Source organism: Strongylocentrotus purpuratus, unplaced genomic scaffold (assembly GCF_000002235.5).
Source record: "Strongylocentrotus purpuratus isolate Spur 01 unplaced genomic scaffold, Spur_5.0 spur5_contig_817, whole genome shotgun sequence".
NCBI classification, from domain to species: domain Eukaryota; kingdom Metazoa; phylum Echinodermata; class Echinoidea; order Camarodonta; family Strongylocentrotidae; genus Strongylocentrotus; species Strongylocentrotus purpuratus.
In genome coordinates, this window is record NW_022145521.1 from 619,979 (window position 1) to 690,667 (window position 70,689).

Genomic DNA, 70,689 nt, shown 5'->3' on the forward strand with positions numbered 1-70,689 from the left:
TACACTATGACCATCGACTACGTCTTAGGTCACAGCACGGCTTCGAGATCACCTTGGGCAATCATTTAAACCGTTCTCCAAGGCAGTCAATATTTGCATGTATTTGATTGTATATCTGATTGTATTTCCTACACGGCAAATTGGTAAAAGAGGCTAGTAGAAGAACTTGTTAGTTTCCTTGTTTAGAGTAGATTAGTGGATCAATCAATCAGTCAGTCAATCAATCAATCAATCGAACCGTCTCACTAGTCAACGTCTAGTCTGCTTGTTACAGTATTCATCTCAGGTTGGTCACTCTTTCACTCCTATGTCTCCAATATTCCTCACGAACTCATGGATCATCCCCTATGGGCTTGATTGCACGACCAATGCCACACACACACACACACACACACACACACGCGCACACACAAACGCACACACACACACACACACACACACACACACATATTACAAAAACTCCATCATTAAATACATCAGATACGAAAGAAAAACTTGTTTAAAATAGTTTTATTACAGTTTCGCGGAATGTTGGAATCCATAAGATTTAAAGTTAGAAAATCAAAGAAAAAGAGAGAATGTGCATGGTCAAAACTGTTTCATACGTCATTCCGTTCTGATCCGGGATTGGTCAACGGATGCTATCAGAGAGTTTACATGTTATCTCCATTTCCGGCGCCTGCGAAATAGAATAAAGGAAGAAGTCCGTGGTATATATTATATTCACGTTGGATCTCTCCACCCAATAGAAGTGAGTGGTGACCTGGTAAGATCTCACAAGAGTGCATATTATAGGGCAGATGGGCTTATCATGTCAGATAAAGGCAATATGTTGTTTTATTATTACTGTTATTATTTTTTGGGGAGAGATGAGACCACCGGGTCTCTCCTCCCGAGATAACTTATTATCATCACTTGTCTTGCATCGGAGTTTCCTCCTACTCTTATTTTAATAGTTCAATGGGTTCTTAACGTACAAAGGAAATGACTCCCCTACACACGGGACCTAAATGTAATATGCTATTCGACAGACGAAGTGTATCTCAAGCATCCCTTGATATGAACAATTACTCAATGTAACTGTGGCTACCATCAGTACTACTATTATCATTAGTAGTAGTAGTAGTAGTAGCAGTCGTTGTAGAAGTATAGTAGTACATGTAGTAGGACCAACCTTGCAGTTATTTACTATAAAGCTGGTAGAACTTACCGCTACAGAAGACGACTGAACCACTACGCCTGTTGCACCAGCATTCCATGCCGAATTGTTGGCAGGCTGAAGGGAACAGAGAGGACATGATATATTTTTTAAAGGTTGCCAATACAAGAGAACTTGTAATAATCATTCATTCAATACAAGCATGACAATGATTTGGGAGGATATATTAGAAGCTTTCATTTTTATGTTCTGACGCCTCTTAATTGAATTCACGATATCATGCCAATCGGAAAGATCCTTTAAACTATATATCAACACTGTACTGTTTACAGGAAGAAATTCTCAAAGTAAGATATTATTTCATTACTGTTATTCTTGAAATTCCAGTTTTCCTTGTGTTATTCAATAAAAATGCATACGCTAGGATTTGATTTGATGGTTGCGCAAAGGGTTAATTTTTATGAAAAGAATCCCTTTTTTCTTCGTCAAGTTTCTTGTGTTTCTTCTAGATTTAAGAGGGTGGAAGTGCACAAATTCAAAGTTTAATGGCTAGATATACTCACCCTTGTACTTCTTGAGACTCCGTCCCATACCCCTCTTCTCGGTCTCAAAGAGCTCAAGGGTGTCGTCGTTGAACTCGTAATCAGCGATGACGGCGACGATGAGGGCACAAGCCAGAACGAAGAACAGAGCCTTGCCCATTTTGATTGGTGAGTTGGTTTTTAGATAATCTGTCGTATAAATGAGACATGAGTTTATAAATTCAATTGTCATTTAGTAATCGGTTTCGAAAGTTATGTAGAGAATATACCTATACAAGAAATTCAATTGAGGTTCATTTTAGCACTTCATACGGAAGCCTCTCCCTGCTACAAATTAAAATCAAAGCACGTTCACCATCACTAATCGCTTACATCTCTCTCTCTCTCTCTCATGCGTCTTTGTCCTCTTTCTACTTCATCCTTCCTATCTCCCTATTTTCCCTAATCCTAAGACAAATTCTCGTAGCCAAACATGTTTATGAAAGATGCTATGCTTAGAGAGAATTTGATTACTTGTTTACCAGTCATTCAATAGATACCGTACGTAAAGCTGTCGTAGTTGAGTGGTCTAATTACTTGCCTGGAAATCGTGGGTTCGACATTCATGCAAGGCATTTTAACTAAATTGTTCCTCTCCATCCAGTTGTTAAATCGGTACCACGTCGAAACCGAACGTCAATAGGATTGTATTATGTCAATGTATAGTATATGTATAAAATCGGAGTAGTATGTGCTTGCCTGCCAGACGGGTGACTGGCTAGAATACTCCCAATGAAGTGGAGAGTGTGCAGTGTAACCAAATAACCGGTTTAAACTATCGTTTACGAATGCAAAAAGACATTTGACTTACCTTGAGAAGAGCAGAAATATCTTAAGTATCTGTGTGATCTGCAACTGAATGATGTTGTCCACGAGACATTCTGTATTTATAGGAATTCAACCTCTAAAAGCACCGTAATGATATCGTGTTTGAATAACATGTTTTTTCAAACCAAATGTCACACCCTATTAATTCAGCTTAACTAAGAAGGTCAGCTGTATGTGATTCTTCATTTAAACATGTCTAACAAAAGGAGTAGTGGGGAAGTGATGCCATTTCTTTCTTATGAAGGTTTGTAGTAAACGAGCTTGAACTTCTGCTTGATTTACCTATTATATCTTTTTCCAGGGCCATCGTCAACTTTCGCCTTCTGTGTTAACATTTATTTCAACATAAGGCGTTCTCAGTCAGAGACCATGTTGCTTGAAGCCCACCTTCCGTGTGTGACAAGAGAGAGGAACGCAATCACTAAGTACAGTCTCTTCATTTAGTTTCGCTTAGCTTATCATGCAGATAGACATCATGCAATCTCTTCATGAAACATAAAAACAGAAGATGAATAAATTGTGATTGATTAGAGGAAAGTTTGTAAGATCAAGCACATACGCATATTTATCAAAAGTCACACCTCGGATACTGTATTCTTGCCACCGGCTGCGTGGCAGTATGCTTTACTGAACATAAATGATCATATACAACAAGTTGATTCAAGATGTAATGATTTAATCTAATAATAAAACTGAAAGAAACCAAGATTACATAAAAACCACTTTTTATGACTTTACAAACGACTGACACAAGAAAAGAGATTGTTCTTCATATAGAAGAAGACATTTGATACAATACAAATCAAACGGAGGCGTCCTGGTATAGTTCATTCCCTTATTTCTCAATCCAAGAGTTGAGGGTTCGAATCCCAGCCCAGCACTAATATCCTTTAGCGAGACAATACTCCACAGAGATGGATTCTAATGATGTAAATCAGAATTTGCCAATCTTCACACAGGCTGGCAATTGATGAAGTAATAATAATTGAAGGGCCCGCATGAAGAACAATATTAAAACTGACGTGGCTATTCTGGGTATTATTAATAATATACATTACATTCCAGTAACAAAGGACACAGAATTCGTTTTTGCGGTTACTTGAGATTTAAAAGAGGATGTTTTCTTGTACCTGAATATCAACATCATGACAATAACAATAATTATAACACGAACTTTCCCAACTGAATATTAGAAGGATGAACCGTCGTCATACTTTCACTTTATATGTTACACTGCTATAATCGGGTATGTCGCTATTTGTAAAGACCGTTATTCATAATCAGAGAAGAGGGTCAGTATTCATAATATGAGCCGAGGGTCGCTATTCATAATAATGATGATAATAATAATAAAAACGTTACTTATAAAGCTCTTACCACCGAAGTCTCTAAGCGCTATAACAAACAAAATAGACGAATAAACAATTAAAACAAAACAAAAAAGTGCAAATACACCTTCAAATTATAATACATATGGAATACACATCAAAATGAACAGAGTTAATTAATCATCGAAAGCGATTTTGAATAAATGTGTCTTAAGACTAGTTTTGAAAAAGTTAACAGTTAGACAGTTTTTGACATTTAAAGGTTGTCTGTTCCAAAGTTCGCTATTCACCAGGTACATTATTCATAAGGATTATCATTCATAATACAAAATTAGGGTCACTATTCATAATACAAAATGAGGGTCACTATTTATAATAGGAGTAGAGGGTCACTATTCATAATACGAGAAGAGGTTTGCTATTCATAATGCTATGCGACTTAATTAATATTTTCCTATTGACATTACTGTTTACTAGGTTAATGATATATTTTTATTTTGCAAACGAGTATCATTTTTGTAACTGTTCTGTATAAATGTTATAAACGATGTAAATATGTTCATTCAGGGCCCCATGGAAGACCACTACTTGTTGGTGAATGGGCTACCCTGTCAAAAGATTAGAAATAAATAAATAAATACGAAATGAGGGTCGCTATTCATAATACAAGATGAGGGTCGCTATTCATAATAGGAGTAGAGGGTCGCTATTCATAATACGAAATAAGGGTCGCTATTCATAATACAAAATGAGCGTCGCTATTCATGATAGGAGTAGAGGGTCGCTATTCATACGAAGTAAGGGACGCTATTCATAATACGAGTAAAGGTTCGCTATTCATAATACGAAATGAGGGTCGCTATTCGCTATTAATATTTGTGGGGTCAAAGAGCCTAGTAGTAGAACTTGTTATTTTCCGTGTTTAGAATAAATGGGTGGATCAATCAATCAATCAAACGAACCGTCTCACTAGTCAATGTTTAGTCTTTTTACTACAGTGTTCATCTCAGGTTGCTCACTCTTTTACTCGCATGTCTAAAATGTTCCTCGTAAACTCATGGATCATCCATTATGGGCTTGATAGCAACACCAATGCCACTCATACACACAAACACACACACACACACACACACGCACACACACGCACACACAATTAAAAGCTCCGTCATGAAAGACATTAGATACCAAAGAAAAATTTGTTTAAAATATCTTTATTACAGTATCACTGAATATTGGAATCCATAAGATTGAAAGTAAAGAAAATCAAAGAAAAAGAGAGATTGTGATTGGTCAAGACTGTTCCGTACGTCATTCCATTCTGATCCGGTATCGGTCTGCTGGTGCTATCAGAGAGTTTACATGCTATCTCCATTTCCGGCACCTGCAATAGAGAATAAAGGAAGAACATGACGGACGCAGATGCCTTCTAGTTTCGTGATACATATCATGGTCACAATGTCTCTCTACCCAGGTGCAGTAAATGGTTACCCAGTAAGAACTCCTCTTACAGGGCAGATGGGCTTATAATGTCAGATAAAAATAATAATATGTTGTATTATTATTACTGTTATCAATTATTTAGCGTCACCTGTGTCGGGGGGGGGAAGAGAACTGTGACCATTTATACGATTATACGATTTCCTCGTTTCGAAACAATTCGTCCCGACCCTTCTGAAAATCGGGGTTTCGCCTTTTTAATTGTACCATAATTCTCTTTAAACAACCCAAGATGGTAAGTCAGTTTTGCAGTCTGGGGATTTGAAGAGAGCGACACCCCTTCACAGCAATTCTCTGTACAGAATTTTACTGATCATATGCAATTTCGCTATGGTAATGTAACTGCTTGTGTACGATATAATATACATGTATATCCCTTAACTGTTTGTTAGAATACACTGGAGTATGTATATATATTCGTAATTAAAATAAACAATTACTAAAAGAGGTTCGATTCGGGGCTCCGGACTAATGATCGGAAGACGGCTTGATCCTCTTTAAAATGGGACTTCTCGTCGGCTTGGTATTAAAAGGATGTCACACCAAGGATTAGAGGTTCATTTAGATATGACACGTTAAAACGCCGCAAAAAAGAAACAAATGGGGGGGGGGGGTCAAACATACATAAACAACCCCCAGTGCGCAACACAAGTCCTACGCGTATTTGCTTAGCCCTGAACTATATGATATGCAATGTAAAGTGTATTATATTTTATGTCATCATTTATACACACAAAAAAAATACCAGCGCAGTTTATCTGAAAGCGGCTTTGTTAGGCTTCAAACTTACCGTTACAGAATACGACTGCACCACCACGCCTGTTGCACCAGCATTCCATGCCGTATTGTTGACAGGCTGAAAGGGAAAAGATAGGATATGATTTTCAAAAAATTCCAATACATTTGTGTTTGGCAAAAACTTGAAGCATTCGCTCATTCAATACAATTTTGATAATGATTGAGCTATTTGCGTCAATCGAACAAGAAAATTAAACCATATATTAACTCTGAAACTGTTTACAAGGAGAAATTCTTAAAGGAAAAATGATTTCATTACTGTTACTTTTTACATGCTATTAAGGATTATATGTTCCTGTGTTCACAAATTATTTATAACAAATGCATACGCTATGATTCAATATGGTTGTTTCAAAATAGTTTTACTTTTTAAGTTAAGGAAACCCATTTTTCCTCCAAGTTTCTTGAATTTGTTGAAGATTTAGGACGGTGGGGGTGGGGGGCACAAAGTTTAATGGCTTGATGAACTCACGCTTGTACTTCTTCATTTTCCTTCCCAGACCCCTCTTCTCGGCCTCAAATAATTCAAGTGTGTCGTCGGTGAGCTCGTAATCAGCGATGACGGCGACGATGAGAGCACAAGCGAGGACGATGAACAGAGCCTTGGCCATTTCGATTATTGGTTTTCAGATAATCTGTCGTGTAAACAAGATATGAGATTATGAAATGACATATTAATTATATAAAATTCTGTTTCGAAAGATGCGTAAAGAATATTCTTTTACATGAAATTCAATTGAGGTTTTCGGTAGCATTTCCTATGCAAGGTTTGTTCCTGATAAAAAAACAAATGATATCAGATATGGATGGATTAGCGCGTGCGCGCCTGTCAAATGGGCAACTAGCCGGAATGTTCCCCAGGGAGTGGAGGGTGTGCACTTTATAGTGCAGGATCGTAACAGAGTCCGGTGACCGGGGTTATAATAACGCACAAGCGCTTACCCAGTTACAGGGTAACCAACAAAAAGCATAAGAAACAGTCATTATGAAATGTTAGGTCAAAGGTGAATACCGTTCTGTATAGTCTTATATTATTTGGACACCAAAGGAGCCTTGCCAACACACCGGCTTAAACAAAAGATCGTTAATGAGTGCAAAAATAAAAACAAATTGACTTACATTGAGAAGAGTAGGAATGTGTTGAATATCTTTGAGATCTGCAACTGAACGACGTTGTCCACAAGACATTCTGTATTTATAGGAATTCAGCACCGTAATTTTACCATGTTGAATAACATATGTTTTTGACCAATTGTCACACCCTATTAATTCAGCAAAACTAATTTGGTCGACAATCTTTAATTAAATATGCCTAACAGCAGGAGTAGCGGTAAAGTGAGGTCAATGTGCGATACATATGCCACATAATTATGGCGTCATCAAAAGCTTTGGTCAGAATTGTGACTAATATAAGTCTATATTTAGATTATAGTGTTAGAATGCTTGGGCAGCCAGATAATGATTAAATCAATTCAATTCAATTCAATTCAATTTCATTTCATTCAGTTAAAAAGACAACATTTCATATAACAATCAGCTATAAATAAATTAAACTGAATATGTTGCAACCTGAAATGAGACATAACTCATATAAAGGTTGACCCTTATTTTATTATAAAAATATGAAATATATTATGTTTAGATCTAGATCAAGGCATGCCCCTCATCTTTTGATCTCCGAGAATATAAACACAACATTAGAAATTTAAACATGGGAGTCATAATGTTTTCAGTGTTATTTGAATTAAAAAAACTTGATTACTCGTATACCAGTCAAACACACTAATGTTTTTTGTAACAAGCCCTGAAAAAACATCTTGTCATTTAAAAAACAAACTACGGATATCCAATCCATATGTTTTTCAGTAAATCCTTTTTTTCTTATGAAGGTAAGGGATAAACGTGCTTGATCTTGAACTTATGATATTGTTTTCTGGCATAAGCCAGGGTCATCGTCATCTTTCTGTGTTAACATTTACTTCGACATAAGGCATTCTCAGCCAGAGGCCATGTTGCTTGAAGCCCACCTTCCGTGAGTGACAAGAGAGAGGTTTACAAACACAAAGTAGAGTCTCTTCATTTATTTTCGCTTAGCTTCTCATGCAAAGAGACATCATGCATTCTCTTCATGAAACGAATATAATGATTGATTGAAGGAAAGGTTGTAAGCTCAAGCATATTATTAGATGATTTCCATAGAGCTTATATCAATAGTCACACGTCGGATACTTAATTCTATGTTTGTCGTTTTTACACTAAACTATTACTCGTTATGTTTTGTTCTTCTTAGTTGTATACTTAATAATGTAATCGTGTAATTTACAGGTATTGTATTTAATAAGAATGAGTGAAATAAAGAAATTTTTAATCTAATAATGATATGCCGAACCATGGTGAATGAGATCATTTTTGTTAATTAATATTATCATTTTCATTATTAGTATTATTGATATGATTATCATTTTCATTTAATATTACTATCACCATTATCATTATTTCTATGATTCCTATTATTATTAGTAGTATTATTATCATCGGTATGTGTATCGTAAAATTAATTAGTCAATTAGATTTGTTTTTTCTAATATTCATACAGCATAATTTCACCAATAGTTGTGGTTTTTATTAAGATCTGTTTAGTACATAACAATATTCAATAACAATTATGAATATCAACTCATTAAAGCTATACATCAAAATACAGAAGACAATAAATATGAACTCTAATTATTCTAGCATGTAAACTTTATACAATGGTAGCAGTACAGATTAACTTTCCTGGTTTACTTATTGAATTTTTTGTCAAAAATGAACAAAGGTTGAATCAGCAATGTTGGGATATAACAATAATTCATGTCGATTTTCTTAAGAAATTAAATCGGACTCACTTTTGCTTTCCATAAAAACACTATATGTACAAACTGGTTCTGGTGTAAATGTGGCTAGGTAAATCACTGGCTAATAAGCGGAAACGGTTAATCTTCCTAACACTATTAATAAAAAAATAATAATATAATTCACATATCTGATTAACAGACCACTTCGTAATAAGTATATATTACAATTGACCCCAATTATGCAAAAATCTGTTACACATAGATTAGTCCCACTTTGGGCATTTTAGAATAATTTCTGCATCGTAAATAATTTTCGTTTGCCTTATTGCGACGAATACTTCAACCTAGGCACAACGAAATGGGCCGTTGGTGCGTGCATTAATAATAAGTACATACCTGTCATGAGCACGTATCAAATATTCCTCTAGGTGGATTGACCAAGTTTTGTATACGCAGATTTATCTGCCCATGCGCATATTGTATCTACAAGCTGACTCATGGAAGCTCTCGATGGCGCCACATACGTCAAGCGTATCGCACATTGACCTCATTTAGTTAGGCATCCTTAAATGAAGAAACACAGACTGAAGATTGGTTGGTTGGTTGTTATTTTTTTACCTGACTGCTAAGAAAACATAAATGCTTGTAAGTAAGCAAACAGACGGCCGGCGACTTTAGGTCCTCTCTGATGAACCTGGTAATGAAATGCTCTGACGTTTCATTAAATTATTAGAAAAAGAAGACGATTCGTTGTATCATTCTCGAGTCTTAATACTTGTCTGAATTCAGTTCCTCCCCCCCCCCCCACCCCTTCCAGCGCGAAGCGCGGAAGCTTTGACGTTTCATTAAATTATTAGAGAAAGAAGACGATTCATTGTACTATTCTCGACTCTTAATCCTTGCTGAATTCAGTCCCCCCCCCTCCCTCTTCCCGCGCGAAGCGCGGAAGCTTTGACGTTTCATTAAATTATTAGAGAAAGAAGACGATTCGTTGTACCATTCTCGACTCTGAATCCTTGCTGAATTCGGTTCCCCCCCCCCCCCCCCCCCCCCCTTCCCGCGCGAAGCGCGGAAGCTTTGACGTTTCATTAAATTATTAGAGAAAGAAGACGATTCGTTGTACCGTTCTCGACTCTTAATCCTTTTTCTTCCTACGTCCTCTTCCTTTCTTCCTTCTCTCTCTTTTTTTTTGTTGGTCGGCGTTTTTTTTTTATTGGGGGGGGGGGGGCGTCCGCCCCCACCACCCTCTGGCTACGCGCCTGTATCCTCTCTGTCTCTCGTTATCTCTCTCTCCCACTCTCTTCTTCTTTTTTTGTACTTTTGCGCTTCGCGCTTAACATTTACTAAGCTCGTTGCTTTTTAACGCTGCGGCTTTGCATTTGGCGAACTGCATTTCTATGATGCTGTTGATTGAATAAATTGAATAAATTCATCAACTCCTGATGAAGCTGTATAAGCGAGAATTCAATTTATTCTTGTCTCATATACGGTCGTCTCATTTTCTTCGTTTTCTATTTATATATGTCAGTATAATGAAATGAGATAGCAAAATGTGTATATTGATGGTCATCTTTCGAGTAATAACCATTAACTACTCTTACCGGGCTCTCCTCATTAATTTTTCTCTTTTTTTTATGGTGAATTATACGGGGGGGGGGGGATGATTGTACAGGCCATCCCCCCACCTCAAATATTGGGGGGGGGGGATATATCCCCCACCCCCCCCCCCCCCCGGGATCGACACCCATGAAGAGGACAATAAATATGCGACAAAAATTGCAAATCTTCGTCTGTTGGACAATTAATAGAACATTATGGAACGAACCAGCGTCGCGAAAAATAGCGTGCTGTTATTTGCTACCCAGTTTCCCCTTCCTTTCCTGCAGCCAATCGGAACCATTAATTTTCGCGTGCTGTGTTCCTTAAAGGCATCGTTTAATAATGTTTCCAGTCTTACAAATCTGAGTTGCATGGCCCCTACGTGTTATCATTGTCTGTGATATGGTGAAATATTGCCCCCCCCCCCAAAAAAAAAGCGCTTCAAAATGATCATGAAAGGGCATCAAAAAAGTAAAAATCTTTGAGTAACCGATTTTACAATACTCCTTTTCCCCCAATAGACTGTAGCGTTATTAGAGCTGTTCATAACCGTTGGGAAAACGGCTTCTGAAATCTCGAATTCCAATCTAAATATCTTAATAATCAGACAAGTGATCGGCTAGTAAAATTCATGGGACTTCTGACTGACCCACATGTTTATAATTATGATTGCATCATGAGCTAAATCCACGACTTTGTTTAGAATCTGAGGCAAAGATAACCAATCCCTTTAAGTTTATGTACATTTTGTTCGAGCTGGGAAGAAGCCATTGCGATGTTTCCAGAAATATAATGTAAGCACACTTCACTTGTATAAACAAAGGATAAACAAAAACTCTGGCAACACGCAGATCAGAGAATAGACTCAGGCGCTTGTCTGTACCTGCGCCTGTTGAGGTCTTAAAGTGTAACATGGTCTTAAAGTGTAACACGGTGCCTAAGTTCCTGAAAAATTAGTCGATGCGCACAGCGCCTTGGCATAATACATCTACTGTAGCTGAGTGTTTGCTGTTCACTCGAACTAACCAGCTGGCCGCAGCAATGTCTCGCCGAATTAACTAACTAATCAATATATTCAGGGGGGGGGGACAAAAAAAAGACACTTTCTGGGGGGGGGGCACATACAAAGGGAAATCTCAAAGCAAAAATATAAAATTGTTTACATTGTGGTCACAATAATGAGGGATGATTTCAATATTTGTTTCTCAGACTCTTTTAACTGAACATGCATGGTCCAATTAGCTACTGTTTAAGCATCATGTTACTTTGCACAATCTGCATATTCACTTACATGACATGGAAGCAAAAGTTTCAAGATAAGTGAGGTCGCTGTGCGAAAAATTACAGCCTGGGATTTTAATCACGATGATGAAAGACTGAAAACTATATAACACACTTATATCAACTATAAATGCGATCTAGCGTAGACACAAGCTTGGGGGGTGGGGGGTTAAAGAAAAAGAGTTGCTCTTAGTCGCTTAAAAAATAGGGGCACATGTTATGGATATATGAAAATGGAGCACTCAGATGGGAAAAAGGACATTTATTTGAAAAGAAAAGGAACATGTGTCTAAGTAAAAGGGGCAGTAATCAGTGGTGAAAACGGGGCATTTCTCGCACCTGAAAAGGGGCACTCACCAGAGATTTTTAAAAGGGGCACTAATGATAATGAAAAATAGGCATTTGTCGCAGGAAAAGGGGAACCTATAAGATTTTGATAGGGGCATTTATCAAAGATGAAAAGGGGTATTTATGAACAGGAGAGGGGCCGTATAAAAAAGGGAAAAGGGGCACCCATTAGGAGGGAAAGGGTACTTACAAGAAAGGAAAAGGAGGCATGTGTCAAAGAGGAATTTATGAGAAAGGGAAGGGCTCTTATTAAAAAGGGGAAAGTGGCACATATCAAAAAGTAAAAGGGCACTTAATAGAGGGGACGCGTGTCAAGGTAAACAATAAAAAGGGCTATTATCAGATATCATAAGGGGCACTTATGAACTTGTGACAAACATACAATCCAGATGAAATACGCCATAGGATGAAATCATTTCTTCACAGTATACGAGTAAGGAAAGAAAAATATAAGAAACCAAGATTACTTTTAAAATTAGAGAAAAAAATAAGAAAAAGATAAAGGAAAGAAGGGAAAAAAAGGTAGCCAGGCCTATAAAAAAAAAACAAGAGGTTGACTAGAAGTGAAGACATGGTATCAATATTATCTTGCTCCTTTCCCTTCTTCTTTCGTCTTCTTTTCATTTCAATTTTCGTTCAATTTATTTCTATCTTTCTTGGTTTCTTTTTCCTATATTCTATTCATTTATTATTTATATTTATTTTCTCTTTTTACTTTTTCTTTTTTCTTTCTTATCCCATTTTCTTTCTTCCTTTCCTTCCTTTTGCTTCTTCAATTTCTTTTTCATTTGTTTTCTTTTCTTTGCGGCTTACTTTCCGGCATATTTTCATCATCAAGAGAAGTTAAATGTGCTAGATAGATGTAATCAGAAACAATGATATCTCCAAATTCTAATGGCAACTGGTATTGCTATTAGACTGAAGTCACTTGATGAAACACGCCAGAATTACGTAGTAGGTAGGTGATGGCTTTGTCCCCCCATAACGAATGGCGATTAACACGGCCTGCTGTGCATGTAGCGCAGTCGGAGCGCAGTCTATAAATGCTTCGCGGTAATGACAATCTTCGGCCTTTTCCACTTGAATCTCTCCCCCTCTCTCTCTCTCTCTCTCTCTCTCTCTTTATGGGATAAAAGAAAGCTTACGAAGCTACTCATGTAAGGCATAATCTTTCCTATCGGTCTGTATTAAGCTTTAAATGTTGAATTGGTACACTTTAGTCGAACAATTGCAGCAACTAGCTAGTTAGCTGGAACGAAAGCGAGCAGTATACTGCTGTTTGCATGCATGATAACTACAGCTAGCTGTACGTAAGCGCCGCGCGCACGCAGCGACTCTTTTTTCAGGAGCTAGGGGGTCGTGTTACACTTTAAGACCATGTTACACTTTAAGACCTCAACATGCGCCTGCTCGCCAATACAAACACATGGATACCCTTAACCCTTGGATTGAGAGACAAGTGAATGATCTATACCACGACGCCTCCATTTGATTGGTATTGTATCAAATGTCTTCTTCATCAGTAAGAATCTCTTTTCTTGCGTTCGCTCCTGTCTCAAGCACTAATCATTTTATTGCGTATGTCATTCGTTTGTAAAGTCATCAAGAGTGGTATTTATTGGTTCTAGGACAAGTACCCCCTGGGCAATCACCCCCGGAATTTACCCCCCGGAGAACTACCCCCGAAGGACAATTACCCCCTGGAACCGCCCCCCCCCCCGGAGAATTACCCCCCGAGGACAACTACTCCCAAGTTGTTCTTGGGGGATAATTGTCCTCAGGAGGTAATTGTCCTCGGGAGGTAATTGTCCTCGGGGGTAGTTGTCTTGGGAGGGAGGGGGGTAATTTTCCGGGGGTAATTTTCTTGGGGGTTATTGTACTTGTGGGGGAGGGTTGTTTTACGGGGGTAATTCTCCGGGGGTGATTGCCCAGGGGGTAATTGTCCCCATACGGTATTTGTTTAATTATGGTCTCTTTTAGTTTCATTATAAAGTTACAAGCAGTGTGCCTTGAATCAACTTGTTGTATGTAATCATTTATGTTCAGTAAAGCATTATGCCACGCAGCCGGTGGCAAGAATAAAGCCTGCGAACTGTGACTTGTATATAAACTTTTTGGAAATCATATGCGTATGTGCTTAAGCTTTATACAAACTTTCCTCCAATCAATCACAATTTATTCATCTACTGTTTTTATGTTTCATGAAGAGAATGCATGGTGTCTCTCTGCATGAGAAGTTAAGCGTAAATGAATGAAGAGTCTCTACTTTGTGTTTGTGTTTCTCTCTCTTGTCATGCACACACGGAATGTGGGCTTCAAGCAACATGGCCTCTGGCTGAGAACACCTTATGTCGAAGTAAATGTTAACAGTAACACAGAAGGCGATAGTTGATGATGGCCCTGGCTTATACTAGAAAAAGATAGAGTATTTTAAGTTCAAGATCAAGATCGTGTACTCCAAACGTTAATAAGTAAAACAAAAATTAGCTTCACCTCCCCGCTACTCCTGCTGTTAAGCATGTTTAAATGAAGAAACACATACAGCTGACCTGACTAGTATAGGGTGTGACTTTTTTTAACACGTTATTTAACACAGTATCATATAGTGCTCTTAAAAGGTTGAATTCCTATAAATACAGAATGTCTTGTGGACAACGTCATTCAGTTGCAGATCACAGAGATATTCAAGATATTCCTGCTCTTTTCAAGGTAAGTCAAATATATTGCATTCGTAAACAATTGTTTAAACCGGTGAGTTGGGTACACTGCACACTCTCCACTCCCTTGTGAGCATTCCAGCCAGTTGCCCGTTTACGTACTACTCCAAAATTATACATATATTATACATATACATAATACAATCATATTGACGTCCTGTTCCGACATGGTACCCATTCAACAACTGGATGGAGAGGAACAATGTAGATAAAATGCCTTGCATGAATGTCGAACCCACGATTTCCAGGCAAGTGATTAGACCACTCAACTACGACACCTCTACGGTATTGAATGAATGTTTTATTTCTCTTTTTTCTAAGCATATCATCTTTCATTAACATGTTTGCCTACAAGAATATGTCTTAAGATAAGGGAAACAGGTAGATAGGAAGGGTAAAATAGAAAAAGGACAAAGACGCATGAGATTTGTGATGGTGGACGTGCATTGATTTTTAATTTTTATCAGGAAGATGCTTTCATATGAGATTTTTCAGGAAGATGCTTTCATATGGGATTTTATCAGGAACCTCAATTGAATTGAAGGTATATTCTTTACACAATTTATGAAACCGGTTACTACATAATAATAGCATTTATAATTTCATGTCTTATTTACACAACAGATTATCTAAAAACCAACTCACCAATCAAAATGGGCAAGGCTCTGTTCTTCGTTCTGGCTTGTGCCCTCATCGTCGCCGTCATCGCTGATTACGAGCTCAACGACGACACCCTTGAGCTCTTTGAGACCGAGAAGAGGGGTATGGGACGGAGTCTAAAGAAGTACAAGGGTGAGTATATCTAGCCATTAAACTTTGAATTTGTGCCCTCCCATCCTCTTAAATCTACAACAACACAAGACACTTGGAGTAAAACCTTTGTGAAACCACCAAATCAAATCCTATCGTATGCATTTTTAATGAATTTCATAAGGAAAACAGGAACATATAAGCCCCAATGGAATTTAAATAATAACAGTAATGAAATAATTTCTCTCTCTGAGAATTTCTTCCTGTAAACAGTTTAGTGTTAACCTATGGTCCTAAGGACCTTTCGATTGGCATGATATCGTGAATGTAATTAAGAGGCATCAGAACATACAAATGAAAGCTTCTAATATCTCCCCTCAAATCGTTGTCATGGTTGTATTCCATGCATGAATATTACAAGTTCTCTTGTATTGACAACCTTTAAAAAATATATCACGTCCTCTCTATTCATTTCAGCCTGTCAACAATTCGGCATGTCATGCTGGTGCAACAGGCGTAGTGGTTCAGTCGTCTTCTGTAGCGGTAAGTTTAAAGCCCAATAAACCCTTTGTCGCATAAACTGCAGCGTTTTTTTTTTTTAAAGATGAAATAAAGCGTTATTAGACTCACTTTTCCTCAGAGAGCTTAAGCACACAGTTGCCATTAGACTACCAGACAAGTAAAAAATCTCGAGTTGTTCAATTTATTTGTTTCTTTTTTTTTTGGAGGGGGGGGGGCAGCTATTTACCCAGTCATATCTGAACAAGCCTGAACTCTTTGGTGTGACGTCCAATCATTTGCTCGCTCATTTCGTTCAATCTCAAGGTCTACCAGTTTTATAATTAAGAAACGACTGCTACTACTACTACTAATAATAATAATTATAGGATAATGATCGTAAAGCCACAGTTACATTGAGCACTTGTTCATACCAAGGGATGCTTGAGTTAATTACCCTCCGTCTTTTGGGTAGCATGTTAAATTGAAGTCCTGTGTGTAATGGAGTCATTTCCTTTGTACTTAAAGAACCCACTAAACTATTCAAATAAGTCTAGGAGTAAACTCCGATGCAGTGGTGCACCTACGCATGATAATAATTTATGTCGGGAGGAGAGATCGGTAGTCACAGCTTTCGCTCCCCCCCCCCGAAAAATAATAATAATAATAATAATAATAACAGTAATAACAAAACAACATATTGCCTTTATCTGACATTATACGCCCATCTACCCTATAATAAGCACTCTTGTGAGATCTTACCAGGTCACTGCAATGTGAATATAATGTATACCACAGACTCAGAAGGCATCTACATCCGTCATGTTTTTCCTTTATTCTATTTTGCAGGAGCCGGAAATGGAGATAACATGTAAACTCTTTGATAGCATCCGTTGACCAATCCCGGATCAGAAAGGAATGACGTACGGAAAAGTTTTGACCATTCACATTCTCTCTTTTTCTTTGATTTTCTAACTTTAAATCTTATGGATTCCAACATTCCGTGAAACTGTAATAAAGATATTTTAAACAAAATGTTTCTTTGGTATCTGATGTCTTTCATGACGGTTATTTTTTAATGTTTGTGTGTGTGTGTGTGTGTGTGTGTGGGTGTGTGTGTGCGTGTGTTTGTGTGCGTGAATGTGTGTGTGTGTGTGTAGCATTGGTGGTGCTATCAAGCCAATAATGGATGATCCATGAGTTCATGAGGAATATTAGAGACATAGGAGTGAAAGAGTGAGCAACCTGAGATGAATACTGTAACAAACAGACTATACGTTGACTAGTGAGACGGTTCGATTGATTGATTGATTGACTGACTGATTGATTGATCCACTAATCTACTCTAAACAAGGAAACTAACAAGTTCTGCTACTAAGCTCTTTTACCGATTTGCCGTGTAGGAAATACAATCAGATATACAATCACATACATGCAAATATTGACTGCCTTGAGGGGAACGGTTTAAATTATTGCCCAAGGTAATCTCGAAACCGTACTGTGACCCAAGACGTAGTCGATGGTCATAGTGTAGCTTCGAGATCACCGCAGAGCTATAGTTTTACCTGAGATCCGAAAAATATGTGTTTTATTTAATTGAATTGAATTTGAAAGGTATTTATTAAGAAATCAGATTGCAGCTCCAAAGCTGAATTACAAGAAATACATGCATGATACGAAAAAAACAGAATAAATACAATTTGATATACATTTTGATTTACATTCATAGTTACAAAAACAGCCATGAAATAACAAACTAAACAAAGAGATGCACAAATCTGAAGAAAAATAATGAGAGGGTTGTTCGAAACATGCCCCTGCGACAATGGCTCCACGTCAATTTACTTACCGAACCATACCCAACTCTAACCCACTATCTTCACAAGCGATATACTTGGAGCATAGAAGCAGGTCCATAAAATTTGTCTTATTTTTACCTTTATCATGAAAATAATTCTCACAGAATTAAAAGTCAATGAATACATGCTGTATGTTTGCCACATGTGGCTCCATCAAGATTTTGTAATAGTTTTTTTAAATTATTAATCGGCGGCTTGTCTTTGATGAAAAAGGAAGCAATTTGTAATGGGGCGTAACAATTTTTACCGGGAAGCAAGATAATAGTCAATTAAACTTTTATCTGACAGTTCCTGGCTCAAAGTCAAGGTCAGCAATATTGTCTCTTTGATGTCTGTGTTAACATCTACTTCGGCATAAGGCGCTCTCAGCCAGAGGCGATGATGCCGAAAGTGCACCGAAAGAAGCGGGGAAGTTCAATATCATAATCTTTTCGCCAAGGTTTTTTGTTGCAAAAAAGATTGGATATCATGCAGTGTTTGATCCCAACTCACCGTGCTCCTTTTCCTGAATGCTTGCCCGCAGCTGCCCTTGGGTCGGAGGCCAAATCCTGCTATTCGCACGTCGGTTTTTTTAATATTTCAATATAACAAAATGTAACATAATTTTTAAACAAATACACATCAAACAGTCGACATAAGCAAGAAAATTATTTGCCATTAAATTGAAAAACAATATTAAGAAGAACGAATGAACTTACAACGAAATAAAGAAAACTAGAGTAACAGACGGCTGGATAGCCCATCTTTAGCTGCACTGGCATAATGCAGCTGGTATTCAAAGGGTACCACATCTTTGTTTACGATTCCTCGCGAGCGTCTTGTGCGGTACTTAAATCACATACCCGCCTCGCACCTGCAAGAACCATTGAGGTGAGCGTACAACTCCCGTCAGGTCAGGTGCCATACGACTGCTGGCCGATGTTTTACGGCTCCTCATGCGGCATATTGCTCTTTGAAATCACTGCCAGAAGCCCGTGCGAAGTTCGCAAGAAGCTATTGCGATGTTTTCAAAAATACAAAGCCTGCACGTGTCAAGCGCATTCATAAGGAAATAAACCTGGCAACATACAGACGGAAGAATATTGCACACGTTCAACACACTCCAATAGGCTCTTTTGTGAACATGCGTCTGTGCGCCAATACAAAAAATTGCAGACCGTGTGTCTGACGTAGGAAATTTCTGTGAAATTCCGTCGAAGATAGACGCAGGGAGGCCGGTACACGGGCCTCAATTTAACTTAGAATCATGGATATAGATTTTTTTTTCATTTTCCTCCATAATTTTTGATTAAATATAATTCTAAAACATGATATATAATCGAGGAAATAGTCATGAGTGATATGACGTCAATTTATTAAGGTGATTCTTATGGCAGATTACGAAAAGAATCTTGATTGTCTCTGTGATCTGGCACTGAACAACATCCGACCCAAAACGGTCTATCTTTATATGAATTCAAACAGGGTCGGTACTGTATTAGGAGTGTGTTGAATAAAACAGGCCCTATTTAGATTCTTTCATAACAATTATCTTGCCCTATTAATTCGACAGCAATAATTAGGTCTTTACTCTGTGTTTCTTCATTTAGCATGATCTAAGCATGCTAAATGAGGTTAATGTGCTATACGTCTGACGTATGTGGCGCCATCGAGAGCTTCCATGAGTCAGCTTGTAGATACAATATGCGCATGGGCAGCTTAAGTTCTTTCGTTTACCAAACTTGTACAATCCACCTAGAAGAATATTGGATACGTGCTCATGAAAGTTATGTACTTATTATTCATATATGCACCGACGGCACATTTCGTGATGCCTAGGTTGAAATTTTCGTCGCAAGAAGGCAAACAAAGTATTTCACAAAGTGCCTCCATGATTTTGGCAGTGATTATTCTAAAATGCCGAAAGTGGGACTACTCCATGTGTAACAGATTTGTTGATACTTGGGGTCGATAATAATATGTGCTAACTACGAACTGGTCTATTAATCAGATATGTGACTTATTTAAAAACTTTATTTTTGAAAAGAGCGCTATTAAGAGGCTCAGCCCTTTCCGCTGATTAGCCAGTGATTTACCTACCCACATTTAAATCTAAACCATTTTCTGTTACGTAAAGTATTTTTATGGAAAGTCAAAGAGAGTCCAATTTAATCCTTAAGAAAATCAACGTTAAATGTTGTGATTTTCCAACACTGACGATTCGACTTCTTTACATTGTTGACAAAAAATAAAATAAGTAAACTAGGACAATTAATTATTACTGCCGCCATTGAATAAAGTTTACATTCTAGAATAATACGAGTTTACTAATATTTTTTTTTGCTGTTTCGCTCCTATGACTTTATATTCATAATTGTTATTGAATATTAATATTTACTAAACAGGTCCTCAATGAAAAGCATTACTATTGGTAAAAGAACATGGTTTCCCTTATGAATATGGAATAAATTATTAAATTAATTGATAAATGTTGCGATTCATAATAATGATGAAAATAATAATACTAATACTAATAATAATAATAAAATGATATGCGTAATGATATAATTATAGTAATAATAGTAAACAAAAATAATAATAATAACTTTAATAACGATTATGGTGATAATGATATTTTTAATAATAATACATAATGACAAAGATATTAAAAGCAACTATTTGATCTCATTCACCACGGTTAAGCATATCTTTTATTTTACTCATCCTTATAACACTGAATTTAAATGATTACATTAGTAAGTATTCATATTAACTAAGAAAAAGAAAACACAGAGAGTTAAAGCTCAGTGTAAAAACAAGAAACATAGCATTAGTATCCGAAGTGTGACCATTGATATAAACTCTTTTGAAATCAACTAATAAGCTTATATGCTTGAGCTTACAATCTTCCTCCAATCAATCACTTCAACCATCTTCTCTTTTCCGTTTCAAAGAATGCATGTTGTCTCTCTGCATGAGAAGCTATGCGAAAATAGATGAAGAGACACGACTCTGTGCATGATATCCCTTTTCTCTTGTCACTCACGGAAGGTGGGCTTCAAGCAGCATGGCCTCTGGCTGAGAACGCCTTATGTCGAAGTAAATGTTTACACAGAAGGCGAAAGATGCCGATGACCCTGGCTTATGCTATAACAAATATAATAGGAAGTTTGAGTTCAAGCTCGTTTATCCAACACTTTCATAAGAAAACAAGAAGTTAATGACAAACAAATGGATTGGATGTCCGTAATTTATTTTTAAATGACAAGATATTTTTCAAGGGTTGTTACAAAAAATTATCAGTGTGTTTATCTGGTAAACGAGTAATTAAAGTCTTTACTAAATATAAAACTTAACACATTATAACTTTGATGTTGTCCTTTATAATTTTGTGTTGAAATTCTCGGAGATCAGAAAATGTGGGGCATGTCCAGAACTTGTACGAAACTGGTTTTGGTTCAATTAATCGATATCTGGCTGCCCAAGCATTTTAAAAATTTAACCTAAATATAGAATTATATTAGTCACAATTCTGACCGAAGCTTTCGATGACGCCATCTGTGGCATATGTATCGCACATTGACCTCACTTTACCGCTACCCCTGCTGTTAGGTATATTTAAATGAAGACTGTTGACCTAATTAGTTTAGCTGAATTAATAGGGTGTGACATTTCGTTAAAAAAAATATGTTATTCAACACTAAATTATGACGGTGCTGAAGAGACTGAAATCCTATAAATACAGAGTGTCTTGTGGACAACGTCATTCTGTTGCAGATCACAGAGATATTCAAGATATTCCTGCTCTTCTCAAGGTAAGTTAATGTTTAATTCTTTTGCATTCATAAACGATTTTTTTTTTTGTAAGCGGGTGAGTTCGCAAAGCCCATAGTGGTGTCAAAACAGTAAAATACTATACAGTACGGTATTTACCTTTGACCTAACATTTCGTAATAACCGTTTCTTATACAGCGCTTTATCAGTTACAGCGTAACCAAGCAAGAGCTTTTGCGTTATTATAACCCCGGTCACCAGACTCTGTTACGATGCTGCGATTTACAGTGCACATTCTTCATTCTTCATTCTTTTTCAAACCCTTTGGAACATTCCGGCCAGTTGCCCGTTTGACGGACGCGCACACGCTAATCTGATCATAGGCTATTTGATTTCCTTTGATTTTTTTTATGACGAACAAACCTTGCACATGAATTGCTACCGAGAACCTCAATTGAATTTCTTGTATAGGTATATTATTTACGCAACTTTCGAAACCAAATACTTTACTAGAAATTTAATTCGTCATGGTGACGAATCAGGTGGTCTGTTTTCAATTTTATGATCATTGAAAAGTAAAAAAAAGTATAAAAAAATGAAGAAAAAAAATTGTTGGAGACGTCCGGACTCGAACCAGGGACCTCGAGGTCGGAAGTCAAGTGCGTTACCGATATACCAAAACATTTCCCATAGAGAATACACGTAAACGGAAAATGGAATTCTCAAATCCCACTTTGTAAGTGAAATATGAGCATGATCCCGGCATCTGATCGAAAAATAAAGGGCACATTTGTGATAGCTTATTGTCTCAGCTACAACATACTCAAAGCTCAGCATAAACAAAGATAAAACAACGGAGATATTGCTCGCGAAAGACGAGAATGTAGAATCCAGTTTTGAGAAAAAGTCATGTCCCATAGAGAATACACGCAAAATGTGAAAAATTGACATGCCTCCTTTAATCGCAAAAATACGCCATGATGCCTTTGTCAAAATGAAATATCGTGACGACTGCATTTGTAGAGAATATTCTCAGGTAGAACATATCAAAATTCGAAAGAAAATTGATCAATATTTACAGAGATAAAATCAATTTTCCGTAATTATGCTTACGTCATAATATGCAAATTAAAATTTTGAGTTCGGAGGCCATTATGATGACGTCATGAGTTAATTGAGGGTCAAATGAGACATGAAATCATATCTCCAATTCATACTCTATCAAAATATGAAAACAAAATTGGGTTCATCTTGCATCTTAAAGCGCTACAATGGATTTTGTATAGGCATGTTTTAGCCCATGTATGCTATGTATTACAAGAGCTCGCACGTACGGACATTATCTTAAACGGGCGCTCATTCCGTTATTAATGGGCAGAAAAAGGTGAACAAGGTATCAAAATGCTTGGAAAAATGTGCCAAATATGTTGACATGACAAATTTTGCGATTTTATGTTGCAAAATGCCATTACGCGCGAAAACGCGCGCGCATGCATGTGTGCGCGTTTTTTTGCGAAATGCTTAAAATGGCCTGAAACGTATGCAAAAAAAATTTGAGACGATTTTGAGCATTTTTATTTTTTGCGCGCGCGCTGACGCGCGGACGTACGCATGCGCGCGCGTTTTTTGACCTGAAATTGACCGGACGGATATTGACCTTAATCATGATAAATATGAATGAGAAATGTCTTTCCGTTATGAAGATATGATCATGAGTAAAAAGTACCAAAAAAAACACAAAATGGCGCCTGGATGACGTCATGAAGACTTGATGACCTTGAAAATGTTACTGTCACGTCTCATGACAATGACCTATGACTGTACTAAAATTGAACGAAATTGATTGAACTGATCTTGAGTTATCCTGTTAACAAAAAAGTGCGGAGAATAAAAATAAAGAAATAATAAAGAAGAAAGAAAATTCTGACGAAAACAATAGGTGGTTTGTTGATAACAACAGACCACCTAATAATTATGAAATTCTAAAAATTCACCATTTTTTTACTACACAGATTATTTAAAAACCAACTCACCAATCAACATGGGTAAGGCTCTGTTCTTCTTTCTGGCTTGTGCCCTCGTCGTCGCCGTCATCGCTGATTACGAGCTCAACGACGACACCCTTGAATTCTTTGAGACCGAGAAGAGGGGTATGGGACGTAATCTCAGGAAGTACAAGAGTGAGTATATTGAACCATTAAACTTTGAATTTGTGCCCTCCCACCCTCTTAAATCTACAACAACAAAAAAGACACTTGAAAAAAGGATTTCTTATCATACAAAATAAACCGTTTGTGCAATAAAAAAATCGAATCCTAGCGTATATATTGTTAATGAGTAGCATGAGGAAAACAGGAACGTATGAGCCCCAATGGAATTTGAATAAAAACAGTAATGAAATGATTTTCCCCTTTGGGAATTTATTTCTGCAAACAGATCAGTGTTAGTATATAGTTTAAAGGATCTTTCGACTGGCATGATATCGTGAATACAATTAAGAGGCGTCAGAACATCTCCCCTCAAATCATTATCCTGACTGTATTGCATGAATGAATACTACAAGTTCTCTTGTATTGGCGACCTTTAAAATATATATCATGTTCTCTCTGTTCCGTTCAGCCTGCATGCAATTCGGCATGGAATGCTGGTGCAACAGGCGTGGTGGCGCAGTCGTCTTCTGTAGCGGTAAGTTTGAATCCTAATAAACCCTTTCTCACATAAACTGCAGCGGTAGTTATTTTTTAGTGATGACATAAAGTGTAATAAGACTCACATTTCCTAACAGGCCTAATGAGCTCAATTGCCATTTACTCACAATTAAAAATCGCGGCATGATTTCTTTGTTTTTATTTCTCTTCTTTTTGCGGCGTTTTACCGCGTAATATCTGAAAAAGCCTCAACTTCTTAGTGTGACGTCCAAACATTTGCTTGTTTCGTTCACTCTCAAGTTCAACAAGCTTTTTATTGTTTTGGAACGGAAAGGTTGATGTCCTACTATTACACTATACTACAACAACTACTACTATTACTACAAATAATTATTACAATAATAACAATAATAATGATGATAGCCAGAGTTAACATCGCGCACTTATTCATATCAAGCGATGCTTGAGGTGGCTTCTGTCTCTCGGATAGCATGTTAAATTAAGGTCCCTTATGTAGGAGAGTCATTTCCAATGAACGTTGAAAGACCAAATATGTTCACAGTTATCTTTTCCCCAAAATAATGAATACGAGTAATAATAGCACAACATTCACTTTATATGACATTATAAGCTCATCTGCCCTATACGAGGAGCTCTTGTGAGTTCATAACGGGTATCCTTTTACTACACCTGGGTAGAGAAAAAATTGTGACCATGATATGTATCACGGACCAAGAAGGCATATACATCCGTCATGTTCTTCCTTTATTCTATTTTGCAGGCGCCGGAAATGGAGATAGCATGTAAACTCTCTGATAGCAGCAGTTGACCAATCCCGGATCAGAAAGAATTGACGTACGGAACAGTCTTGACCAATCACAATCTCTCTTTTACTTTGATTTTACTACTTTAAATCTTATGGATTCCAATATTCAGTGATACTGTAATAAAGATATTTTAAACAAATTTTCTTTGGTATCTGATGTCTTTCATGACGAAGCTTTTAATTGTGTATGTGTGCGTGTGGGCGTGTGTGTGTACGTTTGTGCGTGTGTGTGTGTGTGTGTGTGTGTGTGTGTGCGTTTGTGTGTGCGTGTGTAGCATTGGTGTTGCTATCAAGCCAATAATAGATGATCCATGAATTTACGAGGAACATGTTAGACATGCAAAGAGTGATCAATTTGAGAAGAATACTGTAGTAAAAAGAGTAGACATTGACTAGTGAGAAGGTTCGTTTGATTGACTGATTGATTGATCCATTCATTTATTCTAAAACAAGGCAACAAAAAGAAAGCTTTTAGCTACTAGCCTGTCTCATAAATTTCCCATGTAAAAAATGCAATCAGAAATAAGATCAAATAATACAAAAACAATGACTGCTTTGATAGGCGCAGTTAGAATTATTGCCCGAGGTGATTTCTAAACCTTACTGTGTCCCAAGACGAACTCGAAAGTCATAGCGTCATTTCTGGATTAATGCGGAACTATAGTTTTAAATCTGACCGAAAAACAGCCGATATTTTTTTATTCATCAAATTGAATTAAAAAGGTATTTATTAAGAAACCATATCGCAGCTATATAAATAGCTGAATTACAAGGAATTTATGCATGGCACGAAAAAACCCAAATGATAAACAATATGATGTACAAATTTATCAACTTTCATATTTGAAAAAAATGGCCATGCTATGGAGCGTCTTCCGAAATAGGAGGGGTGCACCAACCAAAAAAGTGCACTTTCTGAAAAAAGGGGTACCTACAAAGGTGAAAAAACATACAATTATTTTTATACATTGGTATATACCCCTACATCATCATGATTGTGATTACACTACTAGGGATGATATCAGTATTTTTTTTCTTTACGTGGTACAAGATACTGCTGAACTAAGCAACATACTTTGCAGTTGGGTGTGAGGGTCTGTGATAGTCTGAATATTGATTTTCGAGCAAGCGAAGCGAGCTAGCAAAATTTGAAAGATTTGTGAAGTCCCAGTGCAAAAACTTACATCTTATAAAGAAGACATAAAACAAACCCTGATGAGTATTTAGCACAATCTAATGACGAAAGACTGAAAACTTCGTTTATACCATAACAACTGTAAATGCGAGCGAGCGTAGCGAGCGAGCTCTAGGGAAAATTAAAGAAAAATGGGCTCTTATTCACCTTGACGCATTTGTGCAAGTTATGGAGACCGGAAAAGTAGGTAATTATCAGAGTTGAAAACGGCACTTCTTGCACCTATCAGATTTTATTAGGGGTATTTATCAGATGTTAAAAGGGGCATTTTGAAAATGGAGAGCTGCTCAAATAAAAAAGGGAAAGAGGCACTTGTCCGGAGGAAATATGGTACTTATGAGAAAGGAGAAGGGGCACGTGTATAAAAAAGGGGCACTTATCTGAGGTGAAAAATGGCATTTAAGAGAAAGGGAAGGGGGTTCTTATTAAGAAGGAAAAAGTACACTCATTATAAAGGAAAAAGGGCACGAGTCAAAACAAAAAAGGCAACAAATATCAGAGGTGAAAAAAGGAATTTTTTCACACCTGAAAAGACCTAAAAGGATCCGGTAACTTTGTTTCGGATTCTGAAACAGAATCCTGGATTTAGCTCATGCTGAAATGATAATTATGAACCTTTAGGTTAGTCAGGAACCCCATGGCTTTTACAAGCCGATCGCCTGTCTGATTATCAAGATATTAACGACTGGAAATCAAAACAAAATGTTGCGTTTGCCTAACGATTTTTATAACACTACAGTCTATTGGGGGAACGAGTATGGTCAAACCTGTCACTCAAAGATTTTTTACTTTTTTGAGGTACATCTTGATCATTTTTAGGGCTTCGATATTACACCATATTACAAACACTGATAACACGTAGGACCGTGCATCTCAGATTTAACATTGTTAAACGATGCCTTTAAACAATTTCGTCTTTTCTTTTGTAATAAGTGCTCCTTTTCGTCTAAATCAATAACCCACTTCTTTGATAACTTTTTATGTAAAGCGCTGTGAAACAACAATTAGTTTGTAAGAGCGCTATAGAATTGACTTTATTGTATTGTATTATATTGTAATGGCCAAAATTAAACTGATTAAATCTTTGCGCATTATAAAACGTACGACCATTCGGTACAATGATCTGAAAGTCAGACTATTACTTACTGGCTCTATAGCTCTTAAAGGTACTATGTCCCGTTTGCAGCCCACCTTAAATACTGTAGAACTTTGCAGGAATTATGAATATGTCGTGTATGTCCTATCTGTGAAATTTAAACGTTAGCAGTGTCCTAATATTCAAATTATGCAAGGAAACCTGTTTACATGCTAGACTTCACTGTCAGACACTATTGAGTGACTGACTGGCTTTTTTTCTCCTTTGGTAATAACATACATAAAATGAGCTGTAAAGGGTACATGAGCATTTGTCTATATCAATAATCCACTTCTTGTGATGGCCAAAATTAAACTGATTGAATCTTTGCGCAGCATAAAACGTATGACCATTCGGTACAATGGTTTGAAAATCAAGACTATTACTTTTTGACTCTATAGCTCCTTTTTTAGGGATGTTCTAAATTAGTATTATCTTTCAAATGCCGTTGGAATTCAACCTTTTCATGTTTGAGGCCTGCAAATGGGACATAGTACCTTTAAGTCGACTCGACAACTACTTAGATGTTTTTTTCCCACTTAAAGACATTTTCAAGCCCCCCCCCCCCTTTTTTTTGTATGGAAGTTCTAAATTAGTATCATCTTTCAAATGCCGTTGGAATTTAACATTTTCATTCTTGTTTGGCCTGCAAATACAAAGTACCTTTAATCGAATCTCAGAGGTTCCTCTTTACTTAAGCAATTTCGCCTTTCCATTTGTAATAAGTGCCCCTTTTTATCTCTGAAAAGTGCTCTTTTTCACGTAATATTAATAATAATAAGAAGATCCAGTTGACCTCATTCAGCAAGGGTAAGCCATTGTTATTAGAATAAAGATTCTTTTATTTCACCCATCCTTATAAAATACATAAACATTGCATAATCAAATAATCAAGTATACATTTTAACTATGAAAAACAAAACACAGATAGTAAAGGTTTAGTATAAAAATAAGAAACATAAATGAATCGGGATTACGATATTAGATCTATAGGAGATCTTTACCAATAATTAATAAAAATGTTTATTATTAATAATAACTAGAGTAGTCACGTCAGTTTTAAAATTGGTCTTCCTGCGGGCCATTCAAATAGTATCACTTAGCCAATTGCCAGCCTTTGTGAAGATTGGCAAATTCTGATTTACATCATAATAATCCATCTCTGTTGAGTATTGTCTCGCTAAAGGACATTAGTGCGGGGCTGGGATTCGAACCCTCAACTCTTGAATTGAGAAATAAGTAAATGAACCATACCACGACGCCTCCGTTTGATTTGTATTGTATCAAATGTGTTCTTCATTGAGAACAATCTCTTGTGTTGTGTCATTCGTTTGTAAAGTTATCAAGGGTGGTATCTGTTTGCTCATGATCTCTTTCAGTCTTAGTATCAATTTAAATCATTACACCTGGAATCGTCTAGTTGTATATGATCATTTATATTCAGTAAAGCATACTGCCACGCAGCCGGTGGCAAGAATACAGTATCCGAAGTATGACTTTTGATAAATATGTGTATGTGCTTGAGCTTACAAACTTTCCTCCAATCAATCACAATTCATTCATCTACTGGTTTAATGTTTCATGAAGAGATTGCATGATGTCTCTCTGCATGATAAGCTAAGCGAAAATAAATGAAGAGACTGTACTTTGTGATTACGTTCCTCTTTCTTGTCACACACGGAAGGTGGGCTTCAAGCAACATGGTCTCTGGCTGAGAACGCCTTATGTTGAAATAAATGTTAACACAGAAGGCGAAAGTTGACGATGGCCCTGGAAAAGACATAACAGGTAAATCAAGCTGAAGTTCAAGCTCGTTTACTACAAACCTTCATAAGAAAAAAATTGGCATCGCTCCCCCACCACTCCTGCTGTTAGACATGTTTAAATGAAGAACCCCATACAGCTGACCTTCTTAGTTAAGCTGAATTAATAGGGTGTGACATTTGGTTTGAAAAAACATGTTATTCAAACACGATATCATTACGGTGCTCTTAGAGATTGAATTCCTATAAATACAGAGTGTCTTGTGGACAACGTCATTCAGTTGCAGATCACAGAGATATTCAAGATATTCCTGTTCTTTTCAAGGTAAGTCAAATATATTGCATTCTTAAACGATTGTTTAAACCGGTTATGTGGTTACACTGCACACTCTTCACTTCATTGGGAGCATTCCAGCCAGTCACCCGTCTGACGGGCGAGCACATACTACTCCGATTTAATACATATACTATACATTGACATAATACAATCATATTGACATTCGGTTCCGACGTGGTACCAATTTAACAACTGGATGGAGAGGAACAATGTAGTTAAAATGCCTTGCATGAATGTCGAACCCACGATTTCCAGGCAAGTGTTTAGACCACTCAACTACGACAGCTTTACGTACGGTATCTATTGAATGACTGGTAAACGAGTAATCAAAGTCTCTCTAAGCATAGCATCTTTCATAAACATGTTTGGCTACGAGAATTTGTCTTAGGATTAGGGAAAATAGGTAGATAGGAAGGATGAACTAGAAAGAGGACAAAGACGCATGAGAGAGAGAGAGAGAGAGAGAGAGATGTAAGCGATTAGTGATGGTGGACGTGCTTTGATTTTAATTTGTAGCAGGGAGAGGCTTCCGTATGAAGAGCTAAAATGAACCTCAATTTAATTTCTTGTATAGGTATATTCTCTACATAACTTTCGAAACCGATTACTAAATGATAATTGAATTTATAAAATCATGTCTCATTTATACGACAGATTATCTAAAAACCAACTCACCAATCGAAATGGCCAAGGCTCTGTTCTTCGTTCTGGCTTGTGCCCTCATCGTCGCCGTCATCGCTGATTACGAGTTCAACGACGACACCCTTGAGCTCTTTGAGACCGAGAAGAGGGGTATGGGACGGAGTCTCAAGAAGTACAAGGGTGAGTATATCTAGCCATTAAACTTTGAATTTGTGCCCTTCCACCCTCTTAAATCTACAAGAAACACAAGAAACTTGACGAAGAAAAAAGGGATTCTTTTCATAAAAATAAACCCTTTGCGCAACCATCAAATCAAATCCTAGCGTATGCATTTTTATTGAATAACACAAGGAAAACTGGAATTTCAAGAATAACAGTAATGAAATAATATCTTACTTTGAGAATTTCTTCCTGTAAACAGTAGAGTGTTGGTATATAGTTTAAAGGATCTTTCCGATTGGCATGATATCGTTAATTCAATTAAGAGGCGTCAGAACATAAAAATGAAAGCTTCTAGTATATCCTCCCAAATAATTGTCATGCTTGTATTGAATGAATGATTATTACAAGTTCTCTTGTATTGGCAACCTTTAAAAAAATATGATGTCCTCTCTGTTCCCTTCAGCCTGCCAACAATTCGGCATGGAATGCTGGTGCAACAGGCGTAGTGGTTCAGTCGTCTTCTGTAGCGGTAAGTTCTACCAGCTTTATAGTAAATAACTGCAAGGTTGGTCCTACTACATGTACTACTATACTTCTACAACGACTGCTCCTACTAATAATAATACAAATAATGATAATAGTAATACTGATGGTAGCCACAGTTACATCGAGCAATTGTTCATATCAAGGGATGCTTGAGTTACCCTTCGTCTGTCGAATAGCATATTAAATTTAGGTCCCGTGTGTAGGGGAGTCATTTCCTTTGTACGTTAAGAACACATTAAACTATTAAAATAAGAGTAGGAGGAAACTCCGATGCAAGACAAGTGATGATAATAAGTTATATCGGGAGGAGAGACCAGGTGGTCTCATCTCCCCCTCCCTATAATTCATAAAAATAATAATAAAACAACATATTGCCTTTATCTGACATTATAAGCCCATCCGCCCTATATATATATATATATATATATATATGAGATCTTACCAAGTCACAACTTACTTCTTCGGGTGGAGAGATGCAATATGAATATAATATATACCACGGACTCGGAAGGCATCTACATCCGTCATGTTCTTCCTTTATTCTCTTTCGCAGGCGCCGGAAATGGAGATAACATGTAAACTCTCTGATAGCATCCGTTGACCAATCCCGGATCAGAAAGGAATGACGTACGGAACAGTTTTGACCATTCACATTCTCTCTTTTTCTTTGATTTTCTAACTTTAAATCTCATGGAATTCAACATTCCGTGAAACTGTAATAAAACTATTTTAAACAAGTTTTTCTTTCGTATCGGATGTATTTCATGACGGAGTTTTTATTGTGTGTGTGTGCGTGTGTGTGTTTGTGTGTGCGCGTGCGTGTGTGAGCGTGTGTGTATGTGTTGCATTGGTCGTGCAATCAAGCCAATAATGGATGATCCATGAGTTCATGAGGAATATTGGAGACATAGGAGTGAAAGAGGGAGCAACCTGAGATGAATATTGTAACAAACAGACTATACGTTGACTAGTGAGACGGTTCGATTGATTGACTGACTGATTGATTAATCCTCTCATTTATTTTAAACACATACATACAAATATTGACTGCTTTGAGGGGAACGGTTAAAACTATTCCCAAAGATGATCTCGAAACCGTACTGTGATAATAAGCAGTCGATATGTGTTTTATTTAATTGAATTGAATTTGGAAGGAATCAGATTGCAGCTCAATAGATGAATTACAAGGAAACATGCATGATACGAAGAAAAACAGAATAATTGACAATTTGATATACACTTTGATTCAGGGAAAAAATACTTAAAATATTTCGGGGGCTAGTTGTTAAGCTTGCTTGCATGAAAATAACACGCTTTGATCTGTTTTTCATTGAAATCTATGCAAATTTACATACATAGTTACAAAAACGGCCATGATATAAAAAACTAAACAAAGAGATGCAAAAATCTGAAGAGAAAGAATAGGAGGGATGCCCCTGCGACAATGGCTCCATGCCAATTTACTTACCGAACGCTTAACTTTAGCTACATACCAAACACCATACCCAACTCTAACCCATATCTCCAAACCAACAGCACGTTCTATCTTCACAAGCAATTTACTTGGCGCAAGAAGCAGGTCCATAATTTGTTTCTTGTTTTCATTTTTATCATGAAAATAATTCTCACAGAATGAAAAGTCAATGAATACGTGCTATATATTTGGCACATGTGGCTCCATCAAGATTTTAAAATATTTTTAAAAAAATTATTAATAAGCAGCTTGTCTTTGATGAAAGAGAAATCAATTTGTAATGGGGCGTAACAATTTTTACCGGGAAGCAAGATAATAGTCAATTAAATATTTATCTGACAGTTTCTGGCACAAACTCAAGGTCAGCAACTTTGTCTCTGTACTGTCTGTGTTACGCCTACTTTGGCATAAAATGCTCTTAGCCAGAGGCGATGATGCCGAAAGTGCACTTCTTAGCGGAAAAGTTCAATATCTTAATTTTTTGGCAAGCTTTTTTAGTTGCAGAAAGATTGGATATCATCTATTTTTTTATTTATTTATTTCTGATATTTATACAGGGTGGCACATATCACCAATTTGGTGGTCTTCCATGAGGCCCTGTTTGGTAAGATAAAACAAATAGGCCTAACAACAGCAAAAATAAAATAGATGAATACACAAGCATATAAACAGGTAAAATACAAGTTAATTGGTATCCTCAAGAAATAACTGATCATTCAAGAAGTATCCTTGAGCATTTCCAAGAAATTTGTAAATTGAACTTTTAATTTAAATAGAAAAAACAATTTTAAAAAATCAAAATAAAATTAAGAATAGATGATAAACACGTATTTTAAAAAAAGAAAAAGAATGACTGAAAACTTACATTTTTTAATAATCTGATATAGCTTAGCACACGTGATACCAAAATTGTTAGCTACATGTTTACATTCAATTGCTCTTCAATAAATACACTTAGGTTATTTACAAGATAGCTAAAAAATAAAATGAATACATGATATAACGTTAACCATGTCAAAAAAATACGAACCCCCCCCCCCCCCCCTCATAAGGTCACTTACACAGCATCTGCAGATAACAGGGCTTTTAGAGTGTATTTACAACTGTTCAAAGTAGGTGACGTCTTTCAAGTTGGTTCCATACTCTAATTCCAGAAATTAGAGGACTCTTTTAATATATGTCCGTCCTAAGTTTGGGTGCACACAATGCATCCCTAGTTACAGCATATCTTGTGTTGTGATCATGTAGTGAACTGGCATGATGTAAATCTTTTTTAAGTTTGTTGGTGCCATGTCATGCATTGATTTATACATCATCACTGCACGTTCAAACTGGAAACGTGTCTGAATAGGCATCCATCTTTAGCGACTAAACATATTATTTGAAGATACTTCAAATCCTTCTCACAGCACTACACATGCAGCTCGTAGTTTTTGATCCCAAATCATCATGCTCCTTTTCCTAAATGCTTGCGCGCAGCTGCCTTGGGGTAGTAGGCCAAATCCTGCTATTCGCACGTCTGTTTGTCTGTTTATTTTTTCTTTTCTTTTCCGTCTATTAAACAAAAATAATATACAATCAAAAGAAAAAACAAATATAACAAAATTGTCAAACATATACATGACATAGGCCTACAATTTAAATAAGTACAACAATAATATGCCATTAAGTTGAAAAACAACAGTATTAAGACCGAAAGACTGAGCAACGAAATAAACAAAAACAGAAAAACAGACGGATGAATAGCCCATTTTCAGCATATATTGCAACTGGTCTTCCATCGGGACCACATTCTTTTTTCGATTTCTCGTGAGCATCTTGTGCGGTCCTCGAAGACATCCATGTCTCGCAACTGCAAGAACCATTGGTGTGAGCGGTACAACCCCCGTCAGATGCCTTACAACTATTAGAACTCAACTTTGTCTTCAATGAAGCTGTACACCGCAATACAGATACACAAAATTATCACAAACCATACAAAACAAAAGTTTTGAACAAAAATAACGACTGAAATTGAAGAATAACAAAAACTGAAACATGAACAAGAATTACAGAAGTGAAGGAATTTTTTTTGTCTATGTTCACCTAAAGGCTAAATTTGGAGTATGATAAAAAATGATAATAAAACCATAGTAAAAATTATTGTCATACGGTCAAGTCCAGGCAATTTTGTCCCATTACGTTACCGAGTACATCTAAAAATTGAGTACTAACCGATGGCGGTACATGGCCTAGCTAGTAGCTACTAGAGCTTCAATCAGATAAAACATAAAATGAATTCATATATTTATGTCACTTCATGTTCACAATACTAATGCAATAATACTAAGTAACGTATGGGACAACCTTGAACATATCAACATATAACTTGTTCTTTTCAGATCCTTAAACATATAGCAGGTCCTTAAAATTTCAGTGAAATTGATCAAGTATTTCAAAACTGACAGAGTGGTATGCCTAAACAAAGGAGAAAAGAGGGGTTCCGCGCTGGCTACAGTCCACGAGACTGAAAATGCAGGTCTTGCGGGTAAGAAACCCTGGCAGATATCGGAACATTTTCAGAATGCCCGTCGATATCGTGAACGCCGTGATAACTTTTTCCCTCCTGTCTACCGTCGCCAGTCGTTCTTGTTGGCTTTCAGTCTGCTTGCCTGTTCACGGTCAAACTAGCTGGGCTCAGTCATGTCTTGCACTTTTATGTTCGCAGTGAAAATGACGTCACCCTGATAATTAGGGTATGGCTACATTGTCGCAAGAATATCAACACACTACCCGGTAGTTTGTTCAGCTCAGTATGGGGCCACTTTAGCCTTTCAATATGGCAAACTCGTGAGTGATTACGGACATCATCCGAAGCGACACCATTTGTGATAAAGAGTAGACGAGCTCACTAGTCCGCGGTTGACTTATATTGATGTAATTATCGCGAAAATTTTCATTACATGATCAAAGAATGACGTAATTTAATTTTGATATAAGTGCAGACCTAGCCACTGTTTTTAATAAAATTAGATATTGTCACATTTCTATTACAAATTAACTCACAGATGATCAAATGCAACGATTTCGGTAGCATATAACAATTATTGCAACTTATTTTTTAAACAAGTTTTATGAGACGGGCCCCAGATCTACAAAATAAAAAGTTAGATGTAAAGGCTCCATTTATTATTTTGTTTTGAATCCCATCGCACATGATGGGTGAATCAGTTGACTTTAAACAAATTCCTACTCAAACACACACACAGACGCACACACTCTCACACACACACACACACGCACACACATACACACGCACGAACATCCGCTCACTTAAGAGCACGTACGCACACATGTCAAAGAGGATATTGTATCAGTGGTCATGATTACGGTCCTTTTGCGTATGAAACCTAAGTATTTAAGTAAAAGAAACAGTAGGCTGGGTAAATTCATGAAATATAAATGAAATGGATGACAATCGTTTGTTCTAAACCTCCTTGTAACTTCTTGAAGCGTTTCAAGATTCACTTTTGCCCAAATCTAATATCTTGAAATCACATGAAATTGATGACTCGTATATGTTTAAATTGAAAGAAGTTTTAGTATTTGTTTAAATGTAATTTTTAATTGTGTAACAATTTCTTCATAATGAAGAGGAGTGGCCCAGAGTTCATGAAATCATAACAAAAAAAGACATAATGTCGTTAAACTAAAAAGTGCAAATGGGGTCATGTGCTGTGAAGGGAGAGAATCTCGACCGTATTGATTAAAGTACTTCAGTTGTTGAGCCATCTGGTCTTGTCTGCGTTTTCTTTTTTAATCCTTTTAAGCATACCTAGTTCTATGTTACTTTTTTTTAATACTATATCCTTTCGTGTTTACCTCATCAAATTCGGGGAGGGGGTCATCGATTTAAGAAGGTTAACTTTAGAAGCTGTAAGGAATGAATGGGGAGGATTTCCTATAAATATGACAAACCGTACTGATCAAACCTCACAACGCTTCCAGACTTCACTTTGCTGTTAAATCGGTAAGATCTTGCGGCTTTCTACTTTTTGTTAGTATTGTTGTGATAGAGATTCAGTGGAGAACAAACATGTCACCCTAACAAAAGAGATAGGACTTTTTAAGATAATGCGAGCATTTCGAACATTAACGAACACATACATGTATTATCACCAAGTGTTACGTTGTAGGAAATCTTTGAATCTTTAACAAAATGTTTTATATGTTCTTAAAGTGGAATTTGCGCAATTTTCAAGGAATGAGAGTAGACCTAAAATCCCTAATAAACACGCCGCAACAAAAGTAGGTACAACATTTCCAACTGCTGGCTCGGCTTCCTTCTTTATTCGAAAGAGTCTCTAATTTTCACTTAAACTCTTTGCCTTGTGTACTATGAGTCAGAGTCTGGTAAGAATATTTAATGTATGATATTTGTTTAAAATCATTCTTGATGTTATTGTCTTCAGTTTTATCCACTAAAATCGAACCTCAAACAAAATGGCCAAGACCCTGTTCTTCGTCCTCGCTTGTGCCCTTATCGTGGCCGCCCTCGCTGAGTTCGAGATGAATGACGAGACCGCTGCTGAACTCGATTTCATGAAGAGGGACGCTGACCTGGTGGAGTACTTTGAGGCTGAAAAGAGGGGAATGGGAAGGAACCTCAAGAAGTACAAGGGTGAGTAGAACCAAGATTGCACTTTAGACAGACCGAACCAAAAAATTACGTTACAAAGGATGGCAATGGTGTGACATACGGATAATAGAAAAAGGGGTACTCAACTATAGATGCTGTTGTTACAATATAAGCGATACATGAACATAATGATGTAGCAGTTTCTCATACGGATATGCTAATGTTTGAAGTCGTTTTTACTGCTAGTGGTAGCAGTTAAACCTGATCATTGACGAGAGACAATAATACTAGTCTTTGTTGACAGGTTGCTTTAATACAGACTTCAACAGGAAATATATTCCGAGGTTTAAATATAGGAGATATTCATTGGTAGAAGGCCTTTCTATGCAGGTGGTCACTAAAAACGGGTTTAGTAGCAGTAAAAATAGCAGTGGTAGTAATAATAATAACAATAACAAAATGGTAGTATTAGCAGTAGTAGAAATAGCAGTAGTAATAGTAGTAATAGGAGGGTGTATAAAAATAATAATATAATAATAATAATATTGATAATAGTAGTAGTACTAGAAGTAGAATTAATAATGATAGTAGTAGTTGAATTTTTCTAACCAATCTGTCTGTGTATTTCATCAAATCAGAATGCACAATGTTCGGCGCTTCATGCTGGTGTGGAAGGAGGAATGGCAAGGTTGTCTTCTGCAACGGTAAGTTCATAATTTTTCTTCTACATTTTCCTTCGTTGTTCCTTCTTGATTATCCGAAATTCTCCAGAATTCTTTAGAATTTTTGATTTTGAGCTATTTTTTAGCTTATATAGTTAATAGATAATATAATAAAATTACTGACCGACCAATAGCACATACGTCATAAATTATAACAGTTGAGCTCTGGTAAACATGTAAATAATATTTGTACGGATTTTATTTATTGTGTTTTTTATTTTCTAATGTCCAGGAGCCGGAAATGGCGATAGCATGTAGACTCGTCCCTGATGTAGATGTAACCGACCAATCCCGGAACGGAATGGAATGACGTAACGAACGTCTCGGCCAATCACTTCGTGCGATTTTTCCAGTTCTCTGATTTAGTTCCCGTCCCCGTAGCTACTTCTTATTCAAGTTTAGTAGAAGAAGAAGTTGATTTTCAAGTGATTTTGCTGATCACCAAATGAGTTGAATAAAAGTATTTTCAAACTATTTCACTTCTAAAATGCCTTTCTGTACATTGGTCTTAAAGATAATATCGTTAAAACAAAGTGATGGCTGATTATGAGTGGAGAATTCTGAATTTACACGTGTGAGACCCCAGTGACACTGAAGAGACTGACACCAGATCGACACCAGACCGAACCTATAACTACTTTACACCGAATTGCTAAGGATCGGTTGGTTTGGGGGTCGGTTTGGTTGCGGTTTGGAGTGTGTTTGTATATGTGACTGAAATGGTTAAGAGTAAAGTGTTTGTACGTGCGAATCTCCCTCGTCTGCAAACATACTGATCAATGATGAAGAAAGTGCAGTGTTAGAGTGTGTAAATGCGGATATTTCCCGTGTGAAATCGAAACTTAGAAATTACAGTGTAATTATGTGTAAATGCGGTTATTCCTGATGTGAAATCGAGATTTACAAAGTGTAGTGTAAGGGTGTGTTAATGCGGTTATTCCTGGTGTAAAATCAAAATTAAGAAAGTGCGAAATTAAGCATAGGCGTCATTCTTGGGGGGGGGGGACAAAATATCAAATGCCTCCCATGTTTTTGACCTCCTTTATCATTATAAGCTCAATTATTGCAATGTGTAAGACCAAACTCTATGTTCCGTCGTATTACTTGTTAGATTTTAAATAAAGCGTATAACAATTTTGTACTTCACCTACAGGACCAGATGGTCTAAGAAGCTAAACAAAATGCAATTTGTACAATGTGGTATTTTCATCTTTTGTTCACATTTTACTGAAAATCAGCAGTTTATGTTACGACTGAATTATACAAAATAGTAATTAAATATGATTGATTTTCGGTAAAATGAGAACAAAAAGTTAAATAATACTACATTTTTAAGCCAAAGTAGTTACTACTTTCTTATAAGTAAAGGCTTCTTCATTAGTAAATGCTTGAATTTTTATTAACCAAAGCGATATTTCAGCAGAATCTAGTGTTTTACAAGCAGATCCATTTTTTCTTGTTATCCTGGAGCGAGGTTTTGATTTCCATAATTTCAATACATATTTACATTAATTACTCAGTGATTGAGTGAAACATAACATAGGCTAAAATTAAAGAATATTCAACTATTCTTCCAGCTTAGTATTATTTTCTTCGCTAACTCATTCATACCTTATAAATAATTTTAGCAACGACTTGAATTAAAAAAAACAAAGTATGAGGGTTATAAACATAATCATTAACAATCTTTTTAACGTAACATTTATAAATTGCATGTTTTGCATAATTTAAAATAATATTCAGGAGAGTATATTTCTTGTTTCCTATGTCCTTACCTACAAATAATATCGTTTGGTTTATTGGTATTTCTATTTGGAATAGGTTAAATATCAAATTACATAATATTTTCTACAACAAAGTCACATTCTTGCAATATAACATAAAGTTGCTTAATATATTATTCACATTTTTCTATTTGCGGCAGATCTATTTACATTTTATGTAGTTGATTTTCTATATACTTTAGAGTAAAACTTCTGTACGTTGATGAAAATATGCTACTTTTATGAAGCAAGTAGTAGTCTTCACCCCTTACGCCTCTTACATTTAAGGCATGAAATGTACTTTGTCTGGTGAAACGCATAACCCTTTTTACTCAATTTATGGCATTTCCATTTTAGTTTGCATCTGTTTACAACAACAATCAGCATAATTATTCATATTCAACATTTTGTTAATTCAATAATGGGGTAAATGAGGTTGTTTCAAAATTATATAAACAAATCTTTAAATTAAATATTTTTAAATCTTATATTCCCAATTAGCCTACAATTTATATAAGAGAAAATAGTAACTGAATGTAACATTTATGAATAATTCAGAAATATACTTAGCGTTGCTGAGATTTTCAAAAAAACACACACTATTTTGGGGAGCTGCTTCTGTAAGTACTTGAGAACGTGCTAGCCGCGGCAAGTAACACGTGTTATCATGTTTAAAGTGAAAGGTTATGAATGTGATTTTTTTTTTTAGCAATTACTTTAGCTACACATTTCACTTATCTAGCTTATACTTTTACTTAAAGCCTTTGCTATTTAGTATTTATTTTTTATGAATACTGCTTTTTGTTTGTGATTTCATTAATATCTCGAGTTGTCACCGCCATAGGTCAAAGCCATAGGTCAATGTTGGTAATATACGGATTAGAAGAAATCTCAAATGTCATGAATAGATCAATTATTACTGATATTACACGAAGATCAGTATCTATAGTTAAATATGGAAGAAAAGGGATTATATGTAAACATACCTTCAGTTTGAATTCGATTTGTTCAAAACTTATTTTAACCAGGTGTTATGGTAAGGATTGCTAACAAATATGACAAACTATATTCTTGAACTCAAATCGTCTAGCCCGCAACTTAAGATATATTTCTGATCGAATGTTTTGAGATTGCTACAACATGGTGCTGAGCAGCTGTTTAACAATAGCATTCTAGCCACTCTGGTTAACATTGTTTACCACAAACACTGAGATTTCATGTATAAAACATGTCATACACTATTTCTCTATTTCAAATGAACATGCGTAGACTGAAAACGTTTTTTTGATCGTTAATATGAGGTGCACTGAGCATTTTGGAGATATTTGATTAATGATAATTGAAATGTTATCATATTATTAACCGGTATGGTAAATGGAATGTTACCTTGTATATTATGTAAGATTTTTCAGAGTTTTCATAGTATTCAATATCCAGATGGGCACTTATTACTCACCTACATCCATTTTATTTATACTTTATATAATATTTTAGGTTCGAGGACACCTACCCCCTAGACATCCACCCCCTGATAACCAGCCCAAGTCAACTACCCCCTAGGACAACTACCCCCTAGGGCTAACCACCCTCGAGGACGACTACAACCCGGGACAACTACCCCCAGACAACTACCGCCTAGAACAACTACCCCCTAGGACAACTACCCCCGGGCGACTACCCCCAGACAACTACCCCTACGACAACCATCCTCTAGGACAACTACCCCCCGGTCAACTTTCCTAGGGGTAGTTTTCTGGGGTAGTTGTCCGGGGGTAGTTGTCCTAGGGGGTAGTTATCCGGGTTTGTTTTCCGGGGGTTGTTGTCCAAGAGGGTAGTTGTCCTAGAGGGTAGTAGTCCGGGGGTAGTTGTCCGAGGGGTAGTCGCGCTAGAGGGTGGTTGCAATAGGGGGTATTTGACCTAGGGGGTTGTTGTCCTAGGGGGTAGTTGACTGGGGGGTTATCCGGGGTTTGATTTCCAGGGGGTATGTGTCCGGATACGAATATTCTTTATAGTCTAATTGGTACAAATTACAGCCATGACTTTTTTGTTTTGTCTTACACAGTGCCACAACGGAAGGATCCTCAATATTTGACGAAAGTGATGAAATAAACATCTTAAAATATACCAAAACAGTGTACCAAAACGTTATGTTAGTGATAATGAATAACAAGACAGATAGGCCTATATGTAGTAACTAATTTGAAACCTTACTGTTGTTAATAATATACTCCATAGAATCATTTCACATAATAATGACAATAATAACGCTTGTATAGCAAACATGTATCCGGATAAATTTTGATTGATTTAGATTTTGGGTTGGTTAGGAGTAGGATTTGCGGTGTGTTCGAGGAATTATTTAGCTAATGGTGCACGTGTGTATCTTCCTCATGTAAAATCGAAATCAAGAAATTGTGTCTAGTTCAACCTAAAGTACATCGACGCAAAAATGTACATTTTTCTTGGAAATTGTCTATTCTAAATATACAGACTTTGATTTAATATGATTATGATATTAATCAAATTGATGTATTCGTTTCTACTCCATATTTCCGAGTATAGTATAGATCTATTTCAAATGATACGAAGAATTCTGCATTTGTTTAAACTCGTTGTGCTAAGTACAATATGTAAAATTACTTACAATTATACATACTAGGCTAAAGGCTAATTTAGGTTTTCTTACCATGACTCGTGTGCCTGAAACTAACCGGGAATTTACTATATGCATTCATGATGCACTGCTTGTAATTTTCACCTTCTTGGTGCAAAAGAATTCCATAACACCTTGCATCTGACTCAAAAGTGCAAATGGGGTCATGTACTGTGAAGGGAGAGAATCTCGACCGTATAGATTAAAGTACTTTAGTTGTTGAGCCATCTGGTCTTGTCTGCATTTTCTTTTTTAATCTTTGTAATCATACTTAGTTCTAGATTACTTCTTTTACTATATCCTTCGGTCTTTACTTCATCAAATTCAGGGAGGGGTCATCGCTTTAAAAGGTTCACTTTTGGTAGCTAATTTGATCATTGAATGAGGGGGATTTCCTATAAATATGACAAACCATACTGATCAAACCTCACAACGCTTCCAGACTTCACTTTGCTGTTAAATCGGTAAGATCTTCCTGCTTTCTACTTGTGTTGGTATTGTTGTGAGAGAGATTCAGTGAGGGGGGGGGGGGAGGGACCATGATACCCTAAAAAAAAGAGATAGGACCTTTTAAGATAATGCGAGCATTTCGAACATTTACGAACAAATACATGTATTATCACTAAGTGTTACGTTGTAGGAAATCTTTGAATCTTAAAAAAAAGAAGTTGTATATGTATTCAAAGTAGAATTTGCGCAATTTTCAAGGAACGATAGTATACCTAAAACCCCTAATAAATACACCGCAACAGAAATAGGTACGGCATTTGCAACTGCGTGCTCGGCTTCCTTCTCTATTCGAAAGAGTCTCCCATTTTCACTTAAACACTTTGCCTTGTGTACTAGGAGTCAGAGTCTGGTAAGAATATTTAATGTATAATATTTGTCTAAAATCATTCTTGATGTTATTGTCTTCAGCTTTATCCACTAAAACCGAACCTCAAACAAAATGGCCAAGGCCCTGTTTTTCGTCCTCGCTTGTGCCCTTATCGTCGCCGCCCTCGCTGAGTTCGAGATCAATGACGAGACCGATCTCGATTTCATGAAGAGGGACGCTGACCTGGCGGAGTACTTTGAGGCTGAAAAGAGGGGAATGGGAAGGAACCTCAAGAAGTACAAGGGTGAGTAGAACCAAGATTGCAATTTAGACTCTAGTCACACCTAGAGACCGACTACAGACAGAACCAAAAAATTACAATACTAAGGATGGCAAAGAGTCACTCAGTTTGCAATCGGTCTTGATTCAGTTTTGTGGTGTGACATACGAATAATAGAAAAAGGATACTCAACTATAGATGCTGTCGTTACAATATTAGCGATACATGAACATAATGATGTAGCAGTCCTTCATACGGATATGCTATTGTTTGCAGTAAAACCTGATCATTGACGAGAGACAATAACACTGGTCTTCAACAGGAAATACTTTCCGAGGTATAAAGATAGGTTGTATTTATTGACAGATGGCCTTTATATACAGGTGGTCACTAAAACGGGTATATTAGCAGTAGAAGTAGCAGTAATAGTAATAATAATATTGATGATAGTAGTAGTACTAGACGTAGAAGTAATTATAGTAGTAGTAGTAGTATTTTACTAACCAATTTCTCTGTGTATTTCATCAAATCAGAATGCACAATGTTCGGCGCTTCATGCTGGTGTGGAAGGAGGAATGGCAAGGTCGTCTTCTGCAGCGGTAAGTTCACCATTTTTCTTCTGCATTTCCCTTCCGTTTTTTCATCTTGATTATCCAAAAAAAATCCAGAATTTTTTAGAATGTGGGATTTTAGCAATATAGTTAATAAAAAAGAAAATTACTGATCAACAATGCTTACGTAATAGACCAATTGAGTTTTGGGAAAACGTGTAAATATTCTGGTGAACTGGCAAGAATGAAAATAATTGGTGAGCTTTCTCTTCAAATTTATGTCAGTTTGGAAGAATAACATAGATCCATTGTATGTGTATTAATTAATGTACTCACTGATTATATTTATTATTGGTGTTTATTGTTTCAAATTTATATATTCATCGATTTTATTTCTCGTGTTTATTATCTTCTAATGTCCAGGAGCCGGAAATGGCGATAGCATGTAGACTCGTCCCTGATGTAGATGTAACCAACCAATCCCGTAACGGAATGGAATGACGTAACGAACGTCTCGGTCAATCACTTCGTGCGTTTTTCCTGTTCTTTGATTTAGTTCCCGTCCCCGTAGCTATTTCTTATTCAAATTTAGTTGAAGAAGAAGTCGATTTTCAAGACATTTTGCTGATCACCAAATGAGTTGAATAAAAGTATTTTCAAACTATATCACTTCTAAAATGCCTTTCTGTACATTGTTCTCTAAGATGATATCGTTAAAACAAATGTGAGGGCTGGTTATAAGTAGAGAATGCTGAATTAAACGTGTGAGACCCCAGTGACACTGATGAGACTAACACCAGATCGACACCAAACTGAACTTATAATTACTTTTCACCGTATTGCAAAAAATCGGTCGGTTTGGGGTCGGTTTAGAGTTCTTCGGTGTGACTGAAATATTTAAAAGAGAATAGTGTGAACATGCGAATCTCCCTCTTCTGCAGGCAATCATACAGATCACTGATGAAGAAAGTGCAGTGACGGAGGGTGTAAATGCGGATATACCTATTTTTGCCATCGAAAGTAAGAAAGTGCAGTTTGTGTTAGAGTGTGTAAATCGGTTATTCCTCGTGTGAAATCGAGATACAAAGTGCAGTGTATAAGCGTGTTTAAATGCGGATATTCTTGGTATGAAATCAAAATTAAGAAAGTTTAGTGTAAGGGTGTGTAAATGCAAATATTCCTGGTGTGAAATCGATATTAAGAAAGTCCAGTGTAAGCGTGTTTAAATGTGGATACTCCTGGTGTGAAATCGTAGCTAAGAAAGTGCAGAATAAGGGTGTATAAATGGGAATATTCCTAGTGTGAAATCGAAATGAAGAAATTGCGTTTCGCTTAACCAACAATAATTACACGTATATCTGTGTGAAAGTATTCAATGTTCTTTGGATAATATCATATTGCATATTCTTGAAAGTAATTGAATTCACTAATAGGATGTTTCAATTAATTTTGGGTTTCGGGTCGGTTAGGAGTCAGATTGGCGATGTGGTCGAGGAATTTAGCTAACGGTGCACGTGTGAATCTTCCCCATGTGAAATTATAATCAAGAAATTGTATTTAATTTAACCTGAAACCATCGCTGCGACAGGGTACAATTTTCTTGAAAATTGTCTATTCTAAATTTACAGAATTTAACTTTGTATGATATGATGTTAATTAAATTGATGTACTGGTTTTTGCTCCATATTTCCGAAAATACATTTTCAAGAAAATATCGAGTATATATTTGTTTCAAGTGATATTTGGATTTTTTAAATATTATTTGGGTAAACAAATTATATAAGAAAGGCCGGAATATTAAACATTACTTACAGTTAAGATATGAATCAGTTATACATTCTCGGCTGAAGGTTAATTTAGGTTTTCCTTCCATAACTCGTGTGCCTGAAACTGACCGGAAATTTACTATATGCATTCATGATCATTGCTTGTATTTTCACCTTCTTGGTGCAAAAGGATTCTCCATCACCTTACATCTGACTCTCCCAAGATTGAAAACTAATCTCGGCATCATTTCACGAACCCGCCATGAGCTTCTCTAACAGCCCATTTTGATTACACTACACGCGTATCAATGGGATGACGGTGAATTTGCCGTTAATGACAGTGTCGTGAAACTTTGTCCTGGCTCTCTAGCTTTCTACACAGAACTACCTACACTCAACCTTCTTCTCTAGCACACAAATAAACAAATTTAAAGAGGTAAAAAATAAATGTATTATTCATGCGTTAATTAAACAGATAATTGCAGGCTCCTTAATCATGTCTTGGCAAACAGGTGAAGTTAGCCCTCGTTTTTGGTAACATGATAACAATATTTTCTGACTACTCTAGAGTAAGTAAAATAATTTGTCACATATTTAATAACTTTTTTATAGAATGATCAGTTGACGGTGAATTACAAGTCAAGAAATTACTATTTTCAAAATTAAAAAGCTGTATATTTGAACCGAATCAAACTAAACGATTTAGAGTTATATGATTAAGGCTTGTATGCCCGAAAATGCTTTTTCTTGTTATGTGGAGCATTATGGGGCAGAAAAAAACTTGGTCGTGAAGACAATCGGGTTGTGGTGTGCAGCCCCTTCCATTGGACAAAATTTCGTCAATGGAGTTTTAAAGGGACTTGTTAACATTGTCCAGATGAGAGGAAATGGTGCTAAGGTAATGACTTCAATGCTAGATGTACAATTAAAGATATTCTGAAAGTTTGAGTGAAAACGGCCCATTATTAATGATAAAAATGGGGAAAAACTGATCTGATCAATTTCTTAATTCTCCCAACTATATTATTACAATTTAATTACATTTTAGGTTAATGTAAATCGTCTCAAAGCAATGAATTAGCTTTATATACCATTCCACACATTTACGTGTTGACAGATATATAACAGCCTGTGTTATGTCTTATTTTCAAGGAAAAACGGTTGGGAAAATTTAAAAATGGTTGGGGAGAATTTACTGTTAATCGCTGTTAAAGGGTGTCGCACAGTGTCGCCTTCAAGGACAACCATAAATATGTTTGTGGTTTGAGAGTTTTCTCAGGATCTTTTGCCTGATAGAGGGTTAGTACAGCAGAAAGAATATAATGAGAAACATTTCATACAAAAATTACACAGTTCTTTCATCAACCTTGTTACCGAATAAAAAATATTGATCGAAAGTTTTATGAGGCGTTTGATACCACATCCGAACGACTTTATTTCTCCACCTTTTTGTTTATATACAGGTATACTACTTAACTCTGGACAAAATGTTGTTCATGGGCTACATGAACATGAACTTTGATCAAAACGTTTCATAATATGTTTCGTAATATTTTTTAAATCTAAACCTTTTCATCCATATACATTCTTCCAAACTGACAGACAAAAGAATTAGATTAAAAAGCAAATTACTTTCATCTTTACCAGAATCCAACCTCTTCTTTGTCGGAGAGAGAAGAGAGAGAAAAGAATGAGAAACATGCTGACAAGCTATTGTAACAATTGACGTGCAAAAGACATGGACATCAAATGTATTTATGATATTAATTAAGCTTGTCCAGCTAGGTTGCAGATAATTATTATCGGAGAATAGACTGATGTAGATATGAAAACAAGGAACACGATTTATTACGTAATGCTGTAAATCTGTGAAATATTTTTGGTTTGGGGGATACATGTTGACATGTATTTAAATGCAGGAATGACAGGTATGCAAATAACTATGTCAAGTGATCCAGTCCGATATCGTGGAGTCATAGTTCAAGTTCTCAAAACCGAGATATTAGTTCGTGAAACCCATGTGACGTCTCTGTCCACCATTTTAAATCTATATAACAAGCGTTTCTACGATAGTATTAATACTGATGAGGCTACCCTGGGTAAACAAGACTTTATTATTATTATTATTATTATTATTATGATTATTATTATTATTATTATTATTATTATTATTATTATTATTATTATGTCTAATAACTTAGACTAAAATTTAAACAACAACAACTACGACTACTACTACTACTACAATGACAACAATGACTGCTGCTACTACTACTAATACTACTTTTACTACTACTATTGCTACTACTACTGCTACTACTACTACTACTACTATTACTACTACTACTACTACTTCAACTTCTTCTATTACTATAACTGATATAACTACTACTACTACTACTTCTATTTCAAACTCAAACTCAAACTCATATTACGACAACAACTACTCCTACTCCTATTACTACTACTTCTACTACTACAACTACAACAATTATTACTACTAGCTACTCGAAGTAATAGTGATTAAAAGAATACTGATAATAATTTACATTCATAAAACAGTTTTCTGACTGAAAGGACGATGTTACTATTACATGCTCGACACTTATATCATTTCGTTCCATTATATTTTCTCAAAGGGCAGATAGTCAATATCGGTTTGCCAGATGTATAATTTCATTTGATGATTATGCTACTTGACACCAGAGACGTCTATCTCCCCCTCTCTCTCTCCCTCTCTCTCCTTTTCTCTTTCTCTCTCTCTCTCTCTCTCTCTCTCTCCTCTCTCTCTCCTTTTCTCTTTCTCTCGCGCGCTCTCTCTCTCTCTCTCGCTCTATTAGTATGTTTCATTTCCTTAATCTCTCTAAATTCTGTCGTATAAATCAAGACACTGTAATCCTTTCTCTACGTCATATATACCATCCTCACATGGACCCCTTTCAATTTCTCTTGTCTTTTCCCTTCCTCTTTTTTTGTCTCATTTTCTTCTCTGTTTCTCGCTCTCCGTCTTTAATGTTTCACTACCCCTCTCTCTCTTTCTCTCCCTCCATTAATATGTGTGTATGTGTGTGTGTGTGTGTGTGTGTGTGTCTCTCTCTCTCTCTCTCCTTTCTCCCTTTCTCTCTCGTACAAAGCTGAAAATAGAATAATGTAGATTTTACTCTTTTTCACCTTTTTGTACTTTAATGGTATGAATTACAAAGACATGGCTACTGTCCAATTAAGATAAAGTGAACGAGATACTGAATTCAATTCAATCAAGCAAATATTGAAATTATAGCTATGATGCCGAATCGAAAGAGATCCGACGTCATCCGAAGTAGATGCGACGGAGATCCGAAGTAGTTCCGAAATCGATCCAGGCAGCAACGAATAATTACATGTTGTCTCCAGTTCCAGCTCCTGTAAAAGGTAAAGAAACAAAAACAGGATAATATGACGTCGACACTTTGTTGGGTAAAAGAAAAATGTAATGGATCACAAAAGGAAAGAGAAGTGTTTTAAATCAAATGAGATTACAACGGGAGAGAAACGGAAAACAAAAGGTAAGAATTTCTATTGAAAAATATATCAGATAGCCAAATAGAAAATCGGAACAATTTTGATAAAACAGGCATGAGTGATAAAACATTTCGACCTTACTTCTGTGTACTTTTAAGAAAGTAGAAAACCGTTAAGAAAAGTTTGAAGGACTTAGTCACATAGGAGCAAGAAACGGCCCCTTTTTTCTGTGCATAAATAATTAGGTTTATTAAACAATATTTGAGTGCCCTATTTGTTTCCTGTCAATATTTGCTTTTCTGCTACATAACTGAACTTCAGAATTCCTGTTATATACATCTTCAAATGTTCTTGTGGCCGTGAATTCTTTGATGAACAAAGAATACATTTCTCTCTTTAAGATCCCCTCAAACTTTTAACTTACACAACATGTATGTAAATAAAAATGAATCAATGAATCCTTTATTTTGAATTAGTATATTTCTTTGGCTAAACCCACCACTGCAGAAAACAACCTTGCCGGATCTCCTGCTGCACCAGCAAGCCTGGTTGTACTGTTGACAATCTGTTGATAATTAAGAGATAAATATGAATATTTCATTAAACAATAGTATATATTATAATAATAATGATAGTGATGATGATGGAAATGATGCTGATTATGATGATAATAATAACAATAATAACGATAATAATAATACTACTAATGATAATAATGATAATAATAATAATATACAGTATCTCTATACCGTAAATTGCAAAGTGCCTCTAGAATTTGCATTACAAATTACATCAAATCAAATAACATTCAAACTAACTTTTGTTTAACCAAGGGTAGCCAATATCAGTTTAAAAACTGCTCTTCATGCGGTCCCAGCAATCATTATTACCCATGCCATTGCCAGGTACCTATTTATACCTTAATGGAGAGTAGCAAATTTGCAATAAATTCTTCCCAAAGAACGTTGGTTCCAAGATAGGGTATGAGCCCTACACCCTCGGATTGAGATTCAATTGAATGAACCACTATAATAACACGGCACCTCTTCAGTACAGTATGAGTGCATTGTTGCACAATAAAGGGAGGGGGCAGGAGATACCACCCCTCAATCGAGAACCATGTAGAATTTTACGAATATCTGGGCAACAGTTAGTTTTTTAATTTTACACCAATTGACCCATATATATATATATATATATATATGAGCTCGTATTTAAACGATTTAACCAATTGTTTCTGATATTATTGCTTTGAACTGTTAGCAGCAGCGTGTTTACAAACGCTTACTTATCTTGACCAATTTCACAACGGATAAACCATTCTAACAGCAAGAGACAAAACTGTTTGCTAACTGCTAATCTACCTGTGTTTTAAGTGTTTGAATACTCACGCCTATATATCATAACCAATGTGGATACTAACACCTTTACATGTATGTGTTGCTCGTGGTTGTATTTTTGGGGACAAATAAGTGTTAGTGCATGCGTTTGGATCTTTGGGACCAAAATACGTCAGTAAACAACGCTTAATCGAGTTTGGAGTTTACAGTGTACAGCATTTATTATAGTAAATTGCAAACATTATTGATTGCTCACAACATTTAGCTACTCATGAATGGACATTAGGGCAAGAGATTCCTTCCCTCCTTTCTAAATAATGGACTCAAAACATTGTGTATCACTTTTCAAAATGACGGATCCTTGTCCAAATCACATTTGCTTCAAAAAGCCTGAATAATCGTGCAAAATCAGAGTTGGTTCATGGTGATGCGATGAATGTCTTTGCGATCATAATAACATCTATTTTTTTAAATCCAAATACTTGTTTTGAAAAGATTGCTGGGAGAGATATGTTTTTATATCCTTCCTCACTACAATGCACAAACTTTAGTTTGATAGTCTTAACCTAAGAGTTAATATCGATCAAAAGTGTCGAATCTTAATCATTCTAACACCTACTTCGCTTCTAACGCAAACAGCCCACCTATTGCATTATAATTTAAACCATTTTCTTTCTTAATGCTATTTTATCACCAGAACTTAACATACTAAAAGCTTCGACACGCCGCTGAACCGACCCCAGACCAACCCCAAAACTTGCCCAATAGGGGTTGTGTAATCTCTTTGATCGGTCTGTCGTCAGTCTGCGGTCGGTCTGCTGCTGGTTTTGTCGGTATGACCAGGATATAAGTTTGAGAGGGGTCCACTCGTTCTCCCGAAGGTCCGCTTTTCCGAAGGGTCGTAAATCCGAAACACGAATTTCCCATACCATGGGGCTTTATCATTCAGAAAAGGAAATCGAGTTCATAATTCCGGACGTGAAATAGAGTCCGTTATTCCGAAGGTTCGTTTGACCAAGGTTCCTAATTCCGAAAGTTAAATTGAATTTATTATTCCCAAGTTTCGTACTTCCAACAATAAAATAGGGTTCATTAGTGGAGGTGCCATGGTCTAGTGGATTTGTCACCAGACGGTGGATCACATGATTTGTGGTTCTAATCCTGCCACGGCAGTATTGTCGTTTGGCAAGACATTAATATACATTTCCCACACTTGACCCAGGTGAATTCCAGGTATTAATTTCTTGAAATGCTACACTTACAGCCATGCTAATGCCGGGGGAAAACCTGTGGAGCGCCAGGATTGTCAAGTCTGACAGACATAATTGCTATCGAAGAACCCACTATTATTACAATTTTTGTTATTATTATTATTAGTAGTAGTAGTAGTATTGTATTAATAATTCCAAAACTGATATAGGGTTCGTAATTCCTAAAAATAACAAAGGGTTCGTTTTTCTATGGGTTCGTTATTCCGAAAAACAATACAAGGTTCTATATCATTATCGGAAATACGAATCTTCAGAATTGTGAAATGAGAAGTAACGAGCCTTTGGTATAATGAACATTCGGAATAAGGAACTTTCGGAATGATGAACGTTCGTAAAAACGAAATGTAATTTAAGATTTGATGCAGTGTGGTTCATATTGTACTCACGCTTGTATTTCTTCATGCTCCTTCCCCTTCCCCTCTTCTCAGCGTCGAAGAAATCCATCATGTCAGCGTCCCTTTTCATGAACTCGATGTCAGCAGCAGTCTCGTCATCGAACTCGAACTCAGCGAGGGCGGCGACGACGAGTGCACAAGCGAGTACGAAGAAAAGAGCCTTGGCCATTTTGATTGGTCGGTTTGCTAAATTCTAGAGAAAGGGCACATCAAAACAATTTTCCAATTATATTTGTTTGATTTTTGTCTCTCATCTTCTTCATGTTCTTCTGATTCTTCTCCTCCTCTTCCTCCTCCTTCTTCTTCTTCTTGTTCTTTCGTCATCTTCCTCTTCTTCTTCTCCTTCTTCTTCCTCTTCCTTTAGGAATTTTATGCAGATTATAATTACTACTTAGTTTATTTATATGGCAACCGATCACAAGCCTGGTGCTGCCAGGAACATAGACAGAAATACAAATGCATAAATAAATAAACAAATAAATGAATAAATAATTAAACAAACTAACAAATAAATAAATACATGAATGCAAAAATGTGTGTGAGACGTGTTTTAAACTCACCGAATGAAAGTAGGAAGGAGACTTGCAGCAGTTATTGGTAATCACTTTCATGTCCCGGTCTATTTATAAGAAATTATTTGAAGAAAAAAAAAATCATGATTCTTAAATCCTGATTTGGTTTCTGTCATGTATGCCGCTTCACTCGAAAACAAATTAGTCGGTCTTGAGCCTTTACAATTGCTATCATTATAACAGATGTTTAAAGAATTGAAGAAAGTATTCTTCATAGGGAACAAGCTTGGCGGCAAAGACAGTCAAACAAATGACACATTTTTTCCGGCCCGGTTGTGTGTTTAATGAGGTATGACTGGATAGCCAAGTCAGTTTCTTCGAAGTTGAACTAGTTGACAGCTTATGTCGTCATAGTCCGCTTAATATTCTGTGAACCTAGAAAATCTATTTCCGTCAAAGTTTCCTTTTATGAATTTTGTTTGTTAGAATATTTTTGTTTTTGTTCGCTTTTTTTGTATTCTTGAGCGGGGCTTTTTATTTGCATTGCCTCTCTCTAACCCGGTGTTACATGAGTTTCCGATAGGATGCCCCCAAATCTTCGTGCTCTTTCACTCGGCCAGTTTTCCATACAAAACTGATACACCGATATTATGTCCGTGGCAGGGACTTGAACCACGTACCTTGTGATCCGTAGTCCTGTGACGTATCTCACATCACCTTTGAAGCACTTCGTCTAGTCGATTTTCATCTAAATATACTACCCTTAGACCTGCTAATAAAAAAACGATACGAAAGGATTTTTTTCTTCAGCAAAGAAAACAATCAATCTCCCAGCGGCGACCGGGCGGAGAACGCTCAGCAGCCTTTGACCTAGCGGCTTCGATTTTTGACCTAAATCGCTCGACGGCGACCGCTCGATTAGGCCGGTGCCCGGACGGCGACTGCCCGGGCACCGAGCGTACTTTGGGCGGCGAGTGAAAGTGAGCAGGCGCCGCCAGAATTTTAACTCCGCGCTAAAACTTCAGCAGCGACCAAGCGATGCCCTAAAAAAAAAAAAAAGCGGTGCCCGGGCGGCCGCCGCTCGTTGCCTGGGTGAAATTGGCTCATAACTCGCCGCCCGGCCGCCGAGCAGGCTACTTTTAGGTGATGTGACCATAGCTTAAGTGAACAGCTTATATAGATTAACTGAAGAATTTATACAATGTTCTTGAAAGCTGGAAAAAAGGTGTATATCCCAAGTGATACCCCAAAAGTTACAGCAAAATGACAGCGATGGCAGGTACACCTATCAACGATAACGATATTTAGGGGGTGGGTGCAGGGAGGGGGAGTCCCCCCCCCCCCCTCTCCCTTGCAAAACGCGGAAGCTTTGACGTTTCATTAAATTCTCGACTCTTAATGCTTGTCTGAATTCAGTTCCCCCTCCCATGAATGAATTTTTAAAACAATTCTGCTCCTTTTTCGACCTCTTTTTTTTTTCTCTTCTCTTTTTTCTTTTTTTTTCTTCTCTGTCCTTTTTTCCTTCTTTTCTTCTCTTTCTTTCTTTTTTTCTCTTCTTTCTCCTTTTTTTTGTCCGGCGTTTTTTTGGGGGGCGACCCCCCCTTTGGCTACGCGCCTGTACAAATCACTAATGGGAATCACTAGGCAATTATCATAATTTTTCTTTTTTGAAAATTGATAAAAACACAAGGATTTGTAATTACTTTGTGTGTGACTTAAAGCCTCTTTTTTGCCATTTTTTTGTAAGTATTGTGTCTTTTGGGGATCGTTTAATTATCATGGCTTCTTTGGCAGATCAGTATTATTTTAAAGATGAATTAATCTCTTTATCAAAATCACAAGATTTTGTGTATTTTGAAACCATATTGTCGCTTTTTCACACTTTTCGTAAATCAATGCTTCTACACAGATTATTTGTTTCACTATTCTCCATTCTTCTTAAAATAGCCTCATCATGGTATCTTATACTATACCATTCTCCATTTCTGCCTCCTTTCCCTCAATTTCTCCCTCTTTCTTTCACTTTCTTTCTCTTTCTCTCTCTCTCTCTCTCTTTCTCTCCATTTTCTTCTTGCCTCTTCTCTACAATCTGGTTTAAAAAGAAAATCGCACACAAACTCATACCCGGCCATTCATTTTTGTTGTGTTTTGTCTTACTACATCATGTATATCTCTTTTGATTTTGCTCTGCTGGTTTTCTTCTTTTTATTTACATCTCCCATCAATCACTGTACCCTTCACCCTCTCGCACACACACACACACATACTCTCTTCCTCTCTCTCTCTCTCTCTCTCTTCTGTCTCTCTTTTTCTTTTTCTCTCCTATCTATCTATTCTGATCTGACATGTCGAAATCTGAATCTCTGTCTCTTTGACTTTTTTTCTTACTCTCTTCTCTCTTTCTCTGTCTTTTTTCCCTTTTTTTTTTCCTTTTCAACTATATACCCACCTATCTACAAATCTAAACATCTTGTTTGCCATTTAAAATATATCTACATCTCAAAATACGCTGGAAAACCATAAAATACCATTTAGAAACATAAATTATAACAATTAGTCTTTAATATACCATAATACCTTCTTTCAGAAAAGAAAGTAAATGGCTTTTTGACCCAAACACACTCGACACGGAGGTATAGTTCAGCATTTACACAAGTGTCGCCAAACGGGGGTGCCAATCATATCATTACTACGTGTCATTGAAATTCCATTGTCGGTCCAAGCGGTCTCCAGGTCAAGTAGTCACAAAAACGATAGCATTTACATGGCATCACCATTCCCAGCTCCTGTCAATAACAATCAAAAAATCAAATCAAAAAATCAAAATGGTATTGACTCAGTCGGATTAGATCGCAACCTAAATCCCTAAAACCTGCCTATAAAGACCACTCAAGGGAGACTAGAAAAATATCTTTTCAATTTTAAGGTTCCATTGATATTATTTTCTATTGTAAATCAACATAATTCTGTGGTCTCAATAGATAGCTGGTCTTTCTATACAGGTGGTCGCTTTGATAGATTTCTCTCTGCACTGATAATAAATACTTATCAATATATTCGCATTTGTCTCTTATTCGTACCGAATGTAGTAACGATGGTTCCACATTATGCTCACAAATTTTAAATGTATAACTATATGCTTAAAGAATCCTTTAGTATAATTTATTCCAATATTTTTTCAACAACTATTTCAATGCAACTTATTATTCCATGTTCCTGATTTTATGTTATCCTTTGTACCCCCCCTCCCTTCCCCCCCCCCCCAAAAAAAAAAAATGAAAATGAAAATGCCCACAAACCGCTAAAGATTTCTTCATCAATAAATTGTTTTTGAATAAAATAAAAGATACATAAAATCTAAAGACTAGAATTTGTTATAGTAATTAATCATAATATATTAATCCCCTGTCTTAGGAAATCGGGGAGCTCCTGTAGCCAGCCTTTCAAATTAAGAGAATTCAGTCTTCAAAGGGGAATTTCACCCTAATATTAAGATGATTTTAATAAAAGCAGAAACAATTATAGAAACCAAGAAGTAAAGGCTTGAGCAATATCCGATTTAAAAAAGGAAAGTTACGAAGTTGAAGTTTTCATCAGTGAAACACAAATTGGTAACAATGTGACGTATCTTTCAAGCTCCTCTCTAATTTGCTCTGCATAGAAAATCTCATAACAGATTAAAGTCATTAAATATTAAACTTGGTATTAGTGTTAGATTTCGTGTTTAGATCTCCCCCTTTCGAGGTTCTAAATCAAAATTCATTATGGGTGTGGAAAAAAAATACCGTTTGCGAATTAGCGATCGGGTTCTTTGAGTAAAGACCAAATAGAGGAGTACACGATACCTGTGGTTAAGAGCCACCCCTCCCACTCACACACACACACCCCCTATGACTAAGGCCACCAGAAAAAGATCGCAAATGTTTTCGAAAAATCAAGTCGAAATCAATTTCAATGCCCTCTATTATAGCCATGTCATAGGAAGATTACGCAATAGATCACTCTAATGTTCATTCCAATTGCTAATAGCCAAGGCTATTGGTATTGCTCTAAATTGATTTTTCGAGAGTTGTTAAGATAGTCTTCCATATCAAAGGTGATTCTCGAAAAACAAACTTACCGCTGCAGAAGACGTATTTGTGGGTTTTCCTGTGGCACAGGCAAGCTTGTCCTGAAAGTCCTTCGCAGGCTGTAGATAAAAATGAAACATTGCAAACAATTATGAGGCTGATGATGATGATAACTTTATTTATCCAAGAAAGTCTCATCAACTATTCTTCCATGCAATTATCATAACTCCAGCAGTGCCAGGAATCCATTTGCCTTTGTGGTAGTAATTGCGATATGGTGACCATATGGTAGGAATACTCACCAGGGAGTGGAGATGAAATGATGACCGGGGTAATAATATCTTAGAGACGTTATTTCGTAGTGCTACATAATCCAGGTTTATAGTATTACACTTCGGTTGAGTGGGACGAATGTGGGCAACAAACCATGTCCAAGGTTGTAAACCCCAAGCGAGGCTCGACCCAGGGACGCCTCGTATAAGAGTTTACATCCCTCACAAATAAACGCGGTGCTCCCCCTCCACCCCCTACCCAAACAAAAATGGATAAACAAATATATATATACGCTGTCATACATTCCCGAACTAGGTGCCAGTCATAAAACAAAGAATGAAAAGAAGCCCCTGTCATACTTTTATCGTGTGGAGGCACCTCCGTACAACTTGTAGGCACCTCGGGAAACAGCCAGACAAAACGACTATGAAAATCATATTCTGACTCTATATTTCAGAGCAAATGGGAATATAATATAAGAATATTCCGTTTTTAGCATCAATCTCTTTGTATGACATATCTATACACTTTGCAATAGATTTAAGCTCGCAGTGCATTTAAAGGAATAATCATACCAGGTAGCCATATACCGCACCTGTTTGACAAATGTAGATAAACGGGTTGGAAATGCTGTGTCAGGGATTCGATCCCCGTACCTTGTGGTTAACAGTCCGCTGACCTATCCACTAGACCACAAGAATTAATATTGCAATTTAGGCAAGCGAAGGGGTTTTAGGAGTCGATACTCACACTTGTACTTCTTCAGGTTCCTTCCCCTCTTCTCAGCCATGAAGTACTCCTGCATGTCAACGTCCCTCTTCATGAATTCGACATCAGCGGCCTCATCCTCGAATTCGTCGTTGAGCTCGAAGGCAAGGGCGGCGACGACGAGGGCGGCAGCGAGAACAATGAAGAAAGTCTTGGCCATTTTAGATTTGTTGGTTTTCTGCCAGTTAAACAAAATAATTTAAAATCTGTATTTGAGACAAGCTGAAAATTTCGTCCAATTTAATTTTTCAGGCTAGAAGTAATGAATGATATTGTCGATCCATGGAAGACTCATCAGCATCAGTGCTGTACTTCCTAAGAGCCATACAATAAACCACTTCGGTGATAACATATGTACAAATAACCAGATATCCCTTTTGTTTTGCATTTCAGAACAACCACTGCCAAAGTGGTGAAGGTGCTGTATGAAATCCTTTTATTTACCCCCTTGAAGAAGAAAAAATCTTCCACCTGTGTATCATAAAATCTACCACCGGTACATAAATAAATAATGATAGCATAACTTTAACGAACAGCAATTGTCTCGATGGGCTTTCCAGTTTTGTACAAATGACCTTTACCTTTATCTGCTCATGCACAGTTAGTACCCCCGAAGTGACTTATTATTTTTACCCAAGCAATTTGCCAGGTATCCATTAACCCCTGGGTAAAGAGGGGCAAACGTGGATAAATGTCTTGGCTCTTACCTCTTCCTTCTCTTACCCTATTTTCCCAGTAAGTCCCTGAGTATATTATTCCCTCTTTAAATGATATGTCGCCATGAAATATATATGTTATTGCTGACAAAACATTACAGTTGTCCTGAATACCTAAGAGACCCAAATGAGAATCGTATAGGAACATTAAAACTATGTAAAACAAATAGTATATGAATGTTTTAAGTACATACCTGACGTTGATTGATGATTTCGGTGTTGGACTGAAGATCTGGTGATATCATGCTCAAGGCATCTCCTATTTATAAGAAAACGTCCACCATTCGTTTGCAATCTTTCTTTTTCTGGAAATTCATTTCCTGGGCTAATTCATTCAATTAGACAACAGATGGATCTCTTTATCAACAGTAAGACAAACTTTGCGTGGTTCAAGAAAATATTTCAGAAATAAAATAGAGAATTATTCATGCATCGTCGGTCTATCTATTACTGATTCATTAATTATATCCTTGACTTTCTGAAGCCATTAATCGTTTGGTCTAATTATCACTCATCTTGATGGAAAAAACCCGAGGTAATTTAATTTGCAATATGTTTGTATTTTAATCTTCATTTCTGATTTCAAAGGGCCTTGACATGTCCGTGGCTGAGTAAAGTACATTTATAGAAGCACAGAAGTCATTTTAGGGAATTCAACGCCCCTTAGAATATCTCGGGGAGGAGGGGGAGGGGGAGGACCACTTTTCCCAAATTTGTTTTCTCCATTAGACGTGTGGTCCCCTCAGCGTACACGCAAGGTTCTTATTTCATTCACAAAACGTCTCTAGAAACTTTAGACAACGATACCATCGTGCCATCAGCCCATACGTGGTACAGGGCGATTTTGACAACACTTTTTTTAAAGACCATGGTTGCTCAGTTATCCGGGGCAGAAATATTATGAATACGGTATCATTGGACAGAAAATAATTTTTCCTTCATCATGAAATAGACTTCAAAGTCCTACTGATTATGACTTTTTAACTTAGAGCTACCAAATTCGGGTATACTTTGTTTGTACGCACTGTTGATATATTTATATACATATATCTTTTTTCTTGAGTAGTTTCGAAATATCCCTCCACTTCTTTGTTATCAGTTTTACTTTTATCACTTGTCTCTTGTGTATATCTTCTTTTCTTCATTTCGTCTCTTGTCTCGTCGTGATAATATTCATATTTTCTTTCCTTCACTTCCACTCTACTAAAAATGTCGTTATGTCTCCGTCTCTCTCTATCTCTCTCTCTCTCTCTCTCTCTCTCCATCTCCCCCACTTCATGTATAGCCTCTTCCCTCTTTTTCGCTCTCTATCTGACGGTTTGAGGTGTTTGCTTCTCTCTCCCTCTCTCTCTCTCTTTCTTTTTTCTCTCTCTCCCTCTCTCTCTCTCTCTCTCTCTCTCGCTATATATCTCTCTTTATTCCTTTATCCCCTTTTCTCTCCTATACTTTAGTCACAGAAAGGAGACTGACACCAGACCGACTACAAACCGATCAAGGTTTTATGTTATCTCCAATGACAAATAATTAGTCGATTTAGAGTCGCTTTGGAGTCGGTTTGACGGTGTGAATGATGTTTCGTTTCCACCAATCTCTCTCTCTCTTTTTCTCTCTCTCTCTTTCTCTCTCTATCCTTCTCTCTTCTCTCTCTCTCTCTCTCTCTCTCTCTTTATCTCTCTCTCTCTCTCTCTCTTACACACACTTTCTCCCTGCATTCGTTCAAATACGTTTACATGCCTACTTCAGTCTTTCTTTTATTTTCTTTCAAGAGAACTAACAATAATCTGATATTAGGTTAGAAACACCAACGTATTTTCAGGACTGAAGAAATTAAGCCCTTTATCGTCGGCTGGTAATAAGAAGGCCATAAATTGCGGGCAGCCAACGATTAAATCCAATCCACTACTGTTGTGGTATAGTGGTTCATTCAGCTGACTCTCAACCCAAGGGTAGAGGGTTCGAATCCTAGCCCGGCATTTACGTCCTCTAACAAGAAATGAATCCATATTAAGACCCGTCCAGGTGTGCATGGGTATTTGACATTTGCTAGGTTTATAATTGCAAGGCCCTCATGGAAAAACAGCATCGAGGCTGATAAGACATACCTGAAATTATGATATTATTATATTATACTACATCGATGCTAAAAAGGGTATCATAAAAAGATGTTAATTACATATCAATTAGATATATTGTCGCATGATATCAGGTTACATATCATATGGGATATGAAATTAGCATTATAGTTTAAATTTGCCCGATTAATACCTTTTGGTGTACACTGTAACTCACAATGTTTGTAACACAAGACACGACAAGCACTGAATAAAAAAATTGAAATACGTGTATAAAGGACAATCTATCTTTATTCACATCTGAGGGACGAGTCATCTCATGAAATGAAGCTTGAAATTGTTTGCCTATTTGATAGAAATAGTTTCATTGCATAGTAATTTTAAAGGTATTATGTCTTTATTACTTTTAAATCCATGTTTAATCAATGCCTTGAAATCGTTAGGAGTGCTTGGAAGTTCAACCAGCCATCATCAGTTTGGTAATCTGGTGACTTTAGGTGCGAGATGCAATCTCCCTTAAACTAAAGGGAAATTCTACCCTGATATTATGTTGCTTTTAATAAAAAGCAGACAAATGGGCGAAAATATTAGTGAAAGTTTGGGCAATATCCGATTAAAAATAAGAAAGCTATAATATTTTGTGTTCTTTTAGTACAAGGCAACCATTTGTGTTTGATTGATCACCTTCAAAAATCCACAACTTTCTTATTTTTAATCGGTTTTTGCTCAAATTTTCTTTGACCTGTTTTTTTTTTTTATTTCTGCTTCTAATAAAACCCACTCAATATCAATGTGAAATTTCCCTTTAATTAAAACACCTTATATATCTGATATGGATATCTTTATCGATGACGCCTGAATATCATAATTAAAACACAATTTTGATGAACAATCGACAGCGGATTATTTCTCCTATCAACAGAAGTTTTTTTTTTTTTTAAGATGATTAACATTTATTTGTTCCTTGTGTAGGTTCTGTCTCATACATTACCCATTTCTTTTACCATTTCTACATAGCACAGCTTAAAATCGATTGTTTGTTTCATTAATAACCGTTATTATAGACCTACTAAGACATGAACCCATCCAATATCAAGAAAACCGCACTTCAATGGTTTGATTGGCCTGCGTGCGCTGTTAAAAGGGCGCCAGGTCCTGATGCTTCCCATAAGCAATTTAATGCAATAACCGGGCAATTATAATTACAATATAAAGCACGTACAAATTCAATATTAAGAGCTATGAAAATGTGAATTTTTTAAAAAATGTGTTTCCAAAATCACATTTCATTCATATTCTCGGTAAGAAGAAAAATAATATTTACCCTGGATATGCCATGAATACCGCCTAGCAGAAGTATTATCTTATCTCGTTTTTTTTGTTGTTCAAGTTAATGCCATTTTTGCAATTGATGTGTATGTACATGACATGAACTTGTACAAACATATAGGACTCTAAAATACAAGATCACGATCGCCACCACTTACGAAAAATCAACCTAAATAATGTTGATAGCCTTGTGTGTATTGAAATGTGGGGAACATTACCATGACAAATTACAAAAACATTTAAGTTGGTTATACAATGGGCGAATAAGGTTCTCAAATTGTTCTTTAGTTGATTTTTTTCAAAAATAGTTGCGATCTTGTACAAGATATATATTGCGAAATTACGTTTGATGTGTTGGCAGTAATAGTTCATCGACGGACTAAACCTTAATGTTTTTAAAGCATAAACATTGAAGAAGAAAAAAAAGTTAAGTCTTGCTCTAAACGACACCAGCTCCTCTCAAGATATTAATACAAACCAAGTCACAAAGTATACAAAAACAGAATAACAACCAATGTGTTTAGACACTGTCTTGGCACTAATAGAACACGTAGATATTTATATACTCCTGCTGTTGCGTGGATTGAGTAATAGCAACGGGATGTGCTTTAGTCTTGAGGGGCGTTAATATCGTCACCGGCTGCTACCCCTGCATAGAAATATAAAGAAATCGTTATTTGTTGACGTTCAATGGATTGCAGGGGGGCATAAAATATCACCGCATTTCCCCCTCAAACGTGTGCTGTGTGCTGTGTGCAGGGCAGTGATTTTGTGTCTCCAGAAATTGTTTTAAAATTTCACTTTTGCCGAGTTAACTGCTGCAAATACAATTCTTGGCTTTAGGGGAGCGGCACTACCCGCCATACAGACTATGGCGCCGCCCCTGCCCCTGAAGATGTTGTAACGAGGGACACACCTGCACCACCTGCACACTGCACCCTGCACATTGTATATAGTGCACGGAGAACAACCACCATCACATCACCAACAGCACATCACCAACAGCAAGCAACACAGCACAGCCCTCTCCAGGACAGCGTTCACGCTTTTGGGAGAGTAATTCTTCAAGGTTCAAGGTTCTACATTATTTATTAGTATAAAAATAGATAAACTAACTTTTGTTCAATTGTCATAAAAAAACGTATGTTAACGATTGTAAATGATTTGCATAAGATAGCAATTTTAAACGAAAACTGACGGTGCAGACTTACATGGTCCTGTATTTGACATAATTGTGGAGGTGTTTAACTATATAGGCGACGATCCGTTGGTCTGTTGTCGAGATTGTGAGGGAGGAGCCATCCAAATCTCTAAGGTTTCATTCCATATTGTTATAACTCCTTTTCCAAGTCCCCCCCCCCCCCCCCAATTAGGCTCCTTTCCGTATAAGATATGTAGCAGAAACAACTTGACACACACACAACACACACCCGAGTCGACGTTTTGTGGCTCGACATTCGCTCTTCTTCTAATCCATCAAAGACCAAGTAGCCATACCCAGACCTGAATACATCACACAACCCTATAAGATACTCAAGGGACATCATAATCTCTCCTTCTCTAACATAAGATGCAAGACTGATATTTATCGGCTCACGTTCTTTCCAAGAACCATACGGGCCTGGAATTTACTTTCCTCCAGCATCTTTGCCTGCGACTCAGTTCAAACCTTCAAAACCAGACTCTGGGAAGCCATCCAAGGGGGTAATATAATCATAGTCCCTCCCCACAACTGCAATGTGATGGACTCAATTCTAAAATGTTCTAGAAGCAACAAACACTCTCTCTCTCTCGAACGATAACGTTCTTATTGGGCATCTTAAATCCCTCTTGATGATCAGGACCAGGATCAGAACAGAATCAGAACACACACACACACTCCACAAAACGTTTGGGGGAGAACTTGTAGTGATTTGAGTATGTTAGTTTTACAACTTAACCTGCACATTGCTCACACCTCCCTTCCTTCTCCATTTTGGCTAAGCTAATAAATTCATCCTCTTTTATTCATTTCGGGAATCATGACGTCTGTCATGACGTCTGTCTTTTACTTGTTATCCATTAACTGTAATATACTTGGTTTAACAGGATAGCATATCAAAGTCGGTTTCCTTTTCGTCAAGGTTCTTTTGCTCGCCATTTGTTTGATAACTGTGCGTAACATCTAGTTATGTGTAAGTAAATGATAAGTAGTGTACATTTTATACATCTTATTGCTTCAAATGGCTTGAAACTCTTTATTAGTCAAAGCTCAGAGGGCATTTTCAAAGATAACAAGGGAAAGAAAATTCAATCTATGTATGTATGAGTATTAGTTAGCAAATGATTTGGTCTTACCGCTGCAGAAAACGATGCGTCGGGTTCTTCTGCTACACCAACAGTCCTGGTTAAACTGCGGGCAGACTGTCAAGAAGTGAGAGGAAAAAAAACTTTTAGAAAACGTGAAAAAAGCAACAAAACGTTATGTCATTCGCGTTGAAGCAAATGAACAGCACTAGTAATTCTTCACAGAAAAAGGAGAACAAGAGTTGAATGTCAGTGTTTACTATCCAATATAGTATTATTGGTGCTTTGCTCTCATTAACAGGATTTTTTTAAGCAGTATCTGAAACACATCAAGACACAACATTTTGTTGCCATCACAAAATTTGCACATTACAACGTGACATTGTAAATTCCTGTTAAATGTACTTTATTAGTTTAAAGATGAAGTTGAGTTGAGAAACGGTGTGGAATCGACCAGAAAAGGTTGATCATCTAGCATATACGACTTTCTGTGCATTGCAAGGTTCTGGAATCATCAAAATGATAAGAAATTTGCCAATTCTTGGTAAAGTTACAAACACTGTACACGGAAAGATGTATAGGGGACTACACGAACACGTGGCGTAAAAATCCTACCCCGAGTTTAACGATGTTACATGACATATTTAGAATATAAAGGCATTTGAAGAGCCATGCTTTTCAGGGAACATGTCTTATCTGATGTTCTTCCACACTTGCATAATAAGAATGATGACGCTCACAAATTATTTTTCACCTCTTTCCAGAACTCAACCTTCTCTTTAAATGCTCCTTGCTCACCACTTGCGTATTTAACGGAGCAATGACCAGCACACCCATCCATCGACAAATTGCTACCAAACTATTTAAAAACCTCTTACTATAAAGTTATTGCAAAACCATTGCAAAATTATTGCAACAAATTATTAAAAATTTAGTGCAAGAGAAATAATCATCAAATTGCTCTTAAAACTTCGAAGTACAGACATTTTCCTGAATGGACAATAAATGGCAATTCAATTCAATTAAATTTTCTAGGACTTTCTTTTGCTCCCTGGCTCGACCTCGACCAATAGAGCAAAATTTGATATAGTTCATTTTGAATTTTCAGTATATAAATGGAAATCATATCATGTGGAAGTCATATGGAAAGAAGCGATGTATGGAATAAACAAATTTCATTCGCCCTGAACCATGCGCCCCTACAAAATTTGAAATAGAAAAGTTATTTCTAGCTGAAATTCAAGGGTCTTCCTTCACTGGCTTAGATGTCTCCCCCCCCCCCCCTCCCCCATGTAGTTGAGGTCTTGTTACGCCACTGTTTGGCTTAGCAGTGTAGAGTATCATGTTTTTTTTCCGAGGCTGGTAAGCTGCAGGTCTCTATACCCCAGCGATTTTGAAATTACTAATTTTCGAGCAACTGCTATCTCGTAATTATTTTACTTTTCATTTAGGTTTCTTTTTGGGGGCGGATATGAATTTTGTAGTGTATTTCAATGAGAATATAAGATTTTTAATAGACCATAACAAGTAAACAGTTTGGAAACTGGGGAGGTCAGCTGCCCCCAGCGAAATCGTCCATACTGTGATGACGCTTATTTACGATAGTAACGTTTTTTTTCTTCTTTTTCTTGTTGTCCATATTCTTTCTTAGTATTACTTATTTTCTTTTCTTTTATGTCTAATCACCAAATAAAATAAATAAAGGGGGTAAAAGTCAACATACTGACCACGCCGCATATATAAAATGTAGATTTGTTTTAATTTTTTAAAATAATTATAAGTCATATCATTAACCCCATGTTGGTTATTAATAAAGGACTGTGGTATATAGGTGAAGATTCATGACTCTCATACGAAAGGTTCTGGATTCAATCTTGGTTCAGTACATATATCCTTTGACAAGTAAATTTGCCCATATTTGTTCATCTTAAACATGTGTATTGCTGGGGAGATGATAATAGCAGGGCCCACAGGAAGAGTATTATTAATACTGATGTCCGAAAACTGTATTGAAAAAAATCATATCTAATTCAAATTATTCAAACCCCTGACATAACTTACATTTGTACTTCCTCATGTTGGCGCCACGCTTCTCAGCTCTGAACAGGTCCTGGATCTGCGGATCACGCTGGATGAAGTCCATATCGTTCTTCGTCTCCTCGTCGAGATTCTCGAAGTCAGCGAACACGGCGACGATCAGGACTGAAGCTATCAGGAGGGCAAGAACCTTGGAGGCCATTTTGTTTTTGTTTTCAAAACGTCAACGTCTGCATGAAAAGTGATAGTTGTGGGTGAAACTGTTCAAACATCTTTAAAAACAAAGACGTTCGAAAAATCAACTTAAGTCTATTTTAATGGCCTTATCCATCACCCACATTCATATATTATTTATTTCATTTACAACAGAAAGGTAAACAAAGATATTACATTTTTGTCCATACATAATTCATTTTTTCAGGAAACTATACAAATAAACTTTGCACATAATAAAATTATTACAAGAAATTCTTAATTTCTGAGGAAATGGGGGGGGGGGGATCCACTAAAAAGCAGTGCTTGTAGTTTGTGGATCCCCCATTGTGCGAACATAATTGTGCGAACAGTGCAAGGTCGTATTATGTAAACCAAACATGAATTCCTTAATTATATAATAGCTATTGAAATTACCCTTGGGTTGATTTTTTTTTCCAAAGTCGTTTCAATCATGTTTCGGAAAGATCGTTTTTGGTGAAATCGTTTAAATGTCTTTAAAAATTCATTTGAAAGCATAATTTTTTGTCAAAATTGGACTTTTGTAGACGTTATATAAGTCAAAAGTAAGGTGGCATACATGTAATTAAATCGTTTTGCTCTCAGAAAAATAATTGCGAACATTAAAAATAGAAATCTTTAAATGCCTTCAAATGCTCTCGTTTTAATACAAGTGTGTTTGATTTGATTTTAGTCAATACAATTTTAGTCTTTCCTCTCACAAACACATTATTTATACATTGAAGAATGGTGACGTACATGTCATTAAATCATTTTGACCTCAGAAAATAATTGCAAACCTTAAAAGAAAAATCTTGAAATGCCTTCAAATGATTTTGTTTTAATACAGGAGTGTTTGATTTCATTTTAGTCAATACAATTTTAGTCTCCCTCTCACGAACACATTATTTTTAGAACTGTTATAATATTTGTATTATCCCAATAATACAGATGGGAGTATCACGCATTTAATAAAACTAGCATGAATTACAAGCTTAAGTGCTAAACACAAAAGTAAGAAGTAAACAAATAAAAAACTAAAAAGAAAACGTACCTTTCTAAATGTTGAAAAGTGAGGATCACTTTCGTAAAGACCAACAGAAAACTTTAGGAAAGATGTAAGTGAACGCTTGTCTTTGACTGTTGTATGGCTTGGAGAAAAATTGGCTCCTTTTTATACCATATCTCGCAGTCGATGATTGATCAAATCGTAGAAGGTTCTTTTTTCTTAAGAGAATTCAAAGTCAGACAAGGAAAATATGTCGGTTGGTCATCTATCGATTAAATGTACCAGTTTCTTTTTTTAATGTACCATTCTTTTTTTCGATGCTGTGTATGAGGCTCGCGTGTAATTGAATTTGTCTCAATTTATACAAGATGCGATGATCTTACACGGATTAAAAAGGCAGTACTTCCTCACTACCGCTGTCAATTTAATCAATAGCCTGAACCGTCTGCGAGACATACACTGTACCCTCTTCTCATGCTTGTATATCGACCTCTGTTCCGTCACATTACAGCATTCATTGCGTCATGTACTTTAAGATTTGCCCAGTCCGATGTACTTTGCGTCAAATGATTGAATTCTAAATAAAGTTATCAAATAAAGAATTAATTTTCGTTTATTTTGACTCGTGTTGTGTCTTTCCTGGGATCTTCCTCATTCATGTATAGGTTTGGTTCGTTTCACTGCTATTTCTAATGAAATGTCTGTGGAGAAACGTAAAATAACTTCAAAAAATGAAAAACAGACACTTTTAGGTGCAAACTATGAGAAAGGTCGCAAAGGGCACATTTAATTACAAAATATATTAATTCCTGTAGACTATGTCGGGCCTATTATTGATATTAAGTCCATTGAAATCTCTTAGACGTCTGGTATTGATCCAAATGTCTTGTAATTAACCACCAAAACCCTGACCATTATTAAAAAACAAAGTTTCCATGATTCCTCTTTAAATAATAACATATTATTTATGAGTTCGTTTCGATTCATGGAATATGACTTTCTTTCTGTCTATTGATATTAAATATCAAGTAATAGCACGATTGATTAAGGTATTTTTCTTTTATCAAAGACAATTTCGATCTTTCGTGTCAATGGGCAGTAATTAAATAACTTTTTCATAACAGTTAATACCACATGGGAGCTAAGCTATGCCGTATTGTCGTCAATGGTAAAATAAAACAAGATCGATGACTATTCATCTCTTTCGTCTCAGTCTCTCTCTCCCTCTCTCTTTCTTTCTCTCTCTCTCTCTCTCTCTCTCTCTCTCTCTCTATCTTTCTCTCTCTCTCTGTCTCTCTCTCTGTCCGTATCTCTCTCATTTACCATATTGTCTTGATTGAAGTTCAATAACGTACACGACTCACGTAATGATGAGACTATATAATATTGACAATATGTCGATTTAAAACGAACACTTCATTTGTATTGCTATGTTCTCATTGAACAGAATCATAATTATTTGTTTTTATTTTGTATAGTTCCTAGCTTCCGAAACATGTATGTTTACACAAAGGGTATTTTTTCTGTACATGACATCTTCAAAGACATCTATTTCATTTTCTATCTGACAAGATGAAATAAATGATGTGCTGGCACACTTAGAATGATATTTTTGCTGTTTTATGTTTTCATCATTTTCATGTTTTTTCATCAAGAGTATCTCTCAAACAAAAGACGGTTTCAATTCTCATAAGAACAAATTCTTAATCCCATAAGAATTTAATTCGTATTTAACGGTTTGCAGAACATTCGTACATGTTATTAATCACTATATATAACTCAGGATTAATTTATTTCCATATAAATTAAAGAAATGTTAATGTTTTCTAAATATGTATTATACTTTCGTATTGTAGTATTGAATATGAATAAAAGCAACAAATCAATCAACAAATTTCTATTCTCTATATAACTTTTCACCTCAAGTTTGTAGTTTATCATATAGCAAATAGTTCCGTACCTCTTACTTTTGTCACATCGTATTGAATATCTTAAATATCTATTCAATACAATTAAAGGAATGTATTTCAATGGCTCCTTTTATTTTACCTAATAAGCCGAGAAATAAACTACATTGAAACTAAAACTAAAATAACGGCTAATTTTGCCCTGTGACATACTCGTTTTAAAGAACCGTGTTTTGAGTGAGAAATACTCATGAGCTGGATTGCTGAGAATGCGTTCCCATGTTGATATTCATGTTGATGCTCCGAGGCCAAATGTTAATTAATTTGGAGGAAGCTTTACGGGTGCTTATCGACCAGTTTTGGGAGGTCGTGAAAACAAGATCCATTTCAAAATTGATATCATATATTTTCCCCACTTATTGAGTGAATGATTAAATCCAATAAGATGTATCTAGCACAGGAGAGGCCAGAATAAAAAATATAACTCATAATTCTTCGATGGAATGGATGGAATGTATACTTTCTATATATATAAGTACAGCAGTGGAAATACGCAGTCTACATTAGAAGTCACATTAGGGTTCACTTCATTTTGGGGTGGAAATCCACCTTCGAAAATGAATTCACTCTTAAAATAATCAAACCACTTTTTTGGAGTGGATTTTAGTTTTTAAAAAAAATGTTTCCTAAATGTGGACTTCCATTTTCCTACATTCAGAGAATGCTGCTAAGAAAATGATTTTTTTTTTTTAAATTAGCTTTCATGAAGAGGTCTTCCTACTTGTATAAATAGAATACAAAAGTATACTTAGCAAAATAGATGACAAGTCAATTTTTTGCGTCAGTAGGCCAACCATAACATGATATTCAACCTCACTCTCTATCTCTCTACCTCTCTCCCTCCCTCACTCCCTGTCCCCCTCTTTTCTCCTCTCTCTCTCTCTCTTTCGCTGTCCAGTCTTCTCTTTATCAGCCTTTCCAACTCTTTTTTCCACTCTCTTTCCCTTTATCTCTCGTTGTCTATCTTCTATCTTTCTTCCACTTCCATTCTCTTTCTTTTCACTATATCTTGCTTGCTCTTTCTCCATCTTTTATCATCTCTATTTCTTTTTTCATCAACTTCAACAATTATTCTAAAGGGCAACAATATTGTTTCCTCCGGATTATACTCTTCTCTTTGTCTCGTTTGAATGCACTCATCATCCTCCATTACACGGCCTATCCATACTTTCGACTGCAAAGTATTATACGGTCACTAC

At 36.4% G+C, this 70,689-nt stretch overlaps 1 protein-coding gene and 3 long non-coding RNA genes across 4 annotated transcripts; 3 read left to right on the forward strand and 1 right to left on the reverse strand.

Moving 5' to 3' along the window:
• The first annotated feature begins 14,885 nt into the window (after positions 1-14,885).
• On the forward strand, positions 14,886-17,256 carry LOC115921956. The gene is made up of 4 exons (XR_004063228.1): positions 14,886-14,965; positions 15,598-15,765; positions 16,201-16,266; positions 17,071-17,256. It is a non-coding gene; the product is annotated as an uncharacterized LOC115921956 (long non-coding RNA).
• A 19,273-nt stretch (positions 17,257-36,529) lies between these two features.
• Positions 36,530-38,375, forward strand: LOC753102. Its single transcript, XR_143813.3, has 4 exons — positions 36,530-36,570; positions 37,013-37,221; positions 37,818-37,883; positions 38,134-38,375. It is a non-coding gene; the product is annotated as an uncharacterized LOC753102 (long non-coding RNA).
• Positions 38,376-42,721: 4,346 nt separating this feature from the next.
• LOC753119 lies at positions 42,722-44,629 on the forward strand. The gene is made up of 4 exons (XR_143814.2): positions 42,722-42,781; positions 43,236-43,438; positions 43,948-44,013; positions 44,389-44,629. It is a non-coding gene; the product is annotated as an uncharacterized LOC753119 (long non-coding RNA).
• Positions 44,630-49,013: 4,384 nt separating this feature from the next.
• On the reverse strand, positions 49,014-52,907 carry LOC115921771. The gene is made up of 4 exons (XM_030979936.1): positions 52,799-52,907; positions 52,230-52,431; positions 49,732-49,797; positions 49,014-49,133 (listed from the first exon to the last, which is right to left on the reverse strand). Exons 1-4 carry the CDS (start codon positions 52,847-52,849, stop codon positions 49,108-49,110), a joined length of 345 nt encoding a protein of 114 aa, XP_030835796.1. The 5' UTR covers positions 52,850-52,907; the 3' UTR covers positions 49,014-49,107.
• Between the last annotated feature and the right edge of the window lie 17,782 nt (positions 52,908-70,689).

Excerpts from the sequence above, each read along its gene's own strand:
- LOC115921771 (XM_030979936.1), bottom strand. The coding sequence starts at position 52,849 with ATGAAAGTGATTACCAATAACTGCTGCAAGTCTCCTTCCTACTTTCAT. Across the intron at positions 52,432-52,798 it reads CTCCTTCCTACTTTCATTCG|AATTTAGCAAACCGACCAAT; the intron begins GTGAGTTTAAAA and ends CCCTTTCTCTAG. Across the intron at positions 49,798-52,229 it reads GAGCATGAAGAAATACAAGC|ATTGTCAACAGTACAACCAG; the intron begins GTGAGTACAATA and ends AATTATCAACAG.